Source organism: Rattus norvegicus, chromosome 13, assembly GCF_036323735.1.
Source record: "Rattus norvegicus strain BN/NHsdMcwi chromosome 13, GRCr8, whole genome shotgun sequence".
Classification (NCBI taxonomy): Eukaryota; Metazoa; Chordata; class Mammalia; order Rodentia; family Muridae; genus Rattus; species Rattus norvegicus.
In genome coordinates, this window is record NC_086031.1 from 96,520,072 (window position 1) to 96,592,160 (window position 72,089).

At 44.8% G+C, this 72,089-nt stretch overlaps 1 protein-coding gene across 1 annotated transcript; it reads right to left on the bottom strand.

Annotated features, from left to right (window-relative positions):
• Positions 1-7,595: 7,595 nt before the first annotated feature.
• Positions 7,596-33,067, bottom strand: Fbxo28 (F-box protein 28). Its single transcript, NM_001107203.3, has 5 exons — positions 32,786-33,067; positions 20,931-21,040; positions 17,057-17,195; positions 8,835-9,030; positions 7,596-8,368 (listed from the first exon to the last, which is right to left on the bottom strand). Exons 1-5 carry the CDS (start codon positions 33,050-33,052, stop codon positions 7,974-7,976), a joined length of 1,107 nt encoding a protein of 368 aa, NP_001100673.1. The 5' UTR covers positions 33,053-33,067; the 3' UTR covers positions 7,596-7,973.
• Between the last annotated feature and the right edge of the window lie 39,022 nt (positions 33,068-72,089).

The following is a 72,089-nucleotide window of genomic DNA, read 5'->3' on the forward strand; positions in this document are numbered from 1 at the left end:
CCAAAATGGGTGGATTAAAAAAAAAAAATCAGTAGCCCTGATGTATTCAAATGACAGTCGGAGAAAGAAATCGGGGAAAGAGTACCCTTCCTTCGCAATAGCCTCAAATATTATAAAACATCTTGGGGGTAACTCTAAGCAAACAAGTGAAAGATCTGTATGGTAAAAACTTCAATACTTTGAAAGAAATTGAAGAAGATATCAGAAGATGTAAAAATCTCCCATGCTCATGGATCGTTAGGATTCATAGAGTGAAATTGGCCATCTTACCAAAAGCAATCTACAGATCCAATGAAATCCCTATCAAAATTCCAACACAATTCTTCACAGACCCTGAAAGGACAATTCTTAACCTCATAAGGAAAAACAAACAAACAAACAAACAACAGGAAAGCTAAGACAGTCCTGAACAATGAGAGAACTGCTGGAGATGTCACCATTGCTGGCTTCCAGTTGTACTATAGAGATAGTACATGTGATATTGGCATAAAGGCAGACACACTGATCAATGGAATCAAATCAAAGACCCACACCTAAATCCACAGAGCTATGGACACCTTAGTTTTGATAAAGAAGCCAGAAGTATGCAATGGAAAAAAGAAAGACCTTCAATGAATGGTCTGGTCAACTAGATGTTGGTATGTAGAAGAAAGCACATAGACCCATATCTAACCCCCTGCGCAAAACTCAAGTCCCAGGGAATCAAAGACCTCAACATAAAAAAGAGACACTGAACCTGACAGAAGACTAAGTCGGGGAACAGCCTTGAGTACATTGGCACAGGAGATGACTTTCTGAACAGAGCACTGGTAGCTTGGGCACTAAGACCAACGATTGATAAATGAAGCCTCATGAAACTGAAAAACTTCTGTAAGGCTAAGAGGACACCATCAATCTGACAACATGGCTCCCTACAGAAAGGGAAGAGTTTTTCCCCCAATCTACATCTGATAGAGGACTAATCTCCAAAACAAAGAACTGAAGAAACAGATGTCAGAAAGCCAAGTCATCCAATTAGAAGACAGGGTACAGACCTAGACAGAGACGTCTCACTAGACAATCTCGATGGCCAAGAAACACTAAAGGCATGTTCCATATCCTTAGCCAAGGGGGGAAATACAAATCAAAACTACTCTGAGATTCTACCCTAAATGGCTAAAATCTACCCTAAATGACTAAAATCAATAACCCAAGTGTCTGCTCCTGCTGGCAAGAATATGGAGCAATTCCTCCAATGCTGGTGGGAGTGGAAATCAACATGGCCGTTCATTAAAAAAAAAAAAATTGGGCATTGTTCTACCTCAAGATCCAGCTATACCACTCTTGGGCATATACCCTAGGGATGACAACAAGGACACTTGTTCAACTATGTTCATTGTGGCTTTATTCAAAATAGCCAGAAACTGGAAATAACCTCAACTAAATGTTCCTCAACCAAAAGATGAATAAAGAGGAGGTGGTATGTTATGCAATGGAGTACTACTCAGCTCTTAAAAAGATGACATCATGGGGCTGGGGATTTAGCTCAGTGGTAGAGCGCTTACCTAGGAAGCACAAGGCCCTGGGTTCAGTCCCCAGCTCCGGAAAAAAAAAAAAAAAAAAAGAACCAAAAAAAAAAAAAAAGATGACATCATAAAATCTGCAGGCGAATAACGCAACTATAAAAAATTATTCTGAGGTAGTCCAGAAAGACAAATGTGGTATGCATTCGCTTCTAAGTGCTGGCTATTAGCTGTTAAGTAAATGATAGTCAAGCTACAGTCTACAGACCCAGAGAGGTTAGGTAAAGAGGAGGACTCTGGAGGGGAAGCATAGACCTCCCCAGGAAGGAGAGTTAGATTTTATGGGTGAACTGCGGGCAGGCGGGGGCAGGTACAGGAGGGGGAGGGGATGGAGGGAGAGAGTGCACACAGTTTACTGAAGTGTAGAGAGCTCCAGCTGGTGCCTGGGTGGAACCCTCATCCCTGCTACTGGTCTCTTTGCACAGGAAGGTACTCTTCAGGCTATGGAAAGAGAAACCTGGACACCAGCTCAGCCAAAAAAAATCCCCCCTACAATCTGCCCTACCTGCAAGATGTGCTGGAGCAATGCTGGTGCTGTGAGAAACTGGCATCTGATCTAACTTGAGGCCCACTCCACAAGAGGGAACCCAGGCCTCATACTACCTGGAGTCTGGGTAGTCTAGAGACCCAGGATAGAACCAAACATGACTGGCAAAAACAAAACGAAAAGCAAAATCAAACAAAAAGCAAGCCAAACCAAACCATGAAATGACTTCTCATGACATTCTCCTATACTCATAGATCAGTGCCTTGTCTAGTCACCATCAGAGAGACTTCCTCCAGTGGCAGACGGGAACAGGTGGATTGTTGTGAGCCCAGGGTTAGCCTGGGCTACCTAGTAATGTGGGCTATAGAGACGCTCAAACAAATGTGGCCAAAATAAAACAAAAACCTTAATTGAGATTCCACCTTACCCACCAGAATGGTATCAAGAAAACAACAAGTGTTGGCAGGAATGTGGGGAGAGGGGCTGGAGAGATGGCTCAGTGGTTAAGAGCACTGACTGCTCTTCCAGAGGTCCTGAGTTCAAACCCCAGCAACCACATGGTGGCTCACAACCATCTGTAATGGGATCTGGTGTGTCTGAGGACAGCATCAGTGTACTTATATACATAGAATAAATTAAGTCTTTGAAAAAAAATGAATTTTTGAGAATGTGGGGAGAAAGAAACGTAACTGTTGGTGGGGATGTAGTCAAGCCCCTGTGGGAGCCAGCAGGAGGGGGTCTAGAGAGATGGCTCTATGATTAAGAGAATGTGGTTGAAAAGAACCTGGGCTGGATTCCTGGCACGCAAATGGAGGTGCACAACTTCCTGTTCTCATTTCAGAGGAAGTGCTGCCCTCTTCTGGCTGCCACAGGCACTGCATTGTGAACAGACATACATGCGGATAAAACACCCATACATACAAAAATAAAATCTCAAAAAACTTTAATTGAAAACACAACTACCATCCATCTTGCAATACCGCATTTAGTTGTACACCTGAGACACCCACGTTTATCTCACTTCCGCAAGAGCCAATAAATGGAATGGGCCTGGTGTCTGTCAATGGGTGAATAAAAGAACATACACACGGAAGAGCTTACTCAACAAAAAAGGGTGCAATTATGTTCTTTGCAGGACAACGCATCAAACCGGTAACCATGCTAAATGAAATAAACCAACCTCACAGCCATGTTTTCTCTTCTATGTGGAAATCCGAAAAACAAAGGACGGCAAATTAAAAGGGGGAGGCTAAGCACGTGAAGAGGTGAAGATGGGGGAGGATAAGATTAACACAGGGGTGAATACATCAACGTGTACTATATGTATGGAAACATCAACATGAAACCTCTGTATAAATTATACTAAAAGTGATCTGTACGGCCGCAGTTCATCAAAAATTCTATTTGGGTTGGATGCAGGAAGAATTTTGAAGCCTCAGGTAGAGCCCCTTACGGACTAACGGACGGTCACAGCGACATACAATTGTGACCTGTTAGTAGCCTTGGGCCTATAAGTCAATAAGTCTTTTACTTATAAACCTTGGGGATACGACTGTCGAAACAATCTGTTCCAAGCTGCCTGCAAGCCTAGCTCTTTCTCAGAATGTTGTAAATACATGCAAATAAGGAAGCCTCTTCTACAGCAGAGGGCTCTTCCCCAGGGCTCCCGGCCTCTTCCCAGTCAGTTCTGCCACTGGTGGGTTTACATGGCTTGCTTTTGAGTATCTAGGGCAACCACCCCACGTGGCATCTTCATGCTTCTTGCCTTTTTAGAAATGGAGTATGTCACTGCCAGAAGTACAAAGCTTCAGGCAGGTGGGTCCAGTTCGAATCCCACCGAGGTCGCTTCCTGGTCTAACATTGTGGTCATGTGGCTTACCTGTGCTAGACTACCCCCGTTCAGGTCAACCCTGCTTTTTATGGTGGCTCTGAGGTGTAAACACAGTGCAGTGGTTTGGGACAATAGCTACACTCTGAACCCTGGTGCATGAAATAAAGAAACGAGTGGGCCTGGTGACAACATGTTTATTTCCGTGTCCTGTTGTGTGACTAGGAGGTGCTTTTTATCACCTTCCAATAATTGATTAGGTCAAAACAATGAAAACTCCAGAAGGTAAACTAGTGGTTTATTGTTGCTCAAGAGCATAAGTAAACAGACACATGGTACCACAGAGAGCAGTTTTAAACACGTCTAACCTTTGGGCAGAATGAACCGCTAGACTTTGGCAACAGCCCGCCTGCTCAGATTCCTAGGCCTCTAAAGCTTGTGGCTATCTGCAGACACAATGGGAAGAAGGTGAATTTAATGCTTGAGCTTTAAAAATTGAACGGTTCTTAGGAAATTGGGAAAGGCCAACATCACTCAAGCCTGCCTTAGTTTTAATCTGTGTGATAGACGGCTACTCAGAGAGCAGCCGGTGGCCACACTCCACCGCAGTAGTTACTGGCTTCTGTAGTCTTAGCGTTTTGTTAAAGAGAATTTTCTGCAGATGGGCTCTACATGTGAGTAGTTTAAACAGAACCTCGTCTGCCCTAAAGGATCTCGTGCAGACCCCAAGCCAAAGCATTCAACGGTAAATTCAGCTTCCTGTTAAGACAGCCAATTCCCAGCAGCTGCAGCGCTCTGAGAGCTCCTTTTCAGGCCTCCTACTCCCACCTTCAAATCGTAGTGTCTGCTTTCTGAGGGGCTGTGACGAATGAATACATGTAACACACAAGTATTCACCACTAGAAGAGGATCTGTGACTGCATGGGTCACCATGGGTGAGATTTACATTACATCAGGATTCTGTGCTGTTGGAAATGGTCGAGACAGGAGTTCTCAGACCCTACAAAGTATTATGGCTAAGGAAGCAGAGAACTCAAATAAGGACGCCAGCTCCAGGAGGCTAACTCCGCAGAGTGAAATAAGTGACGACTCAGGGGTGAGCTCACTAACAAGGAACAGGCACCACACAGCGTTTCTTTGGAGGTCAAAGTGCAGGCTAGGAAATGGCGTAGAAAATAGTGCATGACGTAGTGCAGTCCCAGGTGCCGTCACTTTTGTCCATGACGCATAGCCTAGTTTTTTATGTCCATTTTCTCTAAAAAAATCCAGCTGTTGTGACACCTTTTGGCTTATTTATTTAGGCATTAAACTTTGTTTTACCCACTCTTGGGGCTACATAGAATATTTTACCATTTTAACACATAGAATATAGCGCATACATCTTGAAACTACTGAATTAAGGCAAGCCCCTGTGAGTTCGGTACTCCAAAAACCATGTTTTACCAAAAAAAGAAAAATGTTGACTCAAACCAGTGGCTTTAGACATGGGGTACCCAGTCAATCTTCACAACGGGAGTACTGCTAACTGCCCCCATTACCTCCCGGCTCTCTATACATCAGAAGGGAAGTTTCTAGTTTCTGTAACTCAAGATGGGTGGATCCCATGTGGGCAAAGTGTGTGGGGTAGGGGAGCAGGGCTCTGTCGGACAGGGCCTGTCCTCACCTCCCATCTGTCTTTTCACGTGTGTATGCTTGTGTGTAGTGTGTAGTGTGGGTAAACTTATGCACGGGGTGGCCCCTTCTAACAGGGGACTCTCTTCTGGGTGGGAATACTTTATGAAATGTGCTGTAAACCACCTACAGCACACAAGGCTCTGTTAGGGAATGCGAGCGGTCTCTCCCAGGAGGCTGGGTGAGTTTTCCCATGGCAAGCCAGTTTCAGCTACTAAAATAGTGATTTGGAGACTAAATACCACTATGCTCTCCCAGAGTGAGCGTTACAGCTCCCCGATAGCTGCCTTAATAAAAGGCGAAGACAAGCTTCTACCGTGTCAGCTACTCCGAGTGAAGCTAAAGATCAGCGAGGGGTAGAGCTTTATTCTCGTTACAGATACAAGTACAGCTCCATCTGATGGGCTGCAGAGCACAGGCTCGTGCTGTAGGCCCTCCCTGCTTACTGTGTAAGTGCTCATAAAAGCCATGTACGTAGACTGACTAATGGAAGACTAGAGGTTATACTTAGGCTAGTTAGATGTAGTTAAGAGAAATTTTGAATAATTATTGAAGAAATAATTTGAGGCTTATTTTCTTTGATGCATGAGGATTATACTTTGAAAACCTGTATGCTGACGCTTCAAAGTCTTCCTCTACCAGAACAGCAGACTGGCAAAGTCAAGCTCTGAGTGCTCAGTGGGCCTCCTCCAAGGCTACCGTGAGATGCTAGGATTGCAAAAGTGAGACCTGCTGAGAAAACGTGTTCCAGACAGGGACCTTTATGGTCCCTTGGCTTTATGACCTTGGCTGACAAATCTTTTTAGGAAACTGTTTATTTTAAAATTACCTTCCCAACAAACCATGAAACACCACATTACGGTTTCTCACTGAGGACACACTTTCAAAGTTAGATAGAGACTTGAACAAAACTCAAGGGCAGCATCACAAAAGGACAATACTAAGAATGGGTAGGAGAGTGTCACTTGGTAAAAGTAACCTCAAGGATGCATAACATGTCATATTGGACGGATGACAACCTTGTGCTTTTCTCCCGCTGTGGGATTTACCGAAGCCTTAGGTTTACTCAGGTGCCATGCCAGCTTTCCCGGGAAAGGGATAGTCTTACTATCTCACGCCTACCTTTACTATAAATAAACGAAGTCCAAAGCAACAGATGTTTAAAAGAACAAAACTACATAATTTAGTACATAATTAAAATAAAAACAGGACAGTGACAGTTGAATGTTTCAAATATACAACCGGGAGAGAGAACCATTTCATACAGTTCGGAGGCTGTTAAAGGGGCCACTCAAGAAGGTTCAACAGTGCAAGACGCTTTTCCAGTTACAAGCTCAAAACCGGAGTGCAAACGAGACTAAAGCTTCCACTCAGAGTTGTAATGGGAGCTTGAAAGTGGAATTAAAAGCTTCACTTGGGTCATGTCCCCGAAATAAAATGTTTTTTCATGGTACAATTTCCCTCAGTTGGGTCCCTATTAAGTCATGGTTGATCCATGAGCACAGAGATGAGTCAGATCATGACTGGTTCTCAGAGGTCTCATGTCTACAGAGAGCCTTGGATTTGAGGTTCTGCCTTAGCCAGTGTACCTGAAGCCTACAGAGAAGAGCTACAGCAGTAGACGTTAACAGTCTCCTGTGCCTGTAAAACCGGAGGACAAATGGACTGACACCCTGCCCCACAGGCTGCGCTGAGGAGGATGATGCTGAGTGCTTAAGTGAAGGAAGGCGCAGCTCTCCCGTGGAGGAGAGAGGTTCAAGGCCAGCACCAGCAGGAGCTGTGTGAAGTGCTGACCAGGCAGAGCATGCATCCGTCCATGCAGATGGAGGACATGGCCCCAAAGAAAAGTGGAACTGTATGTGATGCTGGAAACGCCCCTTGCCACTACTGTCGCGCCCACTCTCTCAGTCCTTCCTGCCACCCTTCACCTCAATACCCAAGTCTTAACCGAGTCTCAACATTCCGGACAAAGGGCACTTAGAACAAACAAAAAGTCAACTTTTTTTTTAAAAAACAAGACAGTGTCCATTTAAAAAGTAGATTTTTCTTTCAAGTGAACAGGACATTTTATGTATTAACTTAACTTTTAGTCTGTCAAGAATGGGCTTGTTTAAAATCCGCATGTAATGTGCATATATGCAGAAACAAACAAACGTAACACATCACCTGCACAGGAACATGGTTAGCCCTCCCACAACATGACAGAACGGCACGGTTAGTACAAATCTATTGCAAGGAAAGAGGGTTCTGTGCATCAGCGCCACAGAGAAGCGCGGAGGATGCCAACCACAAGAGCCAAGTGTAAGTTGTGTCTGATCGCCTGGAAGCCTAAGGGACACCATGTTGCTCCGATATCCTGACAGGAGTAACTGCTTAAACTCTCAGCCATGGATGTCTTCCTCTGGAGCTAGAGCCATATTCCAGTTTACTTCCTATTCCGCAGTCGTTTGGATTTCCTAAGTGAGTCTATGGCTTCTGTTGCCTTCCTTCGTTTCCGAGGAGACTCCTCGCTCTGCCCGGACCCTGAGGATGTTCCTACAGCACTTTCCATGACTTCTCGGAGCTTCCGCTCCAGCTCCGCCAGCCGAGCGTTTTGCTCGCCTATGATCTGGGTCTGCTCTAGCAGTTTCTGGTCTTGGTCTTGCAGCTGTTTCTGCTGTTCTTGCACTTTGGTGCGGAGCTCAGAAATCTCACGCCTGAGGACAGTCACGCCAGCACCATTGGTTTTGACCTGCTGCTGCAGTTTGGTAACCTCTTGTCTGGACGGGTTTTGCTTGGAGAAGAGCTGCATGGTTGTCAGGGCTGCGGATGGTCCGGGAACTGTGGAGAAAGCATTTAAAAAGGCGAATCATTCCTGTTTCCTACTGGGAACAGTCTAGCTCACTTTAGGTTCTTGGGTTTATTACAATAGAAAATTCACTTTAAGTCAGCAGTTGTGGTCACATACAAAGAGTTGGCATGACATGGTCTAGAGAGCATAATTTAACCAAAACCCCAAGAAACAGGGAACTGGGGACGTAGCCTTACAGGAAGACATGTACAAAGCATCCTCAGCACAGGTAAACGAAAGATAAAGATGCTATGAAGTTCTACATGATGGTTCTTAGACACTGAAGACGTCATCAAGATGCTCCAGAGAGCGGCTGTGATGGTGCTGCACAGCCATGCTCTCAGCACCTGAGAGGCGAAGGCATGAGCATCACTCAAGCCTGAGGCCAGCACAGGCTACAAATACACACCGAGACCCTGTCTGAAAAAGCGAAAACAAGCAAGCAAGCAAGCATACCTGGAGGAGAGCCCATGAGTCTTCCAGACACATCGGATCCTGGCAATTTCCTCTTCAAGATCGGAACAATCTTCTCATCAAAGTACTCCATTGCCATGGAGGAGATGTCCCGCAACTCCTGCAGGACTTCATGAGCTCGCTGAGGGGCTCTGGTAGAATTGACATATCTCAGTACACGGTAAATCTCATCAATCACCTACAACATGAATTCTCATTAGTACTTTTTGAAGTTTAAAAAAGAGATTAGCTAAATAGCAAGGTTACCGTCTTATAGTTGCCGTGAGGACTAAGGCATTTGAAGTCACTGCCTGGAGAACCCGCAGCACAGGCTTTGGACCTTCCTACAGTATTCTGTGCTTAGACTTAGTGATAAGCATATCTACTGTTCAGGGTGCTGCAGAAGCCAGAGTCAAAACAAGTGAGATGCAGCCCCTGCCTGCCCGAGGTGGGTCAGAACATCTGGGAGACACCACACACACTGGACGAGAAGAGCTGCACGGCTTGCCAAAGAAGCTAGAGAACCAAATGGGCATTCAATTCTGCCTGGAGTAGTGGGAGGGCAAAGGATCACCCACAGCTGCAGTCCAAACCCAAGTCTGTCCCCAGCTCCCAAGGACTTGGTCTGACTCCTTTCTCTTGGGTGCTGCCACCACAGGCTTCATCCCTTAAAACGTTGTTTCTCTAGGAGCTGACACAGCTTGGAATGAGTTTTCAGACCACGCTTTCCCATCGTGACGAGAGGGCAGCAGAATGTGCTTTCTTAAGTTTAGTGACAACTGCAATGGGGAAGCTGCCAGCCCTGGAGAAGAAACGTGCTCAATGAGTGGCCTAACTCCCTCCTCCCCAACTTGAACAGTAACCGAATGGCCTACGCCACGTGTGCTCTCAGCTCTACTCCCCGGGAGGGCACTGCTCACACTTCAAGGGCTTCAACACAGACCTGGAAACAGTGACTCATGTCTTTGAGGACCACAGTCTAGATAATGTCTATTGCAATGAGACTTCATCCCGTGAGACCTGGGGCTCTCAGGCAAACCATCCAGTCTCAAACCTCCTTGAATCATACATAGTCCTCTCACTGCATTTATTCTAGCCCTGGGTCAGTCTTGTAATCTGCCTTCTCTTCTTGATAAGAACACACGTACAATACTTACTAGTTACAGGGAAACACAATGCCTAGGCCAGCCCTTGCTGTTCTACACTAGGTTCAAGGAGACGCTCTTTTGTACAGTGATGACTTCACCAAGTGGCCAGTGTTGTGGGCAAGCATGGAAAGAAACTGAATGAGGTGAAGCAGGGTGTCAGGCAGACACACTGTGTTGCATTCAATCAGCAGCCAGAGCCAGGTCAGGAGTCCAGGAGACAAACTGCATATATGGGTGGGTTCAGAACAGCCCAAAAAGGTCTGAGCCCACAAAGGGAGAACATAAGGACCTAGGAGTCAAGGGTGCAACCAAGGACCCAACGGCTGGTGCTGTGTCTCTACCATTACTATTCCACACAGGCTCATGTCAGAAGAACATTAACTTTTCAGGAGGCCATTCAAGTATCATGCTAGAAAGCCAGTAAGAGTAAAATGGAGTTCCCTTTCTTGGACTAATTGCAAGCATAGTTTAAAATAAACACAAGTATTTCTACAACATTTCAAAGCACTGGTGTAAAACCAGTGAACATGGATGACAGCCAGGCGTGGGGTGCACACTGCTACTCTCAGCCCTCAGGAGGCACAGGCAGGTCAGTCTCTGAGGCTGAGGCCACCTGGCCTCTACATGCAAGTTTCAGGTTAGTGAGGGCTACAGTGAGACTCTGTCTCCATAACAAGATTCTTATTCTTATGAGGCTTGGGAAAGGAAAAACAAAACAAACAACCCTGCCTCCCCTGCCCCAAGGCTGAATAGTGTCACAAAGTAAAGAGAGGGAGCGGAGGAAAGAGCACAGGGAAGCATTAGAGAAGGGCCAGGAAGCTCTTAGACATCTGTGACATCGAGTGAGGAGACAGGACTGGCTCCCTGAAGTCGGAGAGGAAATCTAGGCCTGCAAATGGAGTACTTTATACGACACACACAAAAAATGTTAAGACACAACTAGGATCCCACACCCTTCGGCAACAGTCACCAGTGCTAGTAACACACACGGACTCTGCATATTCTGAATACATTCAAAGAGTATATATAGAAAAATTTAAGAAATCCAAGGCAGGAGTCCAGCTTTGTAAAAGATTGTTCATGTTGACTGATATTTTACATTCTTGGGCTAGGTTAAATGAGTCACTTTATTAAAATTGTTTGTGTCCAAGCAGTACATGTGGGTTATAAGTAAGAAAAACATTGTGACAGTTGATTTTTGGGTTTTGTTTGTTTTTATGCCATCTCAAAATCATGCCCTCTGCTTTAATTTGTCCCCAGGCTTTTGTATATTCTGATCTTTTGATCCCTTTTCTAGAGTGTTTTCCTTGTATATCTTTTCCATAACATCTTCACCTCTGGACATTCTTCCAGGTTAAATCATATAAACATCCTCACCAAAGTTTTTTTGTTTGTTTTTGTTTTGAGACACGTCTTCTTTGTGTAGTCCTGGCTGTCCTGGAACTCTGTAGACAAGACTGGCCCTCAACTCACAGAAATCTATCTGCCTTTGCCTCCCCAGTGCTGGGATTAAAGGAGTGCGCCACTACCTCCTGGCTTCATCAGTTTTTTCTCTTTAGAAAACTACACACTGTAAACACACCTTTCTGTTAGTCTGTCTTCCTCATAATATGTAAGCTAACAGAAGAGATCACAGCCAGCTCACTACTGGATACAGGGAGCTCCCCAATGACTGGAACATGCCAACTGCTTCTGAGTAGTAACTAAATAAGGGATGACAGGAATCAAATATTTGTCCTGTGTAATAGTGACTTAGCCAAATGAAACTGTTTTGGGGCAAGCTACATGTTATGTTAAATTAAGAACATGGGTTTTAGAGGGCTGGTTGCTTTGAACACAAAATTCAAGACTTAACAAGATGACTACTGAGAGTAATTTCTCAAAATACACAATTCTTACATGTGCTTCTTCTATGTTTAATCAAGTATCCTCAGTCTTATGGCTAAATCTCAGATATTATATATACATGCATGGTAGATTAACATTGGTACCACAGTCAGTCTAAAGTGACTTCATTTTGTGCAGGTGTGGGAAGCCAGCTCCTACCCAGCAATAACTGAGTGAACGACTCAGAACAACGAGCTCGCAGCAGACGGATTAGAGCTCCATGCGCTGTGAGACACAGAGGCAGAGCTATGGCCTGCTTTAGTCTATGGTCTGGGCAGTCTACTGAAGGCACGAAACCTCAATGGTAAACGTCCAGCAAGCAAGGGAGACGGGTAAGGCAGAAGGCTTGTCAACACCCGAATGAAGAAATAATGGAGTCAGTATGCTAGGTAGCCCAAGCCCGAAGCCTCCGTGTTCAAGGGACTAAGGCAGGAAAACCGAGAGTCTAGGGCCAGGCTAAGTTACACAATGAGATCCTGTTTGAACAGGCACTGATGAATGAATACACGAACACAACCAAACAAGGAAAAGTAAAGCAATGGAGCTGAGACAGGCAGAAGGTGGGAATGGACAGGTGACAAGATGGGTATTAGCATGTGTGATCCGCATTCCAGCATTTAGTCTACGGTATGCGCACAGAACAAGCATCAGCTGGGCATGGTAGCCTGGCTTTAACCCCAGTCGTCCAGTGGCAGAAGCAGGCAGGTCTTTGAGTCTGAGGCCAGCCAGAGCTACCCAGTGAGACCCTGTTGTCAAAGTAAAGACAAAAGCCAACAACCAAAGCAAACAGAGTATCATTAATGTTTTTCAGGACATACCAAAGGGTACGGCTAACAGACATTAAATTATACTTGTAAACTAAACTATCAAACATTTTTACCTTTATTCTATTCAGTTCTCTACACATAACAAAGTATCTCTCTGCATATAAGTTTCTTCTAGGAAAGCTCACCTTTTCAAACCTTATTATACAGAGATGTTAGTGCTGTGGGATAACCTATGTTTTCAGTAAACTCTCAAGTGACTTCTCTCCTCTAACAGTCAAGAACAGACGGTATGATGGAAGACAAGCAAACCAAAGCCCAGCACTGCGTGGCAGCACTGCGTGTTTTGTCCACTCGGCCAGGCAGCTGCAAGGGCACAGGCTGAGAGAGCACAGCATTCACTACATTTAAAATGTAGTTCAGGGCTGAAGAGATGGCAGAAGGCTTAACAACATTTCTGTTCCCATAGAAGACCAAGGTTTGGTTCCCTGCAGCCAGCCTATGGTGGCTACCACCTGACTGCAGCTCCCATTCTCAGGGTTCTGGTGCCCTCTTCAGGTCCATGTGGGTACTGCATGCATATGGTACACCATGTGTACACCACATGGGTGCTTGGAATTGAATCTGGATCTGTCTGATTGTTTTGAGACGGGGTCTCACTCCATAGCCACGGCTGAACCCTTTCTCCAGCCCCACAAATTAAAATCTTAAAAAAAAATTCTTTTATTCATTTATTTGTTTTGAGAGAGGATCTACATAGTCATGGCTGGTCTGAAACTTGATATGTAGGCTAGGTTGACCTTTAACTCACAGAAATCTTCTTGCCTTTGCCTCCCAAGTGCTGTGATTTAAAGGTGTTTGGTCTTAAAAACCCTTCAAAAACTTAGTTCGTTTTCAGAGCACATCTGGTCGCCTCTCATACACTGCTCTGGAGCCTGGTGGAACACACCTGTGACCTAGTGTTCCAAGGCTGAATAGAGTCAACGTGGAGATCCCACATCAAAGTAAACAAGCAACAATAACAAAACCAAAACAAACATATCATTTGAGATGTACTGAAAGACAGCAGGCCTCATGTAGGCTCTCTTAACAGCTGTCTGTATGACTTTCAAGTAATACACCCCATACAAAATCCTACCAGGGCCTTACGCTAAGTTACCAGAAACGTCTCAGCGTTTAAAAGTGTGGCACAGCCCCAGTGTGAATCACTATCCCACGTTCAAACTGCAAAGTAGTAACACTGACCCCTTGTGCCTCCAAGCATCTGTGGGCGAACGTTTATCTGTTAGAACCTACGGGCGAGCCATCACCAGGAACCTTCCTACTCCCATCTTCATGTTACCTACCTCTGTCTTTTCACTCAGGACTCCTTTAAATCAACTTCACGCTTCCAACTCTTTTAATTTTAAAAATGTCTTCCACAGTCAAAGTGGTTCTGAATTATCCCTTATAAAGCATGTGTTTGTCTGAATAACTTTTCTTTTTTTTTTTTTTTGGTTCTTTTTTTCGGAGCTGGGGACCGAACCCAGGGCCTTGCGCTTCCTAGGTAAGCGCTCTACCACTGAGCTAAATCCCCAGCCCCCTGAATAACTTTTCTTATCTCACACTTTTATTCCTTGCATGAGTTCCTCAGTGGTGAAATCCCAATACTGTGCTGTCTGGCAACCTAATTTAAATTATATGGTTCTTCTCTTACACAACTAACAAAGTGCTGACTGGACAGCTCACTTCCAGCGAAATGGATCTATTCTAATAATGGAAAGGAATGTCATCTTAGTGGGCAACAAATTATATACTAAGCCAAGATTACATGTTAGGAAGAGAATTTGTTAGAATGTTTATTAATGTTTCTCTCTAGAGTGACTTCCAGAGCCCCTCGTATGAAAGGCTTGGTCCTTAGTTAGGTGTAAAACTGTTGGGAGGTGAAGCCTGGTGGAAGGGACTTAAGTCATTCATTAGGGATGTATCCTCGAAGGGGCTGCTGTGACCGCTCCCTTCAAAGATGGCCTCCTCTTCCCTTCCTGTACACAGCGGCCTCCACTGGCCAAGCTCCTCAGTGCTGTGCTGCACAGCAAGGCCAAGCCACTGTAGACAGAAAGCTGAAACCTACAGGTTAGAATGAACCCTTTCTCTTTAAGTTTATTCATCTTGGGGACTGGGTACAGTGATGCACAGAGAATGCAAAGTTCTGAGTTCAGCATCTAGAAATTAAACGCTATACTCTGTTATTTTGAAGAGAGTATGCGGTTATGTCTAAGGATAAGAAATCCTTAAAAAGAGAATGGCTATGAAACAGTCTAAACTAAGCTTGTTAAGGTAACTTTCTTTGAGTGCTTTTTGCTTGTTTTGGTTTCTCAGATTAGCTATGGCTGCCCTTGGACTCAGATCTGCCTGCCTCTGCATCTCCACTGATGGGTTAAAGGTGTGTGCCACCAGGCCTGGCTTAAATAACAATTATGGAGTATATATCCTGCTGTTTTAGAATAAGCTATTAAAGCTCATTTTAAGAAACAGAAATCCAAGTATGATAAAACATTTATCTGAATAAAAACATTTTTGGTTCTTTCCAGTCAAGTACTTCTTTGCTGGAGGAGAAAGCCCTTGTGGAGGAATGGGCTGCGGTGCAGAAGGCCGTGAGCAGGCAGTGGGGGTGCGAGACCACACGCTGGAGTCAGCCCTGCACCAACAGCTTCCCTTAGGCCTTGGTTTCCTGCCAATGAGTGACAGTGAAGTCTGTCCCAATGAGTGAGGACAGTGAAGTCTGTCCCACCTGCCATTCGTGGATGGGAATGCAAGGAAGGAAATGCACAGGAAGGTGCTCTCCTCAAACACACAGCACAGCACTGGCAAGAAAGGGGACAGAGGAAACCCCTACTCCGAGGTGATGGTCATAGAAAGTTCCTCTCTGGTGAGCTCCACTGTGGACGAATGAAGGTCAAGCCAGGGGGCTGCCTAGCAGTGCTGAGGACACAGCATCGCAAGCCTCAATATGTTTACTAGTGCCTGCTGCTTCAGTACTGAGGAGCCGTTGCCGAAAGGATTGGGACTCAACTGGACTCCACTGCAGTTGCTCAGGCTGACCCGTCTGTTTCAGCCATGTGAACCCACACCAAAACTGGCAGCAACTGTAAGGCCAGATACACAAGACTCATCTTTACAGGCCCCCAATCTAGCCACAAACTGTCTGTCACAACTGGCTGCTCGTTCTCTGATGGGAGGAGATTGGAAGTTGTGTCTCGGATGTGTCTATTAAAAATGAGACTTGCAGTGACAACTATCTACTGGACTCAAAGGACTTTTCAGTTGCACATAAAGAATTAAAGACTATAAACGGATAAGATATGGTATATTAATCTGAACCTGAAACTGTTAGGTAGTCATGCTTTCACAGTATCTTAAAAAAGCATTTGTGGGTCATATAAAGAAGCAGAGATAAACAAGGAAGTGAAATAAAATTATAAGCCACCAAGAAAGATGTTATTGCAAACTAAGAATGCAAACAGTAGGGCTGGAGAGATGGCTCAGCGGTTAAGAGCACCCGACTGCTCTTCCAGAGGTCATGAGTTCAATTCCCAGCAACCACATGGTGGCTCACAACCATCTGTAAAGAGATCCGGTGCCCTCTTCTGGTGTATCTGAAGACAACTACAGTGTACTTATATATAATAAATGAATAAATCTTTAAAAAAAAAAAAAAAGAATGCAAACAGTATCTACATATGATATTGCCTCTGTAAACTGTTTATGGAAATAAACTCATTAGGTATTAAGAAGTTCTAACCACGGAAAGGACGCTTTTGCCAGTCTAAGAAGCAAAATGTTCTTTAAATGCATTTCCACCGCTTCTATAGCTCACTCGAATCCACACTGAACTTGACATGAAGACAGTCCTGAAGTTTCAGGCCATGTAGTGTGTGGTAGGGGAGGGGAACTCATTTAGTAACTCAATGCTATACTTAGTGTGGTAAAGGGGCCCACTCCTTTGCCGTGGTGTATTGCCACAAAACAAATATTGCTGGTCAAATTTGAAAACTTCTAAGTCTATCATTTCAAAGCACTTCTCAAATAAAACCACGCCCAGCATACCCTCTGCCCTACCTTCCCACAGACGGCAACAATTGGAAGACAGCATAGCCTCTGTCTTGTTCAATGCAGCAATTCTAATATTTTGACTGTAAAAGTCAAATGTTTCCTTAACTATGAGCCCTTACCAAGCCTTTCACTTCTTTTTTGCATTCTATAATTAGAATTTTAAATGTTAGGGTCACATGAATGATACATTTAAAAACGGTACAAAAAGTTAAATATAGCCACTAATAGAAACTCCTTCAGGTTAAGTAGTTCTATATCCCAAACAGTGCGTCAGTCTCTGCCTGCACTCCGTCTGCACTGAGCGGCCAGCTTCTGGGTGTGTAGCACCGGTTACCTTTCCTGGGATGAAGCAACAGAGGTTGGAGTCCACATACTTCATGAAGGTCATGTTTAACAGTGACAGCCGCGTTTCCACAGCAGCAAGGATGTCTGCATGGCGAGCTAAAGAGTGGTTCCTCCTTTCTGACTCCCTCCTAAAATAACGGAAGAGTCAGTCAACCAGTACAGCAGCAGCTCAGAGTCAAGGGCTTGCTATCAGGGTGTCTTAAACAGACGGACTTCATGCTGGTTCAGACACTAGGAGCAGGGCCATAACCGTGATGCTCAGCTATCTTTAACAAGAACCACTGCTAATAAGACATCTGTTTAAAAAAATCACTTTGAAGACACAGTGATGGCTCAGTGGTAGATCATTTGCCCAGTGTCTCTGAGTCCCTGGGTTTGAACCCACCATCACACACATACATACGTAGAAACATCAGATTTCTTTTGTGGGCTACACTAAGCCCAATAATTATCAGAATCAGAGAAACATGTTAGGTAAAGGAATTAAACGCATATACATGTGTAAGTGGTTTTCTCATAAGACTTGGCTCCTTTAATTTTTTTAACAGTTGATTTTGATCACTGTAAAATTCAGAATCTTTTTACTTAGGAGCCACTGTGCATAGACTGAGCAGTACCACACCCTATTTAGTATGTAGTCATTCAGAGTGGGCTGTGTATTTAGAGGGGCAGAGCCATTCCCATTCTCTTAGCTCAGCACAGCCCGGACCCCATGAGGTACACCCGTCTGCCAACCCTTCACATCCTTCTGTGTCTACAGTGTCTACTCTGAGCACTGGAGGGGGTGGGCCATGCTGGGCAGCCCTCAGTGCCTGGCTTCTCACACTTGGTGGTGTTCACAGGTTACTGCTGCTCTAGCAGGGACTTCCCGCTGCTGAGTGACAGCCCCTTCTACCGACACCGCCCCCTACACATCTGGATTGTTTCTACATTCAGTTATGAATAAAGATCCCGAGAACATCTGTGTGCAGTGTGTTTTGGCTGTGCTGGAAACCACATCAGGTGTACATGCTAGTCACGTGTCCCACTGAGCTATAAACAGTCCTTGCCTTCAAGTTTTTTATGGATACACATTTTAATTTCTCTTGAATACACACTTGAGGCAAACTACTTTAATGTGATGTCTGTTTTACTTTTAACTTGGCTATCTCTTTTTGTTCATCTTGTCTTTTACAAAAGCATTTATTTAATTTTATGTTATGAATGTTTTGTATGCATGTATTTATGTGCACCATGTGGATGCCTGGTACCCACAGAGGTCAGGAGAAGTGCTGGATTCCTTCTGACCTAGAGTTTCAGAAGGTTGGGGGCTACCATGTGGCTCCTAGAAACTGAATCTGGTTCTCTGCAGGGGCAACAAGCGCTCTGAGCTGCTGGGCCCTCTCTAGGCTCCCGTCTGTCTTCTCGAGACAGGTCTCAGCACTCAGCTCAAGCCAGCTTCAAACTTGCTCTGTAGCCCAGGAAGGCCTCAAGCTTCCGATTTTCCTGCCTCAGTCTCTTGAGTTCTGAAATTAGAAGTGTGTACCATGCCATGCTTATAACATTATGTTCCCTTAGGGTTCTCGAACAAGTACAGTCAGCTGCAGTCCTTTCTCTATATGGTTTGGCACTAACCAGTTTTATATGCACAAGCTTTTGTTCTAGCTCCATTTTTAAAAAAAACATTTAGTGTGTGTGTGTGTGTGTGTGTGTGTGTGTGTGTGTGCGTGCACATATGAAGATCATAGGACAACCTGTGGGAATGAGTTCTCTTTGCATCATGTACATTTTAGGGACAGAACTCAGGTCATCAGCACCCTTACCTGTAAGCAATCTTGCTGGCCCCAAAGTCTCTCTATTCCCCCCCGCCCCCTCCTGAGACAGGCTCTCTCTGTGTATCTTGGATGTCCCAGCGCTTACTATGTGGAGCAGGCTGGCTTTGATCTCATGAGAGCTTCTCCTGCTTCTGCCTCCCAAATGCTGAGACTGAAGTCATGCATCACTGTGCCTGGCCAACTTTTAGGAAACACCATTCTTTCCCCAACTGAACTGTCTTGTCACCCTACTGAAAACCAAGTACGTGTACTAGGATCTATTTTATCCCACTGATCTCCGTCATTGAGTCTGGTGCCCTACTGTTTTGATCACTGTACCTTAGTTCTATGTTTTATACTCTGGAAGTATTAGTCTTCCAACACTAAGACTCAAAATTGTGTTAGTTATTTTGGGTCTCTTATATTTCCACAATAATGTTAAGATTAGCTGTCCAAATTCTCAAATATAAGGTTGTGTAGATAAGATTGCTCAGGACTGTACAGGACTACAGAAAGACTCGAGGAATACTGTCGCATTTAACAATATAAAATCTTCCAGTCCACAAACATACGTGCCTATTTATTTGTGTTTTCTCATGTCTATTTTCTTTCATTTAAAAAAAATAATTTGTTTACTTTATGTGCATTGGTATTCTGCCTGCATGTCTATGAGGGCATCAGATCCCCTGGAACTGGAATTAGGGACAGTTGTGAGCTGCCGTGTGGGTGCTCAAAATGGAGCCTGGATCCTATGGAAGAACAGTCAATGTTCTTAATTACTGAGCCATCTCTCCAGCCCTCTCCTTCTTTCTTTTTTAGAGACAGGGTTTCATGCAGGCTGGCCTGAAATTTGCTTACTTAAAGCTGGCCCTGAATTTCTGATCCTTTTTTTTTCCAAGACAGGCTCTATGCACAGAATCCTGACTGTCCTTGAATGCACTACATAGAGCAGGCTGGCCTCAAACTCACAGAGACTCACTAGCCTCTACCTCCAAGTGCTGGGATTAGAAGTGCACACCAGTACAGCACTGCCTGTGCCTTGTTCCCTAGTAAAGATTTGTGTTTGTGGGTCTTGTGCCTGCATGTGTATCTGTGGGTCAGAGGAAAGGGTGGAGTTCCCTATAACTGAAGTTATGGACAATGACGAGCTGCTTTTGGATATTAGAAATCCAACTCAGGCTGGACAAGTTAAGAACAAGTGTTTGTAACTGCTCCAGCCCTCTTTTTTTTTTTTTCTTTTTTTCGGAGCTGGGGACTGAACCCAGCGCCTTAGCGCTCTACCACTGAGCTAAATCCCCAACCCCTCCAGCCCTCTTTTTTTAAAAAAAAAAATTTAGACAGGGTTTCTCTATGTAGCCCTGGCTGTCCTGGAACTTGCTCTGTAGACCAGGCTGGCCTCAAACTCAAGAATTCGCCTGGCGTGCTGGAGAGATGGCTCAGTGGTTAAGAGCACTGACTGCTTTTCCAGAGGTCCTGAGTTCAAATATCAGCAACCACATGGTGGCTCACAACCATCTGTAATGAGATCCGATGCCCTCTTCTGGTGTGTCTGAAAACAGTTACAAGTGTACTTATATAATAAATAAATCTAAAAAAAAAAAAAAAAAAAAGAATTCGCCTGGCTCAGCCTCTCAGTGTGTGGGTTGCCACTGCCCGGGAAGATCATTCGTTTCTAGTATACTTCTAGTTGATCTCTGTGCATTAGAACCCACTAATGCACTCTGTGCATAGAACCCACTATCCTTGCTGATCTTACTGCCTCTAACAATACATTATCTGTGTGCTCCTTGTATCCAAGAACATATCATGCTGGCACTGAGGGACACTTAAGGTCCTCTCAGTTTTTGCCTCTTGCCCTGGCTACAACCAATAAAATGTTGACCAAAATGGCAATAAGAACAGATGACAAGAGATAGTGTTTATTGTCATGGGATGTCCTTCACTATAAAGAGTTGAAACTTACATATGAAAAAAAAATCTGTGCTAAAAAAACAAAACAAGAAACCAAAGCTCACCAAGCAAGCTACCGTGCCGCAGTGTGAGTCAAGGCCGGGGCTACCTTGAACCTACCTTGGTAGTTGTGCTTTAACTTGTTTCTGACACAGGTTATGGTACCTCTCCACTTTCAGAAAGCCCTGATTCAGCATTCTCTGACAGACCAAGTCCATTCTTTTACAAACCTATAAGCAGAGGGAGACAGAATTTAAAAGATAAATAAAACCAACAACAAAACTATCAATGATGAACTTGGGTGGGAAGAAGGTCTCTGTGCTGGTACTGTTCCCAGAGCTGTGTAAGCTGAGTCACTGCCAGTGTCACCAGTGCTATTTAATTACTGTGCTGTCTCACCAAGAAAATATTAATGTTTGGGCCAAGCAGTACCGCTTACTTAGGTGTAAAGTGAATATCCTGTCTGCAGTATGAAAGACCAGTAAATGATGTACCTCAAAGTTTTAAGTTTGAAACATTCCCTTTTATCAAAAACAAACAAATAAACCCCAGGTAAATTCAAACTTCAATCCCAAAAATCTAAGCACAATGAGAATTTATTTCTTCAAGTGATTTTGGCTTCTGATGTCCAAGGCTTGCACATGAGACACTGCTGTTCTCCAAAGCATCTTAGTGATACACTTCAGAAAGGCAACCACCAGAAGCAGCGCGCCACGGGAAAGCCCCAGAGCCTGGTCTGTAGGGTGAGTGGTGGATTAGCCCAGCGACAACTCAGACAGCAAGGAGAACCACATGAAGTCACACATGCCTTTGAAAAACTCTGTACTGAGGCATAACAATGTTAGTTCTTTTAAAAGATGAACTTGGAGTCTCTGTTCTGCTGATTTAATTTGTATATTTCTGAGTAAAACCTAGTGTCCCCCTCCCCCAAAAGTTTTGCGATGGTTTGGTCTGTGGGCTCTAAAGCACTTTAGACACTCAGTACTCTGATCTGCAACAAACAGATCACTGCGACACGAGTACTGAGTATTCTGTGAAGTGTGAGGGACAAACAGTGTATTTGAGTGTGAAATGAAGACAGAGAGGACTAAGTTCTCATCCTCCATGGCAAGATGCCATGGAAGTCAAGAAAGCGTGTGAAATAAGTAGTCAAAGATTTCAGAGTGCTGTGCCTGGACTAGGAACTGAGTTCAGCAGAAGCAAAGGTAATTATTAAAAACCCTCTACTATTGTAGGATATTTCTTGTCTCTGTAGACCCTGCAACATTGCTAAGTTCTGAGACTGAATACTTTTTTTTTGAACAACCACATATTCACACTCCCAAGGTCAGTCGATTATTAATTACTGTAACAATTTGAAGGTATTGTTGAAATTATTTGCTACAAGTTTTGTTCCACTGGATCTAGCTAGTTCTAAAGGTTCCACAGTCTTTCCTTAATCATGTAGACATTCAATAAGGAGTGCTTTACCAACTTGAGAGTCACGACGAGAACCTGAGTAAACACAAAAGTCAACCAAGGGAAAAGGCACATGACTAGAATTAGGCTCTGAAGGAACAAAAGCCAAGACTGCATACAGCACTACAGGCTTTGGTGTCTGCAAAAGGAAAACGTTGGACAGAGCAAAGTACCAAGCAAATACTTCCGAAGACACATCTGGTGTACAGGTAAAGGTGAGAAGAAATTTCCCTAGTCTTGACCTTGGAAATCAGAAAATGAGAAATCATTCTAAAGAGATGACCCTCGATCTTTTAAAAGATTCTGAGACAGCTGTTGGCTGGTTACTCTTGTAGGTTCTATAATATCAGGGCTAAAAGTGTTCTGGAAACCCACTGGAGACAGCTGAGATCAATATGGACGAATCTCAGAGGAAACAGTAAAAGTAAAAAACAAAACAAAACAAAACAAAACAAAACAAAACAACAACAACAACAACAACAAAAAAAACCAAAATAAACCAATGCTTATAAATGACACCTCCATTGATGTCTGTAGATGGAAGCTAACAGAAAGGACAAAAACAGGAGAGAGAAAAAACAACCCACGTCACAAAGACAAATTAGAACAGTGCCACAGAAGCCAACATCAAAACCACATTGAGCATTAGTCAACAGCGTCTGACACGCAGTGCTTTATTAGCCTTCTCCTTTCATGACTGCTCAATAAACACTGGCAATGCACACAAAAAAGGGCACACGTATCCTGTATCCTTTGTTCAGGATTCACAATGGGGCAAAGTCATCTTTAAAAAACTGGATGATATTAATTTCCCCATGGCAAACAATTTAATAATCACTGTTGCCAATGTACACTAACTTGCAACTCTAAATTACCTAACTTAGGGTGAGGAGGTAACACAGTGGTAGAGCAAAGGTGTGGGTTCAATACAGAGCAGCACACAGAGCACAGCACACAGTGCACAGCACAGCACACAGTGCACAGCACAGCACACAGTGCACAGCACAGAACACAGCACAGCACACACAGCACAACACACAGTGCACAGCACAGAACACAGCATAGCACACACAGCACAACACACAGAGCAGAGCACAGAGCACAGAGCAGAGCACAGCACACAGTGCACAGCACCCAGAGTGCAGAACACAGCACAAACAATTCCCGAACTGCCTCATCGGAAGTGTAGTTCTGAATTTAGGGGTATGTCAATAATTTTTCCAAGGCTCAAGGGAAAAGTGTTGTTTCTCTGGCTATTAACATCATAATGTTAATCCTACCAAATTGGTAGTTTCCTTAAGACACAAATTAAAAATACAGCACATAATGAACACAGATGATGCCTATGTTAGAAACTATCAGGACTCACAGGAATGGCTACAATGGTGTAAAGGAAAGGCTGAGAAGGGTTGAGTGGAGGGGAAAAGGCTCATCTCATCAATGGTCACTGAGCTCCATTCTGAGGTATAGAAGTCCTGGAATGCAAGATAACTACAGACACACATCATGTACAGTGCACATTATGAAAAGATTGAAGAGTTTTCCTCTATAAAAGAAACTACAAAGGTTTGAGGTCTATGTTTAACCTAATTTGGACATGACACAACACATTTGCTCAACCCTGCTCCAAGCATGATGTACATGCCTGTAATGTCAGTATTTGGAAGGAAGAGCCAGTGTAGAATTTATGGCCAGCCTGGGCTACAGGTCAAGTCCCGGCCAGCTTGGACAGCACAGTGAGACTCTGCTGCAGTAAACAAACTAATAGTTTTTCAAATATATACAAGATTTATGCATCAACTTAAAAAAGAGCTAAGGCTGGAAACACGACCCCAATGATGGAGGAGACAGTTTTTGGCAGCGCTCATGGTTTTTTAAAGTCACAGTCAATTTAAATGTGTCAGGTGTAAAATCAAACATACATAACAGATGTATACATCTGCTAATTAGCAGCTTCCATCGCTTAAAATTATTTTACATGTACAGGTTTTTCATGCACATACATCTGTACACAATGTTCAGGCCTGATGCCTACAGAGGCCAGACAATACCCTGGAATTGTAGTTATGCATGACCGTGAGCTGCCATATATGAGCTGGGAAGAGAACCGAGGTCTCCTGAAGAGCAGCAAGTGATCCTGATGCTGTCTCTCCAGTCCCAGTTTTTCTAGTTTTATTGAGAAGGAAAAATAAACACTACATGAGCATTCTTGGAAAAACACCCCCACCCCCCAAAATACCCAAGGGAGTTAATGAGACTCACCATTATACAGAGAGGACACTCGTGGGCTTTTTGATCCTTGCTGTCTTAGAATTAGAAATGAATATAGGTTTTCCTAACATATTAGTGCCTTCAGGATTTAAAATGTCTTATTTGTCCTTTTCTTTTTTTTTTTTTTTTTCTTTTTTTCGGAGCTGGGGACTGAACCCAGGGCCTAGCAAGCGCTCTACCACTGAGCTAAACCCCAACCTCTTATTTGTCCTTTTCAAAAGTCACATTTAACTTAAATGTGGTAATGAATTTTTTCACATACACTTGTTTAGAAATCTTTTTGGATTTCTCAGTCATCATGGCCTTTCTTACAGTGCAAGGCAACTGCACAATAAACCTGTGAAACTTGAAATTTTCCCTTCATCTCTCTCAAGTCAAGCTTTAGTGACTCCTAAGGTGCACACTGTAACACGTGGCTGCTTATACGACAATACATGATGCCTTTCATTTGCGGCATTTTCTCCTCTGACACCTTAGCTGCCTTGAGAAATGCCACCCTAGAAGTCTTCAATTTTGTTCAGGATGCTGTGAAGACATTCAGATGCAACTCATATGTCACAGTAACATATACAGCACATCAAGATACACTCTGATTATTCATAAGTGCTAAGTTGTGAAACACTAGCTTGGAATAAGGAAATTGTATAAATCTGCTAAGTTTTTAATAGAACATTCTTTGGTACGCTATAGTTTTTTTTTTTTTTTTAAAGGCACTTGATGCTTTTCTCTAAATAACTCAAAAGCTGTCATTACAGAGTTAATGCTGAGTTCAAACTCCTAACAACAGTCTGCAGTGTCTGTGACATTCCTTTTTCACTTGTTTGGACTGTTTGGGACAGGGTCCTGTAAATAGCCCAGGCTGAATTTAAACTTGGAGCAATCCTCCTGCCTCAGCTTTTCAAGTGCTAAGAATATAACTATTTGCTACTATACCTGACTTGAAACAGACTTTACAAGTTCTATGCCCCACACTCTTCAAAAGAATCAATAGAAGAAAAGAATGAAAATGTGGAATATTCTAGAATTTAATTCTTTTTTTTTTCGGAGCTGGGGACCGAACCCAGGGCCTTGCGCTTCCTAGGTAAGCGCTCTACCACTGAGCTAAATCCCCAGCCCCTAGAATTTAATTCTTTATCAGAACTAAGATGCTCCTCCCCCCCCCCCCAAAAAAAAGAACTATAGAGGCTAACTTTGAGGGAAACCGAGAAGGTTAAATATAAGCTGGAATGTGCAAATCTCTGGAAGTAGATGGTACTGTGGTTCTGAGACAAGTATTTAGAGGTCTGTTTCTTATTTGAGCTCTTCAAATGGGTTAGGAAAAGGCAAGCTACATCTTTGCCCGTGCTTGTGCACTTAAACTGTTCGTGTGCTTGTGCTAAAGAGAACAAGCACACCTGTGAAGACAGCAGACAGATGTACGGTACAGACAGATGTACCGTAAAGCAGTGACAGGCGGGACCATCTCTAAGTGAGTAATGAATGAGCTTGTCCATTCTGCCTGGTTTCTTTCCTATTTACTTTCTCAGGACCTCCCTTTCCCAAGTCTTACTAATAGCATGTTAGTGTTTCCAAGACAATTCTCCCCACTTTACTTACACTGTCCAATGGTACCTGTGCTAGTACACGGTAATCTATGTGTGGGTGATCTGCTTGCACACATGTCTGTGCACCATGTGTCCTTGAAGCCAGAAAAAGGCATCAGATCTCTTGCAACTGGGTTACAGACAGTTGTGACATGCCAGTTTTATGGGTGCTGGGAATCAAACCTAGGGACTCTGGAAGAGCAGCCAGTGCTCTTAAGCACTAAACTGTCTCTCCAGCCTCCAGTATATTACATATACCACAATCCTCAATCATCAGGTAGAATTATAAGAAATATTCTATTTTGGGTGATTTGTCCCCTAGATATTTACTTGAAAGAAAATTTAAACTCATTTTACATTAGCCTGAGGAAAACAATTAGAAAGAGTCTGTCCCAAGCTCCTATAAAGCACCCAAAAGTCAAACTAGAAGACTTTTTGGTGGTTTTCTGTGGTCTGCACTGCTCTCAGTAAAGGAAGTGAGCATCAGTTAAAATGAGGGTGCGCTAATGAGACATTGAAAATGGCCATCTTATTTATATACGAGAACTTATTCTCAGAATTTGTCTTGAGGAGCAAGAGATGATGACTTAGCAGTTTACAGTGCTTGCTGCTCTCCTGGAGACCTGAGTCTGGTTCCTACACCACATAAGGGGTCAGAAGTGCGTGCAACTCAGCTCAAGGATCCAATGCCTTGTCGCCTCCACAGCTCCCGCATAGATGTGGCTGATACACACATGCACATATAAATAAAAGTAAAGTAAATCTTAAAATATTCTTTCCTTGAGCTAAGAGTGGTGGTACATGCTTGTAATCACAGCATTTGGGAGGTACTGGCAGGAGGACCCTGAGCTCAAGGTTAGCCTTTGTTAGTTTGAAGTCAACCAAAACTCCACCAGATCTGTCAACCACTGGCTTCCACACTCACAAGCACATACGTGAACGCACTGGTGTATATGTGCACCTGCACAGACATGTCGATACACTACACCTTCATACATATACACAAAGAAGAATCTTAAAGTCGTGTAAAACATTAACTTCATGCTAGGGCGAATTAAAAACCTAAAAAAAAAAATTCTCATGTTTCAGGCAATCTATAAGCATCACTTTTTTAGTAGTTGTATATGTTTCGCAGAAAACCCCTTTATTTCACAATGACAGAAGTGAGATGTTTAGAACTATTTTGTTCAATACGCTGAAAATTTCTACTTATCACAGGCTCTGGAAGGCCCAAATGATACAGGGTGAATAAGGTGGATTAGACACTGACTGTATTTTTCTTCAGGTATGTTTACCTACATAGGTAAACACGTATGCACACAAAACATGCAAAGTATTATTTCATAGAAGAAATCAGATGTACTTGCACACCTTGAACTGTCATTTGGATCTGAAATGCATTAAAGACTTGGTTAGGCCACTGTTAGGAGTTGTCCAAACTTTAAGGAGGGCCTACTAGTGAGTTGTAGATCATTGGAGGTGATGTCGTCAGGGGACTGTGGACACCCAGGCTCTTTTTCCCCTTACCCACCAAGAGTAAACACCACTGCACTAGCACCTGTGTAGGTTCCTGCATAGAAAAGAATGAGAACCCCAAGACTCTCACCACAAGCCACGGTCCTCATTAGTCAACTTCCCCCAGGCTTCTTCCACTGACAGAAACCCGAATAACAAACACCTCAACAAAGTGAACCATATGATTCTCACACAGCGAACATGGCGCTGTATTAAGATTATCGCCCCTGCACACAGACCGAATCATTTGAGAAACAAAAGACAACATTTAATAGAGGTTTCTCCCAAGCTTCTGGTTCTAGCATTTTGCACTTAAGATCGGGTAAACCATCTGACCATCACAGTCTGATGAGCACACAGGCTCCTGTTTCCCCTTGTAGAAAACATGGCTTCAGAATGTGAGGTGATGGCACCTTACTAAAGCCTTCTGTGACTCTTCTCTGGACTTCATGCAGTATTTCTAACTCCTTTTGTATCATTACCATATTAGAATTCTTTTACAATAGCCTACAGGAGGGTTCAGAGGATCCAAGGTTCAGGGTTACCCGTGGCTACACAGCAAGTCTGAAGCTAGCCTGAGCTACTTGAGACCCTACTTCAAACAACAATGACAAAAAAAAAAAAAAAAAAAAAAGGCAAAAATCCTTTGCTTGAATTGTTCATTTTTACAATGGTCTTGGGAGAGCTGGGGAGAGAGCCCAGTGCACAAGGGTCACCAGCATTTACTTTAAAGTCTGTGCTTATACAAACAACCCTAAAACTCAGTGGGCCAGAAAAACAGAAAACCAGACTTGAACGAGATTTGTTGGAATGAGGGTTCCTGAATCCCCTTTAGGCTACAGCTCCACTGAGAATAGGTGCTACTTCTTAAAAGTTGTGGGCAGCTCTTATCAATGCCAAGCTAGAGACCATGGCCTTTTGGGAGACATTTGAGATCTAAATGACAGTATAGGGGATACAAACCCATCTGGCTTCTATAAAATAATTAAAAAACGTTTGATCCTTCTTCTGTTTTATGTGCATACATGCTAACCTGTGTCAGCACATGTGCACGCTGAGACATAGGTAATTTTCTATCATCTCTCTTTCTTTCCTTTTTTTCTTTCTTTCTTTTGGTTGTTGTTGATCTTTGAAGACATGGTTTCTCTGTGTACTCTTGGAACTCACTTTGTAGCCCAGGCAGGCTTCCAACTCATCGAACTGCCTGTCTCTGCCTCCTGGGGACTGGGATTAAAGGCATATGCCACGCCAGGCCACTTTATTCACATTTCTGCTCACCAAAGGTTGTCAATTCTGGAGAGCATCAAAAAGTTTCTCATATGTCACTATTTGTGGAATAAAGCTCAAGTATAGGTGGAAACCACCTAGCAGCACATTTAAGACTTTATCCTTCCAGATTTAAGGTCATCCCAATCCTCCCCATTTCTTCAGCACTCTGCAGGTTTTTCTGCGGGTAGTGTTCTGTTTGTGTAGCTGACCATGGTCCCGCTTACCTTCTACACTTTTATCTATGCTTTGTGCTTCATTATTCTGACTCTTTGTAGATGTATTGGGAAGAATATGTCCATTTTGTCTCCATAACACACTGTGACAGGATTGCTGACTGAACTCCTTTACTTTGTGAGTTATCAGGAAGAATTAGTAGAAGGGAGGAACTGTCCTCAAAAGGTTATAATCCCTCAGCTTTACCTAAGTAACCCCTAGTAAGATGGAGAGTCCATAGGAAAGTGGGAGGAACCCCTCCACACACAGGAGCACCCCCATACCGAGGACTACCGCCCTGTGTGTGGGGAGGAGGAGCCTCACCTGCTCCTGGGTATCCAGCTGATGCTTCTGCAGCGATACAGCAATATCACAATGCATCCTTACCTTGACAGCTGATGGATGTGCGCTTTGTATTCTTGTGCTTTATAAAATTTTCTACGGTAAACTGTTGGGATCATGGCTTTTAAAGAATATAAAGGTTACTGACTCATAGAGGGTCAGAACTTCCAGGATGCAGTGAGAAACAAGGCAGAGAAGATGCCTAATTCAAAGCAAAAGGAAAAGGCGTCTTCATTGCCTGTTAGATTTCCTACCACCAACCCAGTCCATAACTCTCAGGTCTCTAATGCTGGAAGGAAAATCATGAAAGAAACTATGAATAGCAGATTCAACTCTCTAGAGTCATCTAGGCAAAGACCTCAGGACGGAGCATGGTTTTATGTACTTGGTTGCTAACTGGAAATTTCTATTCTAGATAATAAGCAAGAGAATTCTTGTTACAGTCATATTTACATTCTGAAATGCCAATAATTCCACTGTATTTCCATGAGCACCACTTGAATTACAGGGGAACCAATGACAGCATCTCTACTATCTTGGGAGTTCTCCCTGGGTTCATGAGACAAAGTAGCATGTTCAAAGTTAAGTTTGTTCTGGTCCTGAAGGGTGAAATATCTGCATTCTTACCCTTGGTACTTGCTCCAAAGCATCTCAGGTACTTATTAAGGGGTCTGTCTGCTCTACACACTAAAGCTGCTCCTGTACTAATCTGACTATGTTACTGGGAAAGCAACCAACTGAGAGTACACACCTTTCCATTTGAAAAGCTGTATTCAGCCAAATACACTTTAATACATTATAGGAATTAACAATTATTTATTGTTACAGGAGGCAAAGACTATCATCAACTCACCTGAACAAGTAACTGAAATGTGACTGAAGCAGCTTCAGGTCAGAGATCTTTCACAAAAGTAGAGACTATTAAGTACTTGAATTATGTACCTGCCACTTAAGTTAGGTGCTAGGAGTAAGGAAACTTGATCTCTTTCAGGATAAGGCAAGAAAGAAAACCGGGAAAGAATTAAAAAGAGAAGATGTCTATCTCAGCAATGCATAACTAGCCCAGGGGTCACAGTGCTGCTGAATGGAAGCCAGCTGAGCTCTTAACGTTGCTCCCTTCCAAGCTTGGCCAGCTTTACTCTGACTCAAGAAAACACAATAAAAGGAACGTAGGCAAGATATATAGCGATGCCAGCACACACTTAAGTCTCTTGATTTTTTTGGCAAATGGTTTAGGTAGAAATAACCACTTCAATTTAAAAGATCTGTACAAGGAGCCTAACGAGGCAATTTCTCTTCTCTATCAATTTCACAAAAAGATCATAATTAAATTAATGCTAACACCTAGTGACAGGCAAGTACATCTGTATTTTATGTCACCTGAATTGTATTTTCTGAAACCAATGAATCTAAAAACCTTAATTTCCATAAAAACCCAGTAACATCAGGTAAAGAAAGGACGGGGCCTGCTGTTTCTAAAACCACATGTGTAGGTATAAACCTGGTCGGGATTGGGAAAGGAGCCCTATAGGGGCTCCTTAAGAAAAATGCTTTAAATTACAAATCTGTAACACTAAGGGCCAGGGAAAAGGCTTAAGATATATAATATGCATCTATACATTTCACATGAAAGAGATGCCAATGGTCAAAGAATTGTGGGACCCATTTTATCTCAGGTCTCCAAGCACAGTCTATTTTCTCTTCTTTAAACTTTTTTTTTAAAGGAAAGAAAAATTAAAGTTCATAGAGCATTTGTCTAGCAGATGCAAGGCTGAACTCCAGAATGGTGGCAAAACAGTAGCACTCAACACCAAACAACAGTGAATGAAAAAAGGGAGGAGAGTGACTAACAAGCCAATAAACCCAGTTTTCCTCAACATTTAACAACAACAACAAAAACAAAACAAAACAAAGCTGTGAACATTCCAAGCTCTCCAAAGCCATTGTCTGGCTGACTGGCTCAATTCAATCAAATGCTACGTACGACCAATTGCCAAACACCATGTACATACAGCATAAATTTTGGTCAAGCAGCATTCTTTATAAAATATAAAAGAATTATTTACGATTCCACATGAAATTCCAGGATGATGCTCTGAAAAATCTAGGACACTGTATTCTGAAATACTTACTCTCAACAGATGAAAATTTCCACTCTACAGTAGGGGAAACACACACAAAACCTGCCCCGCGTTTGAATGAATGACAGCAAGCTGTTTTTAAAGATGACTTTTCCTTTGAAACATAATTACGGTCAATTTAGAGTTGGAAGTATAGGTCTAAAGGATGGCATATCGATTAATAAGAAACTGCTACCCATAGCACATTCAGAAAGATGTCTTTGTCCTTTTATAAACAATCCCGAGCAGATTTAGTGACTGCACAGAAACTGGCTCACAATCACTTCAAAATGTCCACCTCCTCCAATTTCCTAACCACTTAAGGAAAAATTCCCTGGAAGGAAGTGAGATATCTTCCCGAACCAAGGAATTCATCAAATCTTCAGTCAAGCCTCTGGGACATAGTAAAATTCCAAAGGCAATTTCTTTTCTTTTTAAATCTTGGAGAGGATAACGTGTTGTTTTTAGGGTATAAGTAAACCATTCCGATGGCAGGAGGGTGGGCTTGAAGCACATCAAGAAAAAAAAAAAAGATTGTAAGACCAGGGGGAGGGGGTAGTAGCTTGTCAAGGGGCAAGTTGCTCCGCTTTGGGCAGGGGTGTCAGGGAGGCAAAGCCGGACTGGTCATTTCCCAGGGCTCTACCTTAGTGGCCAACTAAGGCTCTGGGGGGTTAAACCCACAACACAATTGCAATTTTAGAAGCCTCAACTGGAGCTCACCGGGGAGGGGAAAAGACCAAACCTACTTCATCCTTTTCAACCAGGAAGCTTGGGTTGGAGGAACAATACACTATTCTTGCAACACAGCCCAAGCCTAGCTGGGATCGTCCGCCTACTTGGGAGTGAACTCAAAGGGCGGCAGGGGCTAGAGTCAAGGCGGGCAGGCGCCTGTCCCCTCGGGAATCCCTGTCCCTCCAGCCGGGCGGAGGGGCACCAAGCCCAACTCCGTTACTTCTCGCAGACGGGCGCGTCCCAGGCTGGGGACCAGGAGACCCTCAAGGCACGGAGCCTCGGCCGCCGGGCAGTCAGGATGCCAGTGCAGCAGCACCGGGCCGACGGTCGCCAGGGACACTTCCCGGCGGCCGGAGCACACTCCGTGCCCGTAGCCGGCGGGGGCTCCCTCCCCAGGAACGCGCTGTCCTTGCCCGCCCTCCCCAGACCTCGGGCCGGGGGGCGCAGAGGCGGGGTCCCGCGGGAGCCTCACCAGGCGGAGCTGGCTAATTTCGTCGTAGGACATAAAGCTGAGGATGTTCTCGATGGCTACGATGGGCAGCGCCACCAGTGTGTTGTTTTGAGGCAGGTGGTCCGGTGCCAGCGCGGGCGCGGCGGGTGCCTGAGACCCCGGCTGCAGGGCCTGCGACGGGGGTGTCGGGGGTTGTCGCTGAGCGGAGCTGGCGGCCGAACAGGAGCCGCCGTCGCCGTGGCCGCCGCCTCCTTCCTCAGCCATCCGCTCCTCAGACGCCGCCGCCATCTTGGGAGTTTGATTCCTTCCTCCACTGTAAGGGGGATCAGGACACTTCCTGTGCGTCACTTCCTCCTCCTGCCTCCTCGGGGCGGAGGTAGCTTAAGGAGAGGGAGGAGCTGGTGGGATGACAGGAGGAGAGAGACGCGACTTCCAATGGAAAGGAGGGAAGATAGGGCACACTTCAAGAAAGGTGGGCGTTGTAGCTCTCTAAAATCAGAGACTGCCTTGTTAGAGTGGAAACGATTCCTTAAACTCCAAGAAAGGCGGTCGACACAGTCTCTTTCATCTGATCTATTAAATAAATGACAGTGGAACAGTTTTCCTTAAAAGCAACTCGCCAAAGGATGATTAAAAACCATGTCATCCTCACTTCATAAGTTTAGACGAAAATTTGTATTTGGATCAGCATTTCCTGAAAGTCATAGTGATAATTTCAGCATATTAAAGGGAATAAAACACCACTATTTAAAAACTACAAGACAACAGATAAACCCTGAAAGCACATTAATGAGATAAAAACACAGAGTCACATACCACATGGCTACTTTTATATGAGATGTCCCATGTAGGCAAATCCTTAGAGTCAGGGGAGAGAGAGAGAGAGAGAGAGAGAGAGAGAGAGAGAGAGAGAGAGAGAGAGAGAGAGATTAGCTGGGAACAGGGAAGTGTGGAAGAAGACAGACAGTAAAAAGTAAAACTGTGGGCCAGCAAGGCAACTTCGTGGGTAGGCACTTGCTACCAGACCTGACTACTGGAATTTGATCTCTAGGACCCACATGATGAAAGGAGAAACCCGGCATATCACACAGACAAATAAACATAATTTAAAAATGAGATTAGGGGCTAGAGATATGGCTCAGTGGTTAAGGAGCATTTGTTCCTGTAGAGGAATTGTGGTCCATTCCCAGTGCCCAAATGGCAGTTTGGTGCACAGACTTGCGGCGTCAGCAAAACACTCATACACATGAAATAAATCATAGGTTTTAATGGAATTAAGTAGTGGTGGAGGGTGTCTGCAACCTTGTGAAAATATTAAAAGCACTGTATTGTATGCTTTTGAGACTTAGTTTACTTTTAAATTTGTGTATATATGTGCATATGCACATGTAGATATGGGTATTAGGAGATGCTAGAACTCCTGGAACTGGAGCTATAGGCAGTGGTGAGCCTGCTAGTGTGGGCGCTAGAAACCAAACTCAGGTCTTCTGGAAGACTAGCCAGTGCTCTTAACCTCTAAGCCATCTCTCCTGCACCTGAATTGTGTGCTTTAAAAATAACAACTTTGGGGGCTGGAGAGATGGCTCAGCAGTTAAGAGCACTGACTGTTCTTCCAGAGGTCACGAGTTCAATTCCCAGCAACCACATGGTGGCTCACAACCATCTGTAATGAGACCCGATGCCCTCTTCTGGTGTGTCTGCAGACAGTGACAGTGTATTCATATAAATGATAAATAAATAAATCTTTAAAAAAATAACAACTTTTATTATATGTGAATCCATTCAGAAGAGAACCACGGAAAAGACGCTAAAACTAGAGGGCAAGCATGTGGTAAGGTGCAGTGCACAGTCACAAAATAACCCACTTCTCATGGGTTGCATTAATCACAAAATATGAAAGGCATGATGCAGCAAATCTTATAGTTAGGGAACAGGCTTATAGTCAAATGATTAGGAATATCACCACAGGCTGTGGGAGAAACCACTATCATGGGTCTTTACTATGATGCCCCGTAGGTGGCCCGTGCATAAAAATACATAATCTACATCTGAACAAAGTCAAGTTGGACTTTGTGGTGGTTTAGATAAGAATGTTTCGGTGGCTGGAGAGATGGCTCAGTGGTTAAGAGCACCGACCGCTCTTCCAGAGGTCCTGAGTTTAATTCCCAGCAACCACGTGGTGGCTCACAACCATCTGTAATGGATCCGATGCGCTCTTCTGGTGTGTCTGAAGACAGTGACAGTGTACTCATATAAATAAAATAAATAAACCTTTAGATAAGAATGTTTCCTATAAATTTAGATATTTGAACACTCAGTTCTGGGTTGGCCTTGCCTTTTGGGGATTCTTTGGGAGGTGGAGTCTTGCTGAAGGAGGTGTGTCCTTAGTGGGCTTTGATTGTCTATCCTCTCACCCAACTTCCAAGGCGCCCTCTGGCTTGTGAGAGCTTGAAGATGTGGCCTCCCAGCTTCCTGCTCCTACTGCCGGGCTTGCCACTTGATACCACGTCTCCTCACTGTGATGGATTCGTTTATCCTGCAAGTTGCCTTCGTCGTGGTATTTTTATCACAGTGACATTAAAGTGGCTAACGTGCAGACTCATTAACGTGCAGAAGCATTAACCTGTAATGCTTCTGTCTTTGCCTCCCGTTATTCCATTCCTCAGAAGTTCCATCCGTGATGGCCAAAGTTCCAGTGCATGAGCCGTCGTTAACACACTCAAACCACACACACGTGGCAGAGGGCTGGTTAGTATTCAATAAGTATTTTATGTCTGTTTCCAGATGCTTGCATATTTATAATGTGTTGATTTTCTCTCTACTAATAGGCTGTAATTTTACTTTTGTGCTTCAGGCGTTGCTACCTCTTCAGAGAACCAGCTTCAATTAAGTCTAAATGGAAATGATGTTCTACCTAGTTTTATTAGAGTTGGAAGCTTTCTTGGTGGGTTAAGTTGAAATAGAATTTCTATAAGAGGAGATGCATTAAGTACATTATGGGAACTCTTGCCCAGAAGAAGCGCCCAGAGAATTCTGTAAACATGAACCATCGTCCCCTCAGTTAGCTCTTGTATTTTGTCAAGCTACAGCTGCTTGTGTGAACAGAGCCTACAAACTGCAATCCTTTCCCCCTTAAGGCTCCTTATGTGGACCACTGGTTAATAGATCTTTTGGTCTGAACGACAGAATACAAGGTTGGGACTGATTTTAAACACTTCCTGCCACTCAGCTCATTCAATTTTTTTCTTTCTTTACATGCACTGGTTTCCTACCCTTTCATTTCCCATGCTTGTTTGAGGTCAATATTATTGTTGCTGTTCTGGAAGCATTTGGAATCGAACTCGTGGTCCTGTAGGAGCTAGCCAAGCACTCCACCATCCAGGCATAGCCACGGCCTCTAAAAATGCTCACAAAGAGAATCTCAAAGCAAATGGTGGTTTTGTTTTCATTTTTTTGAACCCCACCTTTATCTGGGTATAGTTACCAACCAAAACAAACAGTTGGTGCTCTTCAGAGAAGTTGTGAATTCCAAGTGTAGTTTTATGCCAGCCAGCTATCAAAGGTGCTTTACCAGACAGCGGTTCCAAGTAGGAAATGGACACATACTTCTCAAGACTCACATGTGTCTAATTTCATGCTTGCGAAGACGTGAAAGAGAATAAAATCTTCCTTTGTAGTGGATATAAGGATAGACTGAGGCAGGAAGTGAATGGAACCTTTACTTTACCGACGTATGTAGACACTTGTTCAGCGACAGGGATGGAATCCAGGGACCTACATTTGATAAGCAAGCACTCCACCACCGAACTACCTCTCCAGCCTTGTTTGTTTATCAACTATTTATCTATTTGCCTTGTTTTGTGAGATAGGGATTTACTGGCCTCAAGCTTGCATTCCTCCTGTTACGCTAGGACACAGACTTGCACCACCATGTACACCTATGGATGGGGACTCGTATTCTTTTGATTCAAAGCGTTAAAGTCAGTTCACGGTAACGCTGACACTGTGTGCTATCATTGTACCCACTGCTTTCCCATCTTTCTGTCTTTCTGATCAGGGTGTGTGTTGGGGGCATGTGTGGTGAAGCTGGGTCTGCTGGATATGGTGAGAGATTTCACTTGTTCAATGACCCTTCCACAAGGAGTTGGGTTTATGTATAAAAGAGAACGCTATAACCATACCTTTTTATCTGCTACATGTTAGCGGACTTGTAAAGTATTTAGAGGGGATAAATGAACTCTCATCCTAAATAATTATGAGGCTTTAAGTTTTTGTGATTTTTTTTATCACCTACATTTAAAAATGGATTTATTTATTTAATTTTATGTGTGGGTGTTTTGACTTTGTGTAATTGCGTACCATGTTCATCCAAGGCCTGCTGTTCTGGTGCTAGGAATTGTATTTGGGACCTCTGGAAGAGCAGCCAGTGCTCTGAACTGCTGAGTCATCTCTCCAAAACTCCACCTGTATTTTTAAAGATTCATCTTTGGTGAATGAGAAACAGCGTTTTTTGTAAACGGAGTTTGCCAAGCAAGCACAAGAGCTTGATTTGAGATCCCCAAGACCCACATAACAAGCCAGACACTGCAGCGTGCTAGCAGTGGGGAGGCAGAGATGGGAGCTTGCTGGCCCACTGTCTAGCTCCAGGTTCAGTGAGAGGTACTGAAGAGAAAAGGTAGAAAGCAACTGAGAAGGACACCAAAGGGTGACCCCCGGCTGCCACATACATTTGTGCACGCATGTGTGCACACAGCCCCCCTCCCCGGTCTTTTGAGTAGATTTGACATTTCCTATCTTTGCTAATATCTAAAATTGTATCATTGGATGCATTTTTTTTTTTAAATAAAGTTCGACTTTGGAGAAAGGAATCCACAAAACCTCCAATCCAGGACATGTTCCTGGCCGCTAGAAGGGTGAAGCACTAGGAAGATGCTAAGGTAGAAGTAATGTTTCCTGCAACGAGGGATGCCAGGAGTCTGGCTGCAATCTCACCCCCTACGGAACAGATGAGTTGATCTCGTTGGCTGGGCTAGCTGGACTGACATTTCCTTATTTCTCCGAGAGAACCCTTTCTGAAGTTAAATACTCAGAAAGTGATTCAGCCAACAGCGTTTCCCTGCCTTTGGAAAGCTGTGCAATCACAAATCACAGAGAACATGCAAATGCAAGAGTCTACTTCTGATCCGAGAGATCAGAGAAAGCTACACAAAGGAGGTCGTATGTTCCCTCGGCCTCAAGGGATGGAGGCTACCATTTTGTTGCTGTGACAAAATTCCTGAAGCAATCAGCTTAGAAAGGGGAAAAGTTTGCTTTGACTTCACTGTCTCTGAGGTCTCTGCATGCTTAGGTGGCCCTGCGGCCTTGGGCTTGTGATGGTGCATATGTAATCGGAGTAGAATAGAAAGTTATTTCCTAGTTCTAAGAGCATTTTCATGGACAAAAGTGAGAAATTATAAATTGGTATTTGGATTTGAGTATCTTAATTTAACCCCAGACCAACTAGTCACAATTTGTCCCTGTGTCCTCTTGTTAAGAATTAGCGTAGCTTAAAACTGTAGTCAGAAATTAGTGCCAGAAGTGTCTGAAACATTCATTTAAAATTCAGGTCCCCAGGCCTTGCTCAAGATCCACTGCATCAGAAACTGAGGTCTTTCATGCCCCCCGACCCCCGAGTCTCTTTATCCTGCACAAGCCCACACCCGTTTCATCAGTAGATCACCGAGTCCAACTTTCTGTGTTTGTGTTTGCCTCCCGCCGTCAGTGAGAGCTGCTATTTTTAGGTTGTATAATCGCCCAATTTCACAGTGCCATAGAGCTCAGATTTGCTGAGAGTTCTCTAAGACTGTTTCTTCTTTCTGCCATTTCCTTTTTGATCTCAGGCCATGGTACCTCAGCCTCCACAAAGCTCTGGGGAAGAAGTACATCTGACCTTTTTAAATTAAATAAATGTTTAATATTCCTTTGTACGGATTTGTAATTCTTCCCAAAACCATGTCTGGTTTGTCTCTGGATGCTCAAATATGTGGCAGGAAGCACTGGTAAGCAGACGCTTACAAATCTCTGGGCTGGGCATGGGGACATGGCTCAGTAGATAAAAGCACTTGCTATACAATCCTGATGACCTGACTTTGAGCCCCAAACCCATGTGAGGAAAACCAGAGTGAGATGCAGTAGTGCATGGCTGAATCCCAACGCTCCCACCAGAAAAAAAGGCAGAGAAAGAAGAGTTAGCTGGAAGTTCCTTCAGACAACGTAACGTCAGAAAGGAGAGAGACCCTGCCTCAAAACAAGGGAAGAGGGAACCAACCCCTGAAAAGTCGATCCCCACTTGCATGTTGCAGTATGAAAATACACACGTGTACACACACACTCACACGCAGACAGATACATATACATACCTGCACGCATGCACACCCACCCACACGCAGACTGATATATATACACACATGCACACACACCCACATGCAGACACATGCAGACACGCCTATGTATATAGAAACAGAAATCTACACACATGTACACACACAGATGCACATGAGCACACACAAACAGACAGACATGTTCACATGCGTGCACACGAGCATACACACACACACACACACATCCATACCTTTAAATGTCTATGGATTTGTTGATAGAATGTTTGGTTATTAGTCATTGGTCTAGAAAGGAGTTGGAGTGCCTGCTGTGTAACAGCAGAAGGCTCAGCACAGTGGCCTACCATTTCCAAGGCTTGAGCGATAGTAAAGTTGACGTCAGCAGTATGGACCACAAACAGTGGGCAACCAGGAGGACATTATTCTCCAGTGCAAGTCGTAACCAGCACAGGTTTAGGGTCACAGTGTTTCTGATGTAAGACTAACCAAAAAGTGCTGTCTACTGAAACTTTGACGACAATTATGGTCCCAGAGATGACATGTCTCATTAACTTCTTTTTTTTCTTCTTCAAATGTGACATCATTGTTTGGGTTGCTAAGCCACAAATAACGGTTTAGCAACTTGGATGACTCTATAGTTCTAAATGGAAAATAATCCCTACAGCAGCTGGTGTCTCTGGTGTCTTCTGTTCACTGCCCTGTACCACTGATAGGGGCTTATTTTCAACTTCAGTAATGAAACTAGGTGCAATAGGAGCTGGAGAGATGGCTCAGCAATTAAGAGCACTGGCTGCTCTTCCAGAGGACCCAGGTTCAATTCCCAGCACCGGCACGGCAGCTCACAACTGTCTGTAACTCCAGTTCTCCAGCTCCCAAGTATCCGACCCTGTTGCACAGACATGTAAGCAGGCAAAACACTACTAATGCACGTGAAATGAAAGTAAATAAAGTTAAAAAACTATGGGCAGCAGGAATACACGAGAGAGCAGATCAAGCCAAGTGAGTCCACCATGTAACAAGGAGAGAAAAAGCCAAGAGCTGATAAAGATGGGGTACAGAGCTGGAGGCCTGGAATAAAAGAAGTGATAGGAAAAACTACAGTCAGAGGTGTCTTAAATATTTCGCTTTTAAAAAGTTAAATAAATCACCTTCATTTACTGTGTGTATGTATTCTTGTACATACAGGCAGGCACACACTATGCCATATGTGCAGTGGTCAGAGACATCTTGCAGGAGTCAGTTCTCGCCTCTGACCATGTGGATCCTATGATTTGAATTCAGGTTGCCAGCACTTGTGGCAAACTCCTTTACTCACTGAGCCATTCTGCAGGCCCTGAAATATTTCTTGATTTGGCTAATGTGGTCTGAACTAACAGTTATGGTTTGGATGTGAATGCATCTCAGAAACAGAGGCCATGAGAGCCTTTTTTGTTTGTTTGTTTTTTGTTTTTTAGTTGCCTTTTTTATATTAAAACATTGTTCTATGTTTATTCGGTGTGTCTGTGTATGTGTGTCGTGGGCTCAGGATAGGGGCGGCCTTGTTCTGCAGGGTCATCAGGCTTCTGGCTGTCTTCCATGGTCTTTTGGGGCTCTCCACTCTTCTTTCCTTCTGCAATGTCTGCTTCATGTAGGCATAGCACATGGTTTCCGCAACACCTTTGCCCTGGTCATAGCAGGCTTGGGGTCCTATGGGATTCAGGTGGCTCCAGTAGTCCTTGCTTTGGGGGTGGACCTCAGGATCTCCATATACCTCAGATGTGGAGGTTAGGAGCAGACAGGCAGCCACATGCTTTGCCAGTTCCAACATGTTTAGTGTTCCAACTGTATTTGTCTTCAGCGTCTTGATCTGGTTGTACACGTAGTTTGGAGAGGAGGCTGGAGAAGCCAGATGGTATATCTGGTCATCAAAATCCTTTTCCGGTCCTTTTCTGACAAAAACTTTACTGGTGGGTATTTCTAGGTGAAAAGGCGGTGTAGGCGAACAGCGAGATGCCCTGCAGAAGCTTCATCCTCCTGCGATTGACTGAAGAGACAAGGCGCGGCAGCCCCCTGCTCACCATGCCCAGGAACCGCACCGGTCTGGGTCTGCCCCGCCGGCTTGGCAAGGCACAGCACAAAGCGCTGAGGCCCGAGCTCCCCATGAGAGCCTTTTAAAAGAGCTAGATGCCTTCTTCCCTGACCAAGTTCTAAGCTTCTTACAGCATTGTTTGCTCTGAAAGAGAAGGTAGTCATTACCCTTCAAAAGGTATTTTTATGCATTGCACTGCTTCAAAATGCTAGGTGTGTGGAGGGGGCTCACATTCTGAGTGGCGCTCAAAAGGCTTCAGTGTATCAGTTACCTTTTATGCTGACTAAAGAAAGGTCAAAGGCAGGGATAGAGGGCACTAGATGTAACCCAGTGGAAAAACTATTAGGATGGAGGGTCGGGCAATCCAATATGGTAATGGAGAGACTCAAGCTTAACCATGTTATTCTTCTCACCGGACATTTTACTCAGTGGTTGAGAGCACTGTTTGTCAGAATGATAGTTTAAGAAGTTGCCACCAAGAATGTTCAACCACAAATAGCACAATATCACCCTTCCCCACCCAAAAGAAAAGCACGAAGATCATCAAAGAAGACGGGGTGGTGACATGGTAAGAGCCACAGGTCCAGGAGGAACGGAGCCAACCAATGTGCGTGGACATGGCAGGACCATTGTGCCCATGAACTCACAGCAGCTGTGGCTGCCTGAACAAAACCGGCACAAGAGCAAGCCAGTCAGCATCCTGAACGGACTGGGAAGAGTCATGAGCCCCATCCCTGTCTGAGGAACTATTAACAGCTTTTGGAGGAGGGAGGGTCACTTTTCTTTAAGGGCGTGGCCTCTAGGACGTCATCATGCTCCAGTGGATGGCACTAAAGCACAGGTGTATGGACCGTACAAGTTGTACTCAGCGGGGTATAGAAAAGATAGAGGATTCGGAGTTAGGAAGGGGTTAGGGATAGATGTGAAAGGATTTCGGGGTGAGTATGAAGGTACATTTTATGCAAGTACAGAATTCTCAAATAGCAAGACATTAACGACATCATCATCAACAACAACAACAGCAACAACAACAATAACAGAATCACTGCAAAGAGCAGGAGGTGAGGGGCTTATATGAAAAGCACTAAATGTGGATATGCAGCAACCAGGGCAGGAAGGGCTCTAATTTTACTGGCTGGCCCGGCAAGATAAAAGAAACAGGAAGGTCTTGTACACTACTGGGAAAGACACCAAGTAATTGGTCACCCTTACCATCAGTCAGTTCATTCTCTCAGAAGGGAGGGTGCTTCCTTCAAGGCCCTAACCACTGAACTCCTGACCTGTTACGTACTCTGTTCTTTCTCTCCACTCTTTTCTTTTCTTTTTCTTTTTTTTTTTTTTTACATAGTGCCACTCCTTGGGCAGAGGATATACAAACCATCACAGGTGGGCTTAGATTTCTTTTTAAATTGGATATTTTTATGTACATTTCAAATGTTATCCCCTTTCCCGGTTTCCCATCCATAAAACCCCTATTCCATCCCCTCACCCCCTTCTTCTATGAGGGTGTACCCCCACCCACCCACCCACCCCTTCCCGCCTCCCCACCCTGACATTCACCTACACTGGGGGTTCCAGCCTTGGCAGGACCAAGAGCTTCTCCTCCCATTGGTGCCCAACAAGGCCATCCTCTGCTACATATGCAGCAGGAGCCATGGGTCTGTCCATGTGTACTCTTTGGGTGGTGGTTTAGTCCCTGGGAGCTCTGGTTGGTTGGCATTGTTGTTCTTATAGGGGTGCAACCCCCTTTAGCCCCTTCAAACCTTTCTCTAACTCCTCCCAAGGGGGCCCCGTTCTTAGTTCAACACAGCCCCTCCCCGTTTTCATGGGGGAGCCCTGGCGCAGAGCCTTGTGCGCACTAATCTACATTCACAGCCTTTTGCTGTTCATTTGACCGGCAAGCAATCAGCTTCATAGCACTTGAGGTGAGGTGCTGGGCAGGCTTCAGTCACTTGGCCACGCAAAGCTGGTCTTGGGTCGCGGATGTGGAGGAAAGGAGGCAGATGGACTCTCTTCGCAGGAAGATAAGTTCCGCGTTCGTATTTACTCCCATCAGGCCCTCTTCTTCAATCGACACAATCTTTCTAACAGCATTTAAAGAAGCAAGTAGGTTCCCCCCCCCCCCGCCCCCGCCTTCAAATGCCTTAAATACTATTTTGGTCTACTCTGCGCCTGTAATTCAACCAACTAACCCAAGTCAAGCTCAGATTTCTCTCCTGTTACTGCGTATTATTTGAGAACATTGCTACCTTGTGAGCTCCCGGAAGAACCAGGTTGTGGTTCTTTAATAAGAGGGAATGCAGTAGAGTGAGAAACGTATACTTAGTGGGGAAGATCAATTGGTGGACTGAAGATTATATTGACTCTTTCAAGTCACGGTGACGTCATTTGGTGCCCTAAATTAGTGGTTACCAAATCATCTGTGCTTATTAGAGACAACGCTTCCTGGGTTCCTCCCTTGGAGATTAAGGCTCAGTAGATCTGGCTGGTCTGGGTCCTGGGAACCTGTATTGAACTAGAGGAGAGTCTTGGGTCTCAGCAGGTTTGGAAAACTCTGTCTTTTTAGGAACGCATTTGCTGAGTAGTGGCCTCAGGAACTGAGTGTGCACTTTTATCTGGCACTCACTTGTTTTCTTTTCTTATGAAATTGTATTGAGTCCAACGCTAATGGAAACATTTTAAACCCAATCTACTTACATTCTACCGCTCTTCTGTATCAGTTTCACTTTTCTGGAACTCCTTGTAACAATATTCGTCTGTACATATAAAGACAAAAAGATACCAATAACGATTCTCGTGGTGACACTTTCTCTTTTTTTCCCTTTTAGAAAAGAGGCTGGCCTTGAACTTGCAACATAGCCTTGAGCTGGCCGTACAGCAGAGGCTGACCACGCTGAGTTGATGGGATGCTGGGAACAGAACCCGAGGGTCTGTGAATGCAAGCAAGCGCCCTAGCAACTGAGCTACGTGCCTAGCTTCCGAGTCCTTTACATTCAACACCAGGGAGACTTTTCCTCTGATGTCACATTAGGTTGGTGGCTTAGTCTACTCAGGCTCCTGCCATTCACGGGCACCAGAAGTGTATTTCTTACAGTCCTGGAGGCTGAGGAGTAGAAGACCAAGGTGCCAGCTGACTCAGTGTCTGGAGACAGCCCACTCCATCTCATGAATGATACCTTCTCATTGTGTCCTCCATAGTGAAAGGGAAAACAAACTTCCTTGGGCATCTTTTGGTTGTTGTTGTTTTGTGTTTCACTTTATCTTCTGAGACAAAGTCTCCCTATTCAGTCTTGGCTAGTCTGGAACTTGCTATGTAAGCCAGGCTGGTGTCTAACTCTCAGAGATCTGCTTCCTTCTGCCTTCCAAATAGTGGGATTAAAGAGGTACACCAAGGGCTGGAGACACGGCTCAGAGGTTAAGAGCACTGACTGCTCTTCCAGAGGTCCTGAGTTCAATTCCCAGCAACCACATGGTGGCTCACAACCATCTGTAATGGGATCTGATGCCCTCTTCTGGTGTGTCTGAACACAGTAACAGTATACCAACATACCTGAAATAAATAGATAAATCTTTAAAAAAAAATAAAATAATTTAAAAAAGATGTATACCACTATTTTTGGCTCTCTTGGGTCCCTTTGATAAGGCTCTAATCCTATTCATGAGGGCCCCACACTCATGACCAATGAGTCATTAATAATTAGGGTCATGTTAATAACTTATCAAAGACCCTCACCTTCTTTTTTATGTGTATACATATTCATGTGTGTACACACATGCATAGGTACGTATGTGAGGTTCAGAAGTTTGATGTTCATTGTCTTTCTCAATGTCTGTGAACTTTCTCCCTATATATTATTATTGTTATTGTTAGCTTTTGCTTTGTTTCTTGATACAGAATCTCTCTACATAGCCTTGGCTGTACTGGAACTCACTATGTACGGCAGGCTGGCCTTGAACTCACAGAGAACCTCTTGCCTCTGCGTCCTGAGCATTGGGATTAAAGGTGTGCACTACTATGCTAGGCCCTTATTTTTTAATTCTTAAAATTATGTTTATTTATATATCTGTGTGCACATGTGAGTGTGTATGAGAGTGAGTTTCAGGGCAGCCAGGACTACACAAAGAAACCCTGTCTCCAAAATCCAAACAGCAAATAAATAAGCAAAAGAGAGTTGGTTCACAGGCTTGCCAGCGAGTGCATTTACCTTTGTGCTACCGACTTTATTGTTTGAGACAGGGACCCTCAGTAAACATGGAGCTAGCTGATTCAGCTAGACTGCCATGCCAGCATGCCCTAGGCATGGATGCTGGAGACCCAAATCCAGGTCCTCATGCTCACACAGCAAGCAGTTTGCCGACGGAGTCCTTTCCAAGTCTTCCCCAGCTTTCAGTATAATCCTGTTGGTGATTAGTTTTGACGTATGAATTTTTAGGAGAGCACAAATATTCAGACAATAGCACTCAATCATTGCAACATTAGGTATCTATGATTAATCTGTCCATTTACCAAGTATTGAACACCTTGGCTGTCATGTAAGGCTTTGTTGTCATTGTAAATGATGTAATAGCTTATACCTATACATAGAGCTGTTTGCAGTATTGAGGAGCAATTTTGGAATAATCATTCAGGAACAATATTAATAAGTCGAGGAGTCTTAATATCCTAAATTTAGAATGATTAATGTTGGAGCATGCTCTGTTTCATCGCTGATAGAAATTGGGTAACTAGTCTTGGTCTTAAAATGCTCGTAAGCCTTCGGCAGCACATCACCCCCAACTTTTATATTTAAAATGCGTTCCTTGTGGGGTTGGGGATTTAGCTCAGTTGTAGAGCGCTTGCCTAGCAAGCGGAAGGCCCTGGGTTCGGTCCCCAGCTCCGAAAAAAAAAAAAAAAAAAAAAAAAAAAAGAGTCCTATGGAGCTCAGAGCAGAGCAATGGAGACGGTGGGTGACCACACGGATGCAGAGGGAAGGCACTCTTAGGTAGCAATGGCAGAGCCGGTGATGTGTGGAGTGTAACAGAGACCGGGTGGTCTCGGAGGGCAGCAACAGGGAAAGCAAGGTTAGGCTGTGACCTGAGTAACAAAGAAGGGGCCAAGTGCACGATTATGTTAGAGTTCTTCAGAGCGGAACCAAAGATCGTGTAAAGATACTCAGCTGAACCGGTGTGGGCACGTGTATACACACGACAGGTGTGGGCACGTGTTATACACACGATAGCTCACAACTGAGAATTGTACCTCACTCAAAGCTCTGTGCTCCTTGGAGTTCATTTCCATTTCTTAGCCTCTTGCCACAAGCAACCGTTGCTGGCCATATTCATTCCATAATTGTTCTATGCTTTATTTGTTTGTTTGAGATGCGGTTTCACTGTGTAGCTGTGGCTGGCTTGGTACTTGCTATATAGCCCAGGCTGGCCCCAGACACATTGTCAATCCTCCTACCTTAGCCGCCCAAGTGCTGGGATTGTAGGTGTGAGGCATTATGCCTGACTGTCCTAGAGTTTTGCTTAATTAGAATTGTAAACACTTGGGAGACAGATGAATTGGATTCCAGGCGGTCTTCACTTTTTTCTTCCCAGTCCTGGGGCTAGATAGAGCCCACGGCCTTTAGTACCTTATGCAAGTGCTCTATCACTAGCCACACTCCTAGAATTTGCCTTTTGTTTTTTGTTTGTTTGTTTGTTTTTTTCGAGGCAGGTTCTCACTGTGTAGCTCAGGCTAGTCTAGAGCTCACCCTGTAAGCCAGGCTGACCTTGACCTTGAAATTCTCCTATCTCTACTTAGTGAGTGTCGATCCTACAGGAGGCAGGCGCCACTGTGCCTCCTTGCTCACAGTTTTTAGCTTTGATGCCCTTGTCCTCTCTGGGTATGGATAAGAATGTCAAGTCTTGTCCTGAGAGACTGTGCATGACCCCGTTACTCCTACTCTCTTATGACCTTCAGAGTCAATCTTTCTCTGCATTTCCTTTCTCCCGATATGAATGGTATTTGTACTGGCTGGTTTTGTGTGTCAACTAGACACAAGCAGGAGTTATCACAGATAAGGGAGCCTCCCTTGAGGAATGCCTCCATGAGATCCAACTGTAAGGCATTTTCTCAGTTAGTGATCGTGAGGGGAGGGCCCCCTTGTGGGTGGTGCCATCCCTGGGCTGGTGGTCTTGGGTTCTATAAGAAAGCAAGCTGAGCAACCTAGGGGAAGCAAGCCAGTAAGAAACATCCCTCCATGGCCTCTGTATCAGCTCCTGCTTCCTGACCTGCTTGAGTTCCAGTCCTGACTTCCTTTGGTGATGAACAGCAATGTGGAAGTGTAAGCTGAATCAACCCTTTCCTCCCCAACTTGCTTCTTGGTCATGATGTTTGTGCAGGAATAGAAACCCTGACTAAGACAGTATTGTACCATTATAATGTGAGTTCACACCTTTGTAACCCTTCCTCGGCTATTCTAATGATCACGTACTAACCGCAGGCACCGACCTACTTAAAGGATGTTCTGAAAAGACATGGAGTAGCATTCCCACCTCTCCTTAAGTGCTCACCTTTGATGGATACCACATATTTACCGATCCCAAACCAAAGCAATTGCTCATGTCTTTGTTTTACAAAGCCCTTGGCTTCCTGATATTATTTTTAATAGCTCCTCCATAACTATATAACAGCTTCATTTCTAAAAGGTCACTGGGCTCCAGGAAATAATGACCATTTAAATAGGCTAGCCAGTGACTTCAAACAGCTCCATGGGGCAGGACAGTCCCCAGCTGGGCTGTTGAAGTTGGCAATGGAAGATTTAAATTTCACAGCAGAGATTTAAAAATAATCGTGTTGCAGACACAGAAAGAGAAGTGTTGGAATCTAGTGTGTCTTAATAGAGACATTTACAATCTGACTAGTGAGATCACAGCAGGCAGGCAGGCAAGCACGTATGCACGCACACACACACACAATGTGCACACACACACATACATGCAGCACACAGCTAGACGCAACACTGAGAGGAAGTTTTTTTTTTTTTTCCGGAGCTGGGGATCAAACCCAGGGCCTTGCGCCTGCTAGGCAAGCGCTCTACCGCTGAGCTAAATCCCCAACCCCTTGAGAGGAAGTTTAATCTAAACGAAGAAGTTAATTTCTTTAGGGAAGGACGTCCTCTTTTCCTTCTCCCTCTTCTGTGTGGTATGTATGTGCTCATGTGTATTGGTGCAGGAGGCCAGAGGTCAATGTCAGGTCTCTCCTTCAATTACTTTTCACAAGGTCCTTCACTGAGCCTGGAGCCCAATTTAACTGGCTGGTTAGCACCAAAGATCCACCTGCCTGCTCCTCCCCGGCACTGGGGTTAAAGATGTGCTCAACACCCTTGATACACCTCATACACATGTCCTCCCTCAGCAGGCACAGCAGGCACTACTCACTGAGCCTCCTTGGCCCCTTGTCTTTGCTCTTTGTAAGAACCCTGCTCTAACAGCAGTTTCAAACTTCTTCTCTTTCAGCTCTAGCCTGGCAGTTTCTCAACCCATTCTCAAACTATCAAGCAGCAGATGGCAATAGTCGGAAGATTATTTTTTTTTTCAAATTGAGAAATAAAAAGAAAAGGAGAAAAGATACTCTGGTTACTGGAAGATCTGTGCAGGAGAAAGCAGCTGGAAGATTGTTTCAAGCCTCCTATATACTGCTTTTGTAATGATGACTTTGTTACAAGGTCCCTTCTGCCAGAAGGGAGTTGATACAGTGTCTTGTAATATAGAGCTTTCAGGAAATTCTCCTCTGGTTTCATCCAGGAATACATTTTTTTCCCCTCCGAAACTAATGGCTTTAATCTTTGAAAGCACTGTGCATCCTGTAAAATTGATCATATGCTTTTCCTTTGTCCTGGAATTGCTAACACTCATAGTTAGAGTCCAGCTCTGTGGCTGACCTGGGAATAAGACGTTACAGCTTTCATTTTGTCCCTGGCTTCATTGTGCTCTTCAAACTTTCTATTCTCCTCATTCTGGTGTATCCCCTTATTTTTATCGTTATGGGTTATTGCAGAAGAATTCTGATGCTTTACATGGTCTTTGTAAACAATTACATAGAAATAAAGAAAGAATTTAAAGGGAGAGCTACGCACTTTAATAGGGATTTTGGGACCTGTTTAATGAACAAGTAATTTACTATAATTTGACTCTTTATTGGAGTAGTGTATTGTAGTGTTTTTAATGACACTCTGAATTCTAGCTAATGACAAGTTTAAATCTTTCCTAATGCCAGGGCAACATAGTGAGACCTTATCTCAAAAAACCAAACCGAACTAAAACAGCCCAGACCAAAACCAATCAGATCTTTCCTAATTTCCTGATGGATCTACGGTATTTAATCCTTGCCTCAATTTCCTTGTATGCTGTAGCAAAAATAACAATGATGTTTTAATCAAATTAAATTGGATAAAAAGCATTAAGCACATAGAACTGTGGCTGGCACACAGTTTAAGGTGAACATTGTTATGTATCAGGAATCACTGCTAAGCGTTTCCAACTTTTTTTGTAAGACAGGAAGCCCAGACTTCTGATGGTTCTGTGGTACATAGATCTGTTTGCTACTGGAAGTCCTTTGTGCATTAGGTTGCATTGACTTTTGGTCATGACATAGCTAATACATTAGTTATGCATATTACCGTGTGACAAATTACCTCCATTTTTTTTGATGAAAATATAATATAGAGGGTAGGAGACATGGTTCAGCATCAATTAAGAACACTGGCTGATCTTGCAGAGGACCTGAGTTCAACTCCCAGCACCCAACTGTCTGTAAATCCAGTTCCAGGAGCTCCAGCGCCCTCTTTTGGCTTCTCCAGGCATTGCCCACAAACGGTGCACAGACACACATGCAGGCAAAACACGTGACAATTTAAAACGTAATTAAAACCAAAAATCCCATAGTTAGCAAGAGCCAGCGATCTGAGAAGGGCTTCGTGCGGCCTTCTGTTCCCGAATCTCACAAGGTGACAGTGAGCCTCAGCTGAGGGTTACACTGTGGAAGAGCTGCTTCCAACTTAACTGGACTCATGGGATTGCCAAGTTTCAGTTCTTGTTACCTGAGGCCTCCTTCAAACCTTGTTATTGTTCATCGGAACCAGGACATTCTGCTATCAAGACAACAGTCACAGGGTTTGGTAACTTAATGTTTTGAAATTAAAAAGTTCTGCTACCTCCTCGGGATCTCCTGAGCGTGGGAGTGAGTTTGCTAGTCACTGCGAGCGCCCTTAACGGCACTCGGCTTAACTAAGGAACTGAATCATTACAGACCCATCCAGGCTACTATGCTAGGAAGACCAATGGTGTGATCGATTACACGATTAGAGATTTCAACTTGACCTTCAGGAAATAGACAAGGTTAGTGCTCGAAGCCAGTCACACACGTGACCAACAGTCCAGTCAATCATTCCGCTACAAAGAGCAGATGAAATCTCCAGACGTTGAAGTTCAGGCACAGTTCCTAGCTCGTGATCGATCGTACTGATGTACCAGTTGGCTGATACATTCCGACCCTACAGAAAGAGCCCAGCACTTAGGAAACCGAGGCAGGAGATTCTTGAGCTCAAAGCCCATTTGAGTTCTGAAGTGAATTTGAGGCTAACTTAAAAAAAGAAAACAGCAGGAAACAAAACAAAACAAAACAAACAAACAAACAAACCCCAAATACACAGAAAAAGCAAAAGCAAGAACTCCAAACTCACAGTGGCTCTGAAGAGTCATGACATGTTCAGAGACCAACACAGTGACAACCAAAAAGACATCAGATGAGGAGTTTATAGGAAATACTTACAGCTTTACTGTTTGAGAGAAAAGAAGGAGTAATTGTTATTTTGGACTTTGTACCGGTCAAAATGTTTTGAGTTTTTTCTTTCCCTTTCCCCTGACTATGGGAAGTAAACTGCTACAACATCCCCTTGTCTCTTTACACATTTGGCAACTGAGGCAGAGGGAGGTGAAGTAATTTGCTTCAGGTCATAGGTCATAGGACAAACCTAGACTTGAAGTCTATCGGACTCCACAGGTGCCCAGTTCTCTACTTATCATTTTATTTCCCTGTTAGCCTGGCAGCTCCTGGGAACCAGCCTTGGAGATGCTGTCACAAGAGTGGCTTCTCTTAGTTGTTGCTCTCTAAACATTGACAGCATGGACACATGATTGTCAGGCCCATTTCTACCAGACAAGTTGGTGGATGGCTGCTTACTAACCACCAAAGCCTATATGTACTCATGGTTAGTGGGAATATCTTTGATTATGACTCGAATATGGAAAACCTAAACTGAGATTTCTATTCGAATCCAGAAAGTCATGCTACAAGCTTCCCGAAGGCTAAAACCCATTTTCCTTCCTGTTTACATTCAAATAGTTCCAACACCGAAAATGTCACTCAAGCTTGAGCCTTGGAGAGGCAATGAAGGTTGTCCTCCAAGAGCAAGGCTTCTAGCTGGTCTCCATTGCACTGACCTAGGAAAAGTAGCTTTGTCCTCTCAGGCTTCTGTTTCCTGTTCACCAATCACACACACACACACACACACACACACACACACACACACACACACACAGTCCACCAGTGTAGTGCTCTCCCTAGGGAAGTCAAAGTGACAGATGTCAGAAATGTCCTTAATGTAAAGGAAATTTGTGAATAGCTTAGGCTAAGAAGCCGTCAAGTGAAAAATGATGCTCTGAGTCTTACGAAGAACCGGTTGTTGTTGGGTAGTTTATTGTAAGTGGCTTATTTTATGGCCACGTTCTAAACTCTTGCAGGAAATGGCTCCTCTCACAGTGCTTGACACACCCTCGCATCGCAGCACTGGGTCTGACAATATTACCTTCATCTTTATAGCTTGAAAAGAAACCCACTTCCTCTCAGCATTTGCATAGCACGCAGTGTATTTAATCTGCAAAACACTGGCTGTCCTGTGCATAGTTTGAATGCTACTCTTTTGACACAGAGAACTGCGAGTGCCATTTATGTATGTTCCTTTGCTGGTTATTTCTCTTCCTTCTTCCTCCTTCCACCTCCTCTTTCTTCTTTGTACAGATCCCGTTTTGAAGGCTAGAGAACAGCACCCAGATAATTCAGTCTCTCCGTGTTATAGTAGCGTTCTATCTTAAGTGTTTTGTTTTTGTTTTGTTTTGTTTTTTTTTTTTTGAAAAAGACAAGTCTCAGACAAACAGAAAGTGAGCTAATTATGGCTCCAGAGTGAACACTCCCAGAGCATCCACAGGAACGCACACCCGCAGGAACCTGCCATCTTTCTGTGGCTGAGGAAGTCAAAAGCTGTGGAACCATAACTCACAAGAACCTCGGCTCTTGGCGTAGGCAGTTGTACTCCTTCAACATGACAGGGACTCTCGTAATGTTGCAGGATTAAGATTCCTTGGGATTAGGGTTAGGGCTGCTCTTTGGCTCACACTTATTTTCCCTGCTAAACTGTGTCGCTGAGGTGCTGATCAGCACTTAAGGTGGATGAGGCAACATGCCTGGATCTAGGTCAGGTGAGGCGTGTACTGTCCAGAGGAAAGTTCAGTGGAGTTTTAGGTCACCCAATGGAGAGCTCATTTTGACGTCCCATCTCATGCCTATCTCCCTGTTTCTCTTCTGAGAAACAGCCACATCTTGAAGAACCATAGCATGAAGTGGATGGATGGAAGGGGCTTAGGGAGACACTGCTGTGTCGCTAGTGTCTATGCCTGGTTGAAGTTGAAAAGATCCTTACTGAATGACTGTATAACCTTAAAGGATAAGTCTCGGCCACCATGAGAAGCCAATGTAGTCTGCTCTGTTCTCATTTGCTGTCTAAAATCTTTCATTCTGTTTGTCAGTCTTCACCTTTCTGTGACTTAGTTAAAAGAGAGGGTAATTTGCTTCGAGGGACCCTTGCTTGAGGCTCACTGCAACCCAGAACCAAGTGTTTGCCAAGGCAAGGAGAGGAGAGTGAAATAACAGCAACAACAAAGGATAAAGGATAATGTTTTTAGTTTGGTGAATGTTCGAACTCCTAATACCTTGAGAGGTGGAGATAGGAGGATCAGGAGTTCAAGCTCATTCTCAGCCACACAGTTTAAGGTACCATTCATTTAAAAACAAATGCTTTTGGGGTTGGAAGGATAGCTCAGTTGATAGAGTTGCTTTGCTACATGAGAGGAATTGTTCCCTGGAGCTTGCTGACCAGTCAGCCTGGCCTACTTGACAAATTCCAGGCTAATAAGAGACCCTATCTTAATGAAAAATGAATAAGTAGGGATGATAGCTAAGGAACGTTACCCAACATTACCTGCTGGCCTCCACACATGAGTAGACATGTGTTCATGGACATCTCCCAAACCTGTGGACGGACACGGACACAGACACAGACACAGACACAGACACAGACACAGACACACACACAGACACAGACACAGACACACACACAGACACACACACACACACACACACACACACACACACACACGAGAATACTTTAATTCAGGGGAGCTTTTTCTGTGTGATTGATGACTTGGTTTCTGTGAGGAGAGCCTGGTAGGGCATGGCCACGACCTGGGGAGTGTTCCCTCAGAGTCTCTCCAGCCACTGGTGAGTCCGTGCAATATCTTCTGGCTAAGGCTAGATCTGGTGTTCACAGTTACTTGTTCCTCCCGCCTCCATGACCTCCAGATTCCTCAAGCATATCTGCTGCCAGGCCCTCCAGGTTCAGGAACTTGGATACACTTCCAATTTCAACAGCGTGAGTAGAGTCCAGGGCATCAAGCTATTTTGCAGATGAAGTAAGCGAGTGCACAAGAAGCTCTTGGAGTCATGCCACGAGAGTTATATAAACATTGGAGACCAGCAGTTTTACTTTGTCCGATTGATTGTAGCAATCTAACATACCCCCTTCCTTTTGTTTTTCCTTCCTTCTGTGGGAACCCAGAATCCCATGTGCACTAGACAAGCTAACCACTGGGCTAACATCCCCACACCTCTTTTGACTTTTTGTTGTTGTTCTTTTCACGTGTTTGAGTGTGTGTGATCTGCGTATCTAAGTATGTCCTTAAGTGCCTGGGGGTGGGTGTGAATGCATATGTATGTACATTCACATCAAGGCCTAAGTTGGATGAGCGACATCTTCTGTGATCATCCTTCTGCCTTATTCTTGTGAGGCAGGGTTTCTCAGTCAAGCCCAGAGCTTTTAGATATGGCTGGCTCACTAGCGTCTTGCTCTGGGGATCCCTCATCATTACCTTCTGAGCCTGGAATTATAGGTACAGATAGGCTGCCACGCCTACCTGGCATTTACACAGGTTCTGGGGATTCAAACTCCAGTCTCTTTGCTTGTGTGGCAAGTGCTTTGACCACTGAGCAACCTCCCCTCGTCTTCTTGTTTTAAAGGGACTTTCTTTTGAACTGGTCCCACTAGGTTTCCTAAGCTGACCTTGAACCTGCAACCCTCCTGCCTCAGTTTTCCCAGTAGCTGATGTTATAGATGTGTGTCAACGCATTTGAAAAAAAAAAAGATGATTCTGCTACATTTTCCTCAGCAAACAGAACAGACACAGTAGCAGGCACTGGTGGGCACAAAAGCAGGTCTATTCACTAGTCACAGGACATTTACTTCCTGGGCAATGGGGGACATAGTGAGTATGGCAAAATGTGTTCCAAGAACATTATCATCCTTCTTCTGGCCAATAGATCCAGACCTGGCCAATAGGATTGTCCAAGCAGTCCTTTGGGCCATGATAACCCAAGGCTGGTCCATATACTTACTCCTTTGTTCAGGTACTGGGGTTGCCTCCAGCAAAGTAAACAAGTCCTTCTCAGGATTGTTCTGGTGGAGTCACAAAGGAAGGCCATGTGGTTTTTGAATTCCTGAATCTTACAAATAAGAATGGTTTGGAAGAATAAGAAATGATGGAGAGAGAGAGAGAGTAAGACCTACCTGTAAAACAGAATGAATAGGAAACCGAGGAGGGTAGCTCGTCCTCATTCTGTCATGGTGAGATCGACTCCACTTCTGGATACAGATGAGTCGATTTCTCATCTGGGAGCTGCTGTGAGGTGGAGAGGAGGCATTGCGGCTAGTCGACTCATGACTAATAGACTCAAACAGATGCCATCTGGGCTTTTATAGATTACTGTCCATTGGATGAGTTCTAGAAACTGGAGTCAAGCTCTAAAAGCTCTGATGGGTGCTCCAGAGCCCTAGGTAGGGGAAATCTCTAGATCAAGAGGTCAGAGAATGGATTACAGAGCCGCATCCTGAAGGATGCATAGGAACTAGGGAGGTTATGGAGCGAGTGTGGAGAGGGACAAAGGTCACACCGAGGAAGGGCTCCATCTTTGCATGATGAAGACGTAGAGGGAAAAGAGAGACCGACCGTTCATGGATTCTCATCTCTCTCTGTGGTCACTCGGTCTCCCATGGAGGTAATGAGAAGCCATTAAAATACTCGGTCTGGGGATGGCAAGCTTGGGTTTCTATTTTGGAAGGGACATTCTACTCAGCATGCATTGGAATGAGTGTGAGTCTAGAAGCAGAGGACATTTCCAGCTATGCAGGACATTGATGTCACTGACCTCAGCTGAGAGAACAAGATGGAGTTAGAGCGAAGTGCATAAAATCAAGAAATATCTGGAAGGTGACTTGGTAGTCTGCGGTGATTGGCCCTGCCTCCTCCTTCCTGCTGGTCTAATGTCACAGGGTTTTACTGCTGTGAACAGACACCATGACCAAGGCAAGTCTTATAAAGGACAACATTCAGTTAGGCTTACAGGTTCAGAGGTTCAGTCCATTATCATCAAGGCAGGAGCATGACAGCATCCAGGCAGGCATGGTGCAGGAGGAGCTGAGTTCTACCTCTTCAGCTGAAGGCTGCCAGTAAAATACTGGCTTCCAGGCAGCTAGGATGAGGCTCTGGAAGCCCACACCCACAGTGCCATGCATACTCCAAAAAAGCCACACCTACTTAAACAGGGCCACCTTAAACACCTTCTAATAGTGCCACTCCCTGGGCTGAGCATATACGAACCATGACATCTAGTTATGTATTTAAATGTGAGCTTTACTCCGGGTTTCATTGCTGGCCCCTCTCTCGGATGTGAAATATAGGGCTGGTTCATTTTCCTCTTCATTCACCTCTGTAGGCTCCCCCCATCCCCACTCCCACCCCATGCCCCCTGCCCCACTAGCTATCTGTTTGTCTGTTTTGGTATTCTTTGGCAATCAATTGTTTTTCGTTAGATGACTTTCTCGGTTTCTTCATTCACTTATTCATTCTTGTTTCAAATTAGGGTTTTTGATTTTGTGACTTTCCGTTGGGCATAGCGACTGATGTCTATAGTTCTGGCACTCTCTGAGAGGCTGAGGCAGAAGAGTGGCCCTAAGTTGAAGTCTGGAGGGGCCTACAGATTGAGACCTTATGTCAGAGAACAGACAACCCAGAACTTAGTTTAACATTTTTGCTGTAGCTATGGCACAAGTAGAGTCAAGTAATCTACACTAAACTAAACATGGCTACTAAACATGGCTCTCCAGCCAGAGACGGTTGGAAAATCTTTCCCCCTTTGATGGTTGCGTCTCTCCTTCTCCCCTTCCCCCTCCCCTCCCCTTCCCCCTCCCCTCCCCCTCCCCTCCCCCTCCCCTCCCCTCCCCTCCCCCCCTCCCCCTCCCCTCCCCCTCCCCTTCCCTTCCCCCTCCCCTCCCCCTCCCCTCCCCCTCCCCTTCCCTTCCCCCTCCCCTCCCCCTCCCCTCCCCTTCCCCCTCCCCCTCCCCCTCCCCTCCCCTTCCCCCTCCCCTTCCCCCTCCCCTCCCCCTCCCCTCCCCTTCCCCCTCCCCTCCCCCTCCCCTCCCCCTCCCCTCCCCCTCCCCTCCCCTTCCCCCTCCCCTCCCCCTCCCCTCCCCTTCCCCCTCCCCCTCCCCTTCCCCCTCCCCCTCCCCCGCTCTCTCTGACCTCAGTCACACTAAGGATTTACTCTCCCACTGAACTGCCCCCAGTCCAGTGTCCCGATTTCTAAATACTACATCCTGCTACTCCATATTATTTCTGTTTTGCACATTATCTACCGACTTCCTGCCACGGAAGAGAAGCATTTGAATGTCACCACTGCTCCATCATGACACTGCCCTACACTTGCTCTCATCCCAGCATGAAGCTGGACCACTCCCATATCCCATTCTGGTTGGAGCAAGATTTCATGTTTTTAATCAGAACTCTGAAAATAATCCTTGCAGGGGTTGGGGATTGAGCTCAGCGGTAGAGCGCTTGCCTAGCAAGCGCAAGGCCCCGGGTTCTGTCCCCAGCTCCGAAAAAAAGAAAAAAAAAATCCTTGCAGATAAGCCACATGGCACGCTGTACTTACGTATCCTTTCACGCACGACGTTTTCTTCTTCTCTGAGGTTAATAACTGCCGTGATCTTCTTCCCTTAATGTCTACTAAAGTATAATTAATTTAACCACAAGCTCTCCATGGTAGCCAAAATCCTTTCCCCATTGGCTCAGACTTAGCCTTAAGCTATGATTTTCATCTTAGAGAAATCTTTCCTGTGCTCTCCCAGTTGCTTCGACCTGACTAGGCTGTTCCTGATGGCTCTTCTATCCCCCGACACATCCTCAGTATGATTCCGGTGAAACCTTGCCTGCTTGGAGTTGAATTTTATTCCGTCTTCTTCTGTTCCCTCCTTGTCTTGCTGTGTTCTACTCTCGCTTCCTGAGAAACCAGGCCCAGGACGTGAGTTCAGACAATCGATGTCTGAAAACTGGAACCGTCTTCTTCCTTTATATTGAAAATCATTTAACATTTTTGCTCCTGCGTATGTGTGCATGCCTGCGTGAGTTTATATGAGTTTATGTTCACCACGTGTGTACAGGGCCTCACCGAGAACAGAGGGTGCTGAGTTCCCTGGAACTGAGTTACGGGCAGTTGTGAGCTTCTGGGGTGGGTGCTAGGAATCAAATTCTGGTCCTCTGAAGGGCAATAAGCACTTTCAACCACTACGCCATGCCTCCGGCCTCCTGGCTCTACACTGAGTTGGTGTACAAGGTGGAATTTTGAGCCGTAGATAATTTTCTCCCAGACTTCAGAAAGCAGGGCTCGCCCACCCCAATCCCCAAGCATTCTATCTTCTGTTTCTTTATGTGTGGCCTGCTCTACTCTGAAAGCTTTTACAGTCTTGTCTTTATCTCTTTTACTGTCACGCACATGTGTTTTCCTGTGGCTTTCCTTGTTTCTTTTAAAATCAGAACTAGTTATTTTAATTCATTTCTGGATCATTGTACAGCATAGGTCCACGTACAGCAATCGTTCTGTCCAGTATGAGCTAGTGTCATCTTCTGCTTCTGAATGGAGAATGTTACATTTTATTCTCCCACGTGTTGGATTAACCCAGTCAGTGCTCTCTTCCCTAGGAAAGAGTCGCCTGCAGCTCTTTGTGGAGGCTTGAGGCCACCTGGTCCTTCCCCTGTGCACTTTGGAAATGCTTGTCCATGTCTATGGTTGCCTCTGTTCAGCTCCCATTTAGGCAGCCATGTTGGCGAGACTCTGTGGGTGTTTCTTTAAAGCTATTGCACTGGGCATTATGTGGGCCCTTTCCATTTGATAACAGAACTTTCTGTTCTGAGGAAACCTCTGGGATTATTTCTTTGATGATTATTTCTCTTTTCCTCATTTCTTTCGACTGTTAACTTTTAAAGCATTTTCCTTGTTAAATGTTAGATGTTCCCAAATAAATTTCTTTTAAATTTCCTCATCGACACAATCTTACGCTTTTCCTGTCACTTCACTTTGCTTTCTGAGAAATTTCTTCACTTGATTTTCCAAGTCTTGTACTGAGATCTTACATCTGCCAGTGGTCTCTAAACTCTCTCATCCTGTGAGTGTATCTTCCTGGCTTTCTGAGATGCTAGCTGTAGTTTTGTGGTGATGACTCCCTGTCTCTCTGTCTCTCTGTCTCTGTCTCTCTGTGTCTCTGTGTCTCTGTGTCTCTGTCTCTCTCTGTCTCTCTCTCTCCTTTTCTGTGATCTGTCTCATATGCTGGAGATCTGCATCACATGTCTGCTTCACCGCAGATGTGCACATATTTTTCCTGAAGACAACCTTGCAGTCAGCTCTGCAAATGTGGCCGGGGCTTGTTTCTGGCCTTCATCTGTTTGTGAGGAACATTTTAAAACTCTGAATCTTCCTTCCTGGATTGCTTAACGTCTATAGAAGATAATCATTAGTGCTTGGTAGGTAAGGGGCTGAAATGAAACCCCCTTTTATTTTCCAAGCACATCCCTCTAACCCTTGGGGTACCTCACTGTCCACATAGTATCCCTGTGAGCATGCTTATGCTGCAAGCCACTGTCTTGAGTTCCTTCCTGGGCTTAATCTGCAAACCCTTTCCACCCATCAACTAATATTGTTTCTTAAAATTATTTAATTACATATATGTGTCCATATACGGGAATGAGCATGTAAGTGTCCACAGAAACCAGAGGCATTGGATCCTCATGCCTGGAGCTGGAGCTGCTGGTGATGGGAGCTGTCCCACATGGGAATCGAACCTAGGTCCTCTGTAAGAGCAATATACACTCTTAACCACTGCACCATCCCTCCAGCTCTCCTGCTAATCTTTCTTTTTTTTAAACTTTTAAAAAAAGATCTATTTATTAAATAAATAAGTAATAGTGTTCTGCCTGCATGTACAGCAGCAGGTCAGAAGAGGGCACCGGATCTCATTATAGATGGTTATGAGCCATCATAATGGTTGCTGGGAATTGAACTCAGGACCTCTGGAAGAATAGGCGGTGTGCTTAACCACCAAGCTATCTCTCCAGCTCAAGTTCTACTAATCTTAAGTTCAGTTTCATGCACTGGGTCTGTCTTCAGCTCACCTCATACTACTGAATCCAGTCTTTGGGGAGCATGTGGAATTCTCTACTGGTTCTTCACAGTTTGCTTAAGGACTATAATGTTCTCAGATGAGCTAAGCTGGTTCTCCTTGCCTATCGGCCTTTGAAATTCTAAAATTGTGTTGATCACAATTTTTCAATCACAGCTCTTCCAATCTCATTTTTGTAAATCTGTCCCTCAGAACAAAGCAAAGCACCACGTGTCAATAAAAAGGAGCAGAACTAATCACAAAGGTTCAGTCTACCCTCCCAGCACCCCCTCCATCGGGCTTCCTAATTAACCCTGTGCAGTGGCTAATCTCTGTTGTCAGCTTGACACAGGTTGGAAGAGGGAGCCTCAGTTGAGGATCTACCTCCCTTAGATCGGCCTGTGAGCATGGGTTGTGCATTTTATTGATTGCTGATCAGTACAGGAGAGCCCAGCTCACTGTGAGCAATCCATCCTCAGCAGGTAGTCCTGGACTTTGTGAGAAACGTAGCTGACTGAGAGGGAGGGAGGATCATTCCTCCATGGCTTCTGCTTCAAGCCCCTATCTTGAGTTTCTGCCTGGACTTAACCTGTAAGTTGAAATAGACCCCCTCTTCCCTGAGTTGCTTTTAGTCATGTTGTTTCCACAACGATAAAAATTAAACAAAGGCCTTCTGCTTCTCTCGGACCATTTCTTGTTCCTTCTTCCTTGAGGCTCATTATTAAATTCTCTTAGCCTTGGGCTCCTCCTTTGGGATCTTTCAACACTAACAAGATGAGATCCAGCAGAGGCAAGGTGCAAACGTCTACGTTCAGAGAGAAACCAGCAATTAAAGGACATAGAATTAAAGAAGTGTTGCTTAATCTCCATGGAGGGGAAGGAGCATGAGGTCAAAATAACTCAATGATATGATGTGATTGTCCTTCTGACAGTAAAAATGGTAACTGCGTTAACAGGAGCATAGCGCTCAGGACAGGAAGTGCGTTTGGAAAGGGCGAGCCCTGTTCTTGGTGTTTGTCAGTGAATCCTGCGGCATCCTCTGCCTCGCTCTTCGGCAAGAATGGTGAGAGCTTATGACAGAAATGGAGAAGAGAGAATGGGCAGAGCAGAGGCTGAGAACATCAGGTGAGGAATGTTGGACCTGCCTAATAACACACAATGTAGGAGGGGAGCACAGAAAGTCACCTGCACTGAAGGAGTGAGTTTGGGTGATGCTACGGGAAAGGCTAGAATTTGGATAGTGCAGAGAGGAGCGGGTGTCTGTGGAAAACCCGAAAAACCTTTCCCCTACTATACTCTGTCTGGGAAGGGTATGGGTTGGTAACCAGGAAGCTCTGCCTGCCCCCGGAAGATTGGTGGTTCAGTGGAGTAACTTCTAAGGTATTTTCTGGCTCTGAGTATGATCTAGAAACACCTTCTCCCAGTTTAGAGAGAAATCGGAAGTCATCCAATCAGTGCCCCAGGAAGTCCTCCAACCAAACCTTCTGGTCCCAATGGAACATTCCTTCCGGTCCATACTAGTAACTTTTTTATTGTCCAAAATGCCTTTCCTATCTCAGGCAGCCTAACACATTTGAACGCCTAGAACCAGAGCACAGTCCACGGAGACACGAGCAGTTGTACACACTGGGCTTTTGTTTGTAAATGACAGCTTCCTAGAGTTTATGCGCTTGTAGCTTCTCAGCACTCAGGTCTCAGAGGAACAGTGAGCTCATTGTGCTTGTGGCTTTCGTGGCATGGCTGGCACAGCAACAGGTCACTATATAATCCTGCCTTGGGAGTAAACACACATTTTAAAGCACCAAGTTCTATATGTATGTCCTGAGATTATCACCTTTTAGAGTCCAAATGCTACCTATAATTGATAAAGCTCACATAGGTAATAAGGGAATGTAAGGCTTACAGGAAGCCATGTGTCCTCAGTAAGCACGCTCACTGAACCTTGCGTCGTCTCTCCTCTTGAATCATGGACTCTGGGCTTGGCTCTTCCAGACTAACAATGTCTCCAGTGTCCTCACATTGTAAGGATTGGCCAAAAGTAAAGGTAATAATCGAGCAGAAGGCGAGCTGTGTGCGCACAGTAAAGGTTCAGGCATGCGCTGCTGCTGGAGCTCCACACTGAGTCAGGTACTGTAGAGAAGTCTCGAGCGAAACGTTCTGATCCGGCAAGCCAGGTCCAGACGTCTAGCAGCACACGGCCACGAGTCAGAAACTCATTTGTCTCTGTGGTTATTTGTTCCGAGAAGAGGTCAGATTCTAGGTGGGGTCCTGCTGACTTACTCGGAAAATAGGTCTAAAAGAATGCTGCACTTCCTCTCAATTAACCAGGAAAATGCTGTCCGGTGACCTCATAATTCATGATTCTCCCGCCCCAAGCACCAGTTCGGCCATCCCTTACACTCCTGCCGGGGAAGGCAGTTCAGTGTAGGGCACAGGAAGAGGGCAGTTACGATGATAGACTCGCGTGCTTCAGTTTCAGGTCTTGATGTGCAAAATTTAAAACGACCTGTCCTGTCGGACCATTGGAAAGAAGCCAGGTTCATAAACAGCCAGGCCCTGTCTGTCGACTCCTTTTCACCCCTTGTGCAAGTATAAGCAGACTACCAGCGTCTTACCAGTCAGGAGGTTATAGCTTTTCTTTGCATGACTAAATACCCATTTCTTCACAGGCAGGTTGGATGACCACAGATGAAATGCTCTGTAAGCTGTGGCCAGGCCACTGAATCATCTGGCTTGAAATGACAGGCTGCTATTAGAGAAAATCACACAGCGATGAAAGGTGACCAGAGAGGAAGAGCTGCTCGCCTTCCTCATAAAGCTTCTCCTTTTCTTCCCTTAGACTCAACGTATTTTTAGGCAGTATAATTATTCCTCTTGACTCAGTCAAAATAGCTTCTCCTCTCACAATTGTCCTTTGGCAGGGTTTCAGTATAATAACCGTATCCCCAGAGCCTTCCTGAATGTCTCTGAAATGAGAAAGAAGAAAATACGGAAGGGACTTGCTTAAAAGCATGGTTGCAGAAACTTTTCACAGGGTATTTAACTTCATCCTTCCGAGTCACAGCCTTTCTTGGAGTCTGAGCTATTTCAAAAATTGACTTTAAAGATCTCTCTGTGTCTGTCTCTGTCTGTCTCTGTCTCTGTCTGTCTCTGTGTCTCTGTATCTCTGTCTCTCTGTCTCTGTCTCTCTCTTCTCTCTGTCTCTGTCTCTCTCTATCTCTCTGTGTCTCTGTCTATCTCTGTCTCTGTCTCTGTCTCTCTCTCTCTCTCTTGGAGATTGGACCTAGGGTTTTCTGCATTCTTGTCAAATGTTCTTCTACTGAGCTGTACCTGTAGTCCCCTGGAACTGCTTTTCTTGGAGACACATGTAGAAGAAACCCTACCAACCAGGGGTCTGGTAGACAAGCACTTAGAAATAGGTTCTGGTATGCTCATCCTACTTCCTCGCAGGAAAGAGTAGAAGACAGCAATACCCCGAGAGCCCCTGTGGTCTTATGTATCCCACAGGACAGCAGTCAACCAAACCTTCTGTTGGCCTCAACTTAATATCAGTACAGTATTTGGGGGTAGGGTATCTACTTGTTGTTCAGGCTGGCCTCAAACCCTGGCTCAATCAATCCTCCTGACTTCGAAGCTGGGCTCGCAGGCATGCACCCATGTGCCGCTGGTCATACGGTTCTAGAACCGGTTCTAGGAGACGTGGGATGCCATGTGTGTCAATTACAGAGGAAGTTGGAGGCAGAGAGCTCTCTCATGCTATGAGACTGTGCTGTTTTTCAGAAAAAGTTGACACTTCCTCTTCTGGTAAAGACGTATCCAGGCTGTGGTTTCTGTGGGCAGAGAAGAGTTCCTGGAGCGCCCACAGCCTTTCCTTTAATCCATGTCCTCAGAATCCAAGGTGTGCAGCTGGTGGTGAGCTGTAGGGCCTGACACAGGCAACCGCAGGGGCTTCCTACCTGAATTCGAAAGACATCAGGTAAGAACAAACAGACAAGGAAACGCCTCTAAAACTGACTGCATCTCTCTTTGGTTCGCACTTCAAGATGGTGTGAGAGTGATGAACAGGAGGGGTCTGTACTATGCGTAGCTTCGTGAATTATACCCAACATTTTCTCTAGGAAAAAGGCTAGTGAACAGCTTTGCATAAGCTGGGGTGCACCTCGGTGGTAGCTAGAACATTCGCCTAGCTCTGCATTCGTTAGAGATGAGTGTGAGAGGATGGACGGATGGATGGATGGACATATGGATAGATGGATGGATGGTTGGATGGATGAGTAAATGAATATAGCAGGTTCCCCAGCCACCAGAGTCATTTTCAAAGCCAGCATCTCCTGTGCTATCCCAGAGTGACGTGAGCCTATATTACTGTGTGTCTCATGCAGTTCACAGCAAGGGGAGCAGGAACTGACTTCATGAAGCCAGAAAGGTCCGAACATGCCTATTCCAGTTTAGACTTGTTGCTGCTCCTTGAGGAGCCAAATCCTCAAGGACTGAAGAAAAATGTTCTTCTGGCAGCGGGGAGGGGAGGGGGGTGGTCCAGAGGGAAGTGGGCAGGAGGGAGGTTGGAACTAATGGAAGCCTGTGGAGTTATCCTGTGTGGGGGCTGGGGAGGTGTTCAGCAGCTTGCTTTGGATTCAACTTCCTTCCTTTTCCAGCACTCAGGGCCACCTGGGCATCGATAATACTCACTGTTAGTCGTCATCGTGTGTTTTGGCAGAAGGGACTTGATGTCCTGTAAGGTCCTCTCTCCTTCCTCCCTTTCTTTGCCTTGGTTTTGGAACAAGATTTCGCACACCACAATCTCAACCTGCCTGAAACCCACTGTATAAGTCAGGCTGGACTTAAGACGTGCCACAATCCTCCTGCCTCAGCCACCCAGGTACTGGGATTATAGGTCTGAGCCACCACCCCTGGCAGGCTGGTTCCTTCTCATGTCCTCATCAGTGGGCTTCCGTTTAGTCACTCTCATTTTGCACTTTATGAGTCAAGACCTACTAATCTCTTTGTCTTAGTTTGTGTCTCCCCAGCACGTTATTGGCCCTAAAACCCCCTCCTGTTTGTTGTTGGCCTTGAGAACGACTACTCAGAGTATCAGACAGGCTCTGTGGGTGCTGGCTTCAGATGTGTCCAGCACACTCCCATACCATAAACCAAGCATGGCACTGTGGCCCTGTCACCTTAGTGACTCATTTCAGCGTCCGCTGGGCAGCTGGAAGAAGGGCATCAGCTTACTCTGTTCGTCATCCAAATCTGTGTCAAACAGGAACTCACAGCTCATTTCCCCAACCTTTTCCCCGAGTTCCTCCACAGCGGAGAGTGCTAAATAACATTTGGGTTTGAAATCTGGGCTCCTCCACCTTCCCCCGTGCCCCCCCTCCCCGCAGTTAAAGTACCACAGTCCTGTGACTACAACGCTTGCAGAAAACTGAACCTTAAACCTGCCTTCTTAAAAAAGAAAGTTAGGGCCAGCGAGATAAGTCAGTGGGTAAAAGCCCTTGTCACTCAAGCCTGACCACCTGAGCTCCATCCCTTGCATCCACTGAGGAAGGAGCAGGTCCAGTCCTGAGAGCTGTCTGCTGGCTCTCACACGCACAATAATAAAAATGAAATAAAATAAAATTTAAACAAAGATTAGGCTAGGTGTGGTTCAGACCCTTGATGTAGCTGGCACTCAGGAAACTGAGGCAGGAAGATTGCTGTGAGTTCAAGGCCAACCCAGATTATATGGTGAGTTACAGGCTGATGTGGCGATGGGGCCTGCAATGAGATTCTTGTCTTGAAAACAAAAGACTTGATTTCCTACCTCTCATAACTGAGCAACATTTGCAAGCTTCATCTAAGGCTATGTAACAGCTAAGGAATGTAGCCCTCACAGCTCATAAATTAGCTATGAATGTCAACGGATTTGTCTCCTGAATCAGATACTTGATTCACGAGATTAGATAAAAAAGGAAGGCCTTAGATAACCCAGGAAGGTGCCCAGGAAATTCTCCTTCCCCCGCCTAGGTCCCACTCCACCATAATAGATTTACCCAGGGAGTTGGGACCCTGGATCCATCCCTTTTCTCTTCCTGCTTTTAACCCTAACTTTGCTTCCCTGGTTATGCAACAAGCTCTTCACAGAGTGACTCTTGAGAAAGGTTTGGCTCAGAATTTATAGGCACAGCTGACTCTGCTGCTCTGGTCTGGCCTTAGTTGTCTTTGTGTACATGGCGTTCTGAGCTTTCTGTTCTCTCACATCTCTGATTCACATGAGGTCTCCCCTGCCATTTCCTAGTCCCAGTTCCCACTTCACCTTATAAGCAAATTCGTCACTTCCCACCTGAGTGTTGTGGTGCATGCCCTTGGGAAATGTGGATGGGAGGAACAAGAGTTCAAAGCCATCCTTCTCTATATGGTGAGTTCAAGGCCAGCCTGTGCTATATGGGACCTGTCTAAAACAAAGAAAAATTTCTTCTTCCTATCTGGTCTTTTCTGCAAACCTACTATGTAATAGATGTTTTGTAAATGTTAAAATTCAAGTGGAGGGCTGGAGAGATGGCTTGGTAGTTAAGCGCCTTGGTTGCTCTTCCAGAGGACCTGGGTTCAGTTCCCAGCACCCACATGACATTTTCAACAGTCTGTAGCTCCAGCTCCAGGGACTCCAACATACTCACACATCAATGCACATAAAATAAAGATAAAACGAACTATTTCAAAAAACTCAAGTGAAAATCGGTGTCAGTTTTAATTGTCGACTTGACCTGGAAAGGGATCTCAGGGAGAAAATGTCTAGATTATGTTGGTCTTTGGACATTCTTGTGAAGGATTTTTAAAATTGCACTGAATGAAGTGGGAAGACACACCCTGAATGTGGCTGTCATGATTTCATAGGCTGAGCACTGGATTGAATTAAAAATAAAGAGTGAACTAAGTACCAGTATGCACCTCTCTGTCTCTGTCCCTGATCCTGGCTGCCTCACACCAGCACACATCCCTCCACTGCCTCTGTCCCCGATCCTGGATGTGTTCTAAACACCTCCTTCAAGTTCCTGCCTCTGTGTCTTCCCTGCTTTGATGGACTGTAACCTCGAACAAGCCACATATCAGGGAACACAGCTGTGATCTCGATATTCAAATGTTGAGATGGGAGGTGGAGTCAAGAGAATTCCCTGGAAGCCTGTGTTCCAGTTAGCCTGAGTGTGCAGGGATGGCTAAGAAGGCCTCCTGCGATGTGAAAGGCAAGGGCCGACACGAGGTTGTCTTTTGACCTCCACAGTCATGATGCACACACCCACTGCACAAGGCTTTCTTTAAAGCTGCAGCTGACATCAGAGCCACGTGTCTTTTTCTCATGTACATAAAAAAAAATGATCTATAGAAGATAGAAGTGGAAGATCTGATTTCAAATTTTCTTCTTTTGAGACAAGGCCTTGCTGTATAGCTAGGCTGGTCTGGAACTCCTGATAATCTTGCCTCGGCCTCCCAAGTGTCAGAATCACAGGTGTGCACCACCCCATGGGGACCATGATGCATTTCCAGAAGTGGCACGCCTCCTTTCTGGAACACTGCATCCTGGTGTCTACTTCCTGATGAGACTCATTTCCAGTTCTTCCCATTCCTGGGGATGTTACAACTTTCTGAGGCTTCATCACTGCCTAGCAGAGGAAGAAACACAGAAACAAAGTGTTACTAAGTGTCAGGAACCAGTTAGGTAGGCGGGTGTTTTTGTGGGGGTGTGGAGGGGTGGGACATCACTTTCCAACAGTACCTTACAAAAGTTTAGAGAAAGTGAGCCTGTGTAGCACTGTGGTATATAGATCTAGGGAAGGAGGGCCTTACAGTGAGTAGTTCCTAGTTAGGTCCAGACAGGCTACCTTGGAGAATCAAACTAAGGACCAATGGGCTCCCCATCACTGAGTTAACAGGTGCTATGGACCACAGAGAGGGTGAGTTCTGTCTCGGGACTTTCCAAGGTTGTAGATATGCCAAAGATTGGACCTTCCTGGAAACCATTCCCTGGTTTGCATCCTGCAGTCTGTCTAGACAAACTGTTATTTTCCATGCTCACAAACATGCTGTTCCAAATGGGTGGGAAAGAAGAAAACCATGCATTTGAACTCTTGCTACAAACTGCTATTTTAACGACAGGTAGCTGAAGGATGGCCCTCCCACCCTCAAATCAGCAGAAAGGGGAGTCAGAATCGAAATCAAAATCAGGCAAGGGCAAGAGGCATTGTCACTCAGCAGTTCTAAGAGAGACTTCCCTACTCTTCTTAATGTCTTGTTAATGTCACACTGGGACTTGTCACATGGAAGTCTGATAGGTCTCTCTGTGGAAGACCCTAATTACAATTCTATGAAAAGAACATAGATCTGGGTTTAAATGCTGCTATTTAATTATCCAAACTATTCCGAAGACTGATCAAGAAGACTGGCTGGTGAGTGGTGTTCTGTAACGAATGAATTTCCCGTGAACTGCCAATGAAACATGCTGTCTATTTGCCGTTGTACGGAGTAGCTCGTTACCACTGTGTAATAGTGTAGCGGGTTGCTGTATTTCTGCAGAAGAATGCGAGGAAGGTGCTGGGGCGAAGGGATGATTTTCACTAACTACCAAATCTCTTTGGTGTGAAATATAGATGTGTGTGCATGCACGAGTGAACATATATAGGTGTGCATGTCCATGAATGCATCTGTGGAGGCCAGATGCCAATGAATAGCTTCCGCTATCATTGGATACTGTATCATCCGAGACACGCCCCTCACTGGACAGGAGCTCCCTGATTGGCTAGACTGGCTGGCGAAGAGCCCTAGGATTCCTCCTGCCTCTGTCTCTTGATGCTGGGATTTCAGGCACACACCGCTGCAGCCAGCTTTGAGGTGGGTGCTTCGGTTCTGAACTCAGGTCTTCATGCTGTGAAGAAAGCACTGTACCCAGAAAATGCTCCCTCCACCCTCTACGTGCCTAATTTTGATCATTTGCTCACATACAGTAATGCCGTAGTCTGCCCAAAACATTTTCAGGGAGATAGAGAGAGAAATTATGTTGAAGACGAGTGACGCCATGACCGAGGGCCCTGGTAATGATGACAGGGAAGTAGCAGAATTTGTAGGAGATATTTATGGTCAACCCAGAGCGACTTAAGATGCTTTCGTGTGCAAGTGAAGCCGACCGAATTAAAGAGCCTGTTTATTGTTCCATACACTAATCCTCAGAGTCATCTGAACTGTCATTTTCCCATTTAGCCACTAGGTGGCCTTTAATTCTATTCTTGCACAGAGGAGGGACAAGTCCTGTGGGGCTGTGTATGGTCTGACCTGGCCCCTCAGGTGGTACATCGAAAATCAATCCTACCGTTAAGTATTCTTTGCGCTGCCGGGAACGACCCAATTCAGAACCCATCTGGTCCTCCTGTCTCTGCTCTCATGCTTGCCAGATGGACAGACTTTCCTTTGGGAATTTAAACAACCATTTGCACAAACCTAAAGAGTGCTGCATAAAAACTCTATTGCTCAGGTTCATTCTCTGCCTTCTGAAGCTCTCTGAGTAGATTATAAAACTGTGACGCGAGCTCCTCCAATACTTAATGTTCTGGTTGTAATAGGATGTTACATCTCACGTTAGAATTACCAGGGTCTGTACAGCTCTAATTTAGCCGTTGAAATAATTCGAAACAATGTTTCAATGTGCTTCATGTTATGTCCTGACTATAAAGAACACCGGTAAGAACATTGTATTTCAGAGGAAAATCAGAGGGCCGAAGAATGCTCTCGTAGCTTCTGTTATACACGCCTGTTATAAAAATGTTTTTTGATTGGCACCTTTGCCTGAAACCTCTAAGCCTTGATTGATTGAGTTGTCAGGGGCTGTATGGACGGCTTAGCTGGTGAAGGCACCGACACCAATCCCAATGACCTGAGCTCATTTCCCAGGAGTCACGTGATGGATAGGAAGAACAGACTCCTGCAAGTTGTCCTCCGACCACGAGTGAGCCATGACACTTGTCCACACACTAAAATGTAATAACAAAGATGTCGTTGGCGTGGGATCTCCCTGCAGTTAGTCGTTGGTGTGGGGTCCCTTGTAAAGGGCTCCTCAAGCCAACACTTTTTCCTTTCATTTGAAATAAATTCTTTTTCTTTTTGGTTAGCACGCAGAATAGTGTGCATCGCTACGGCCTTTTGCTTGTTTATGTACAGAGCCTTATGTTCTGCTGATCCCCATAGCTGTCTTCTACTTCTTTCCTCCTGCTTACTTTTTCCTGTAAAATGGTTCCATGCGTGAACTTGCTCCTCCCGAGAGGGAAGACTGTATTTTCACATTATATATTAATGTATTTCTGTAGAAATACAAGGGCCATGAGAGATGATGGCTCAGTGGTTAAGAGTGCTGACTGCTCTTCCAGAGGTCCTGAGTTCAATTCCCAGCAGCCACTTGGTGGCCCACAACCATCTGTAGTGAGAGCTGGTGCCCTCTTCTGGCCTGCAGGCGTACATGCAGGCAGAACACTATACATGACAAATAAATCTTAAAAAAAAACAAAAAACAAAAAACAAACAAACAAACAAAAAAAAACAAGAAAAACAAAAACCAAAAAACCCCCCAAAGCCAGAAATTCAAACCCGCGTCTTGGTTATAGAGGCAGGAATGGAACATCTTTTGAAGGACTGTGAACCTGCAACCTCTTTCTCTCCCTCTCGCCCTCATCCTGGCTATGAAGTGAATAGTTTTTCTACCACATTTTGCCCACGATGGTGTACTTATGTCTCTACTGGTCCAAAAGCAACGCAGCCCATCAGTAATGGAAAGTTCAGCCTTGAGAGCCAAGTTTCCCTTTTCTTTTTTGTTTGGCTGTCTGGGCATTTACTACAAGGCTGGGAAGCTGGCTCACACATGTGCCAGCGAAGATCTGAACACCAGCTTTTAGCAGTTTTTGTTACATTGCTAAGTTATATTTCCACCCTTATTTAATTTCAAAATGTTTGCCCCAACCTCTAAGCTGTATTTTTTCTTCTGAAGCAGCTATCTTAGACGTAGATAATTATTTCAAAGTAGGTAGTGAGGTTTAAAAAGTTTAAAAGAGTAAAAATGAAAAGTAAGTTAATTCCCCACGTTTGCCTCCTGGTTTCCTTTCTTTAAGGTAACCACAGGGTAACCAGCCGCATCATGACTGGATTTGAGGCCTACTCCATGGCAGGAATTCCCATCTGATACTCTAAATCCTGTCAGTGGCCAGTGCTCAGGAGGTCACCAGCCCTAGCAGAAAACTGTTGGTGCTATGTTGCTAAAGGGACCCGGTGTACCGGTTGAATTGTGCTCTAAGTGTTGATATTTGAGCTCATAGGTTAGAGCTGCCGACAGGCTTGGTCTTGGCAGCTCTGTCTGTAGTGGGCAGAGATATGTGCAGAGACTGACCAGGACTTGAATAAAGTGTTGAGATTAAATAACTGTAGAACGATCACCAGTAAACAGGACCGAGACAAGACTCAGGGAAGAGGAAGTAGAAAGGATTGGAAGAGCAGGAGGAAGGAAAGAAGGAAGGAAGGACGGAGGGAGGGAAGCAAGAAAGCAGGGAGGAAGGAGGGAAGGAGTGTTGTGATTGACACTGCTCTCTGGGCATGACATAGCTATTGCCAACATTCCATTATCGAAGAGGGAGAGACTCATGAAGTCCCACCTCTCCCTGAGGAGTTATAGGGAGTTAAAAATGTTTTCTTTGGTGGTGTAACCACTGGCTCTGGTCTCAAGAGATCAGGTAGTCTTCCCATGTTGGAGGGCCCCTGGGACTTGCCTGCCAGTCCAGCAAGCCTAACCAGTGAGCGCCAGGCCATGGAGAGAGATCAGAGGTCAGAGTAAGGATGGCACTCCCACAAGAGCACACACATGCATACACACATGCATACACACATGCACACACATGCCCATGGGACATGCACATCACATAAATGCATGTGCATATACAGAGAGGAAGAAAGTGTCACCGGTCTTTGAAGCTCCTTCGAGTTTGATTCTTCTGACTCTTCCCACCCAACAGGAATGATGGCGGCGACCCCAA

What these genes read in the sequence shown, in the direction of transcription:
- Fbxo28 (NM_001107203.3), bottom strand. Translation starts at nt 33,052, where the DNA reads ATGGCGGCGGCGTCTGAGGAGCGGATGGCTGAGGAAGGAGGCGGCGGC. An exon ending in AAATTAGCCAGCTCCGCCTG is followed by an intron (nt 21,041 to 32,785) that starts GTGAGGCTCCCG and finishes CTCTGCTTATAG; the next exon opens with GTTTGTAAAAGAATGGACTT. An exon ending in ACTCATGGGCTCTCCTCCAG is followed by an intron (nt 8,369 to 8,834) that starts GTATGCTTGCTT and finishes CTTTCTCCACAG; the next exon opens with TTCCCGGACCATCCGCAGCC.